Source organism: Fukomys damarensis, unplaced genomic scaffold, assembly GCF_012274545.1.
Source record: "Fukomys damarensis isolate Sample0158 unplaced genomic scaffold, DMR_v1.0_HiC HiC_scaffold_22, whole genome shotgun sequence".
Lineage (NCBI taxonomy): Eukaryota > Metazoa > Chordata > Mammalia > Rodentia > Bathyergidae > Fukomys > Fukomys damarensis.
In genome coordinates this window covers 21,111,414-21,182,661 of record NW_022900934.1, presented here as the reverse complement: position 1 = coordinate 21,182,661, position 71,248 = coordinate 21,111,414, and the positions used below count along the sequence as shown (strand labels likewise).

Here is a 71,248-nt window from a genome sequence, read left to right as displayed (position 1 = left end):
AACAACAAAACAATACAATAGGCCAGAGAATCCCCAGAGCTCAAACAGATCTGAATAGTTGAGGCTTCTACTAGAGTAGAGAGATCTTGTACACAAAGCAGTGGATAGAAAACTCAAAAAGGTAGTGGAGCTTTGTAATGAGGCTAAATTATCTTTAGAGTAAAGGCTGTGCTCAACCTGTCATTTAAAAAAGCTTAACAGTATGCCCCAAACTGATGCCTAAGTAACTTAACTGCATACCAAAATCTCCAACACTATTTAAAGAAATATAACAAAACCCAGCACACAGCATTGTAAAAGTACTATGGTTGGTATCCAGCAATACATCAGTCATGCAGAAAAGCAGAAATATATGACCAAGAACCAGGAGAAAAATAAATCAGCAGGCCCAGAATAACACAGATGGTATAGATTTAGCCAACAAAGACTTAAGATAGCTATTGTCGATATTACACAACTTAAGGATATAAAAATATGAAGGAAAACATGGGCATAATGAGGAAAGACATGGGAAGCAGACATCTATTTTAAATCCAAATAAAAAGTTTTAGAGACAAAAAATATAATTGTAAGGAGCAGGGAAGGAGACATTATCAGGACCTCTGCCTTGAGTCCTGACCTGTGAGCCACCATAGCACAAGGCGAATTTAAGAACAGATGAAAATGCGACTCAGAGGCTAGGTCTTGGGTCCTGGTCAGTGCTGCTGAGGGCAACAAAGACAAAAGCCCCCAAGCACATCCAGTATTTATTGAATACAATCGTGGGAAGAAACAGGGAGCTAGGCAGCTTTGAGATAATCTAGTGAAATACTACTGAACACCTGGCATGATGGCGCCAGGCAGGGCTGTCAGGAAGTAGGCACTGCTTATCTTGCTAGGGTAGAAGAAACCGGTACTGGGACCAGGCACAATGAGCAAGCAACCCACAAGGTCAGTGAGAAGCGATAGTTCAGGGGAAAGGACTTTAATTGGAGTCACGCTGACCTCAACTGCACATAACTCAGCAGAGCCCTGCCACTTCACAGACCAGGACTTAGGCCTCGGTGACAGCCATTAGCAAAGGAGCAGTACTAGCCCAACTCTGCTAGCTGTCAGGCCTGTTTGAGTCACACAGGGCATCCGTCTGACTCCTGATATAAACCAGTATGGCCGAATTAAGGAAGGCAAGAAGCATGTGACACTCATAGCCCACTAGTACTGGGCAGGGATGTCTCCTACATAAAATATCTGAGATAACCCTGAATGGGATTAACAACACTTTGGACACTACAGGAGAAAAGATCAGTGAAATTAAAGGCACAGAAATAGAAATTATTTTAAATGAAGCACAGAGAGTACAAATGGAGAATGAATCAATAGCCCATGGGACAATTCCAAGCATCACAAATACATACCAGAAGGAGAGGAAAAAGGGGAAAGAGACAGAAAATACCTCTGAAGAAATAATTGCCATTGCTCAAATTTGATGAAAATTCTAAGGTCATAAATCCGATAAGCTCAATGCACCTGAAGAAGAATAAATATGAGACAATTACACGTATTAAGGTATATCATAGGCAAGCTGTTGAACCAGTAATAATAAATACAAGAAGTCTTACATGCAGAAGATAATGACATGGAACTTCTCATTGGAAACTATGTAAGAAAGTTTTACAATCATTAAAGTACAGAAAGAATGTGTGTGTGTGTGTGTGTGTGTGTGTAGGGTGAATCTAGAATTTTAGCAAAAAGCTCTTCCCAAAATAAAGGTGAAATACTTTTTCATAGCAATAAAATCTGAAAGAATTCATTGTCATCAGACCTGAACAATAAAAGGTGTTAAAAGAAGTTTTTCAGATAGATGAAAATTTCTAACAAGTAGAAATCTAGATCTACACAAAAGACTGAAAATAACTACATGGGCAAGTATGATTTTTTCTTATTTTAATCTCTTTAAAGGATAATTGAACCGACAATTTAAACAAAAGTAAGAACAAAGCCTTTGGGTTTATAACATACAAAAGTGAAATGTGTGGCAAAAATGCATGGAGGCCAGAAAAGAAACTGAATTATGCAATTATAAGGTTCTTACAGAATTTCTGGCCTGGGACATAGGGCTGCACACTCCATTCAACAATTAAGTATTCCACAGGCCAGTGGTTTGGTTGCTGAGGTCACATTCTTTTCAACCTAAGTGTTTAATGGTCATTGGCTGACAAGACAGAGTCTTAGAAATTGCTAAGGAGCATTGATGAAATGCATTCTATTTCCTCCTGGGAAATGTCCTTGCATACACCATTCAAGGTAAAATGTGATAAGGAAAGGAATCTTAAAAGGTCTAATAAAACCCCACTAAAACAATGAACCAAAGAGTTACAACATCTAGTCTTCCTAGATGTTAAAGAGATTGACAGTTTTGATAAAAGTAGAGTTAGTAAACTAACAAATAGGTTTTTATTACAATTTGTAGGAAAGACTTCTGAAAATTTGAGCATTTTAGCCTATTGAGTTAGTGGAGAAGGCAAGGGTACTAGACTCAAATGCTCACATTTTCAAGACACTTTAAACTATTGTTACATGTGTGCAGTGTAATCAGGACTGCTGAGTCCTCACTTGAGACATCTCGTCTTTTCGAGATGCTTAGAAGTGCCTGGCATATATTAAATGTTGAGGTAGTAAAGTATCACTTTCTGAATTTGTTTTTGTAAAAGTTCATATGAAATACTGTGTTTTGGGAATGGAGTAGTTAAACCACCTCTTGAGTGATGTGGTACAGTCTATATTTGTTCAGCAGATTGGAGGAGGTGGGAGGGAAGCAATTGCAAAAGGTGTTATATTAGTGTGTTTGTCCTTGGACATTTTGAGACATTTTTTAATGTTTGTTTTGTGGGTTTTGTTTTGCTGTGTATATAGTGTATATAACAGACAAGTCCAACTTTTGCAACATCTAGTTCCTAAATGTTATAGAGGTTGCCTGTGTATGACAAAGCATTAAAGGTAGCACATTTTGTACACTTTGTGTTGAAATACAAAAAAAAAAAAAAAAAAAAAAAAAAAAAAAAAAAAAGAGTTGTAGCTAATAAGCCAACAAAGAAGATACAATAAAATTGTAAAATTTATTCAGTTCTTTCCAAAGATGATAGAAAAGGGAAAATAAACAAAGAACAGATGAGGCAAATATAGAACAAATAGCAAGATGATAAACCTAGTCAGGCATGGTGGTAATCTCAGCACTCTCGGAGGTTAAGGCATAAGGATCACAAGTGTGAGCCCAGCCTGAGTGACTGACTTAGTGAGACCTTGTCTCAAAATTAAAAAAATAAAAGGGGCTAGGGATGTAGCTCAGTGGAAGGGCCCTGGTTTCAATCCGCATTACTAAAAAATAAATAAAATTTAAAAAGATAGCAGTAATCACGCTAAATATAAACAGTCTAAAAAACTCAATGAAAAGTCAGTTGTAGTTAAAAAAAAAAGCCCCAACTATATTCTACCTACAAAAAATAAACTTTAAGTATACAAATACATTAAAAGTAAAATGATGGAGTCATGATCACACTACAGAAAAGAAAACTGGATAATAATGTCAGGCAAATGATTTCAGTATTGCTAGTTTTAAAGAAGATAATTTCATAATTGTAAAGGGGTCAGTTAATAAGGAGTATATAATAATCTTAAACATTTATGTATTTAATAACAAAGCCCTAAAATGCAGAAACTGATAAGCTGCAAAGAAAATAGACAAATACAGCTTTATAGTAGACATCTAGATAATTCTAATTGATTAAATAATGCTATGAATCAGATAGTTGTTCACTACCACCATTCTGCTATGTTAAAATCCTAATTCCTAGTGTTACAGTACTCAGAGATGAGGCCTTTAGGAGGTACACAAATCATGAGCATGTATCCTTCATGATGGGATTAGTTCCTGTGTAAGAAGAAACATAAGAGAGTTTACTTTGTTCTCTTTCCCTCTAGCAGAAGAGGATGCCACAAAAACATGTTGTCTACAAGTCAAAAAATATTCATCATCGTTTCTCAGCCTTTTGGCCAAGATCAAGTGAAGGAGTATTCATCAGCATCCAACCATGCAGGCATCCTGATCTCAGACTTCTGGCTTCCAGAACCAAGAGAAATAAGTTTCTATTATTTAAGCTACCCAATTTATGATATGTATTATAGCAGCCTGAGCAGACCAAGACAAATAAGTAGGCAAAAAGCCAAGAATAGAGTAGACTTGTACAACACTATTAACCATTTGGATCCAACTGACATTTCTAGACTACTCTGCCCAACAACAGCAAAATACAAATTTTTTCAAGTGCACAAGTAACACCACTATAGGCCATACTCTAGGCTACAAAACAAATCTTAATAAGTACAAAAGGATCCCAGATATAGAAAGTATGTTATCTTATCATAGAAGAATTAAATTGGGTATCAACACAGAAAGAGAAAATTCTCAAATATCTGGAAGCTAAAAAAAAAAAAAAACCCACATGGATAAAAAAGAAATCAAAAGAATGAGAAAGTATTTTGAACTGAATGAAAATGAAGACACAGCATATCAAAATTCATAGAAACAAACTAGGAATAGAGAACTTCTCCAGCTTGACAAACGGCACCTGGAAAGTTGACAGCAAACCTGACACTTCATGGTGAAAGACTGAAATTTTCCCCCTAAGATCAATAACTAAAACAAGATTTCTCTCACCATTTCTGTTCAGTATTTACTGGATATTCTCGTCATGACAGTCAAGAATGAAATAAAAAGTGTCACAATTGGAAAGGAAGAAGTAAAACTACCAATATTTGCAGGTGACAAGAGCTGTTAGAACTGTGTTCAACAAGCTTTCAGCATAAAAGAGCAATATATAAAAAAATCAGCTTTTTTAACACTAGCAATGAACAATCCAAAAATAGAATTAAGAAAATAGTTCCACTTATAAAAGCATTATAAAAAATCAGGAATATATTCAACAATAGAAGTGCAAAACTTATACTTTGAAAATAATAAACATTGTTAAAAACAAAAGAAAACCTATATAAAAGGAAAAACATTCAATGTTTATGGATTGAAAGACAGTATTATGAAGATGGTAATACTTCTTAAAGGATCAATGAATTCCCTATGAAAATCCCAGCAGGCTTAAAAAAATTTTTTTTTTTTTTTTTGCAGAAATTGACAAGCTAATCTTAAAGTTCATAAATTGAAGATACAAATTTGAGAGATGATTTTTAAAAATTAGTTTTCAATATTTTTCAGTGCTGGGGATGGAACCCACATGCTAGGCAAGTGTTCCAACACTGAGCACATCCCCAACCCAGGTGACAGTTAGTGATCAATTGTGGGACGTGGGATTTGTCTGAGCACCAGTGTCATCTCTTACATGGATGGACTGTGCTTTTTCCCCCTGCCAGGGCAAGATCAGAGATGCCAGGGCACTTTGAAGACAATGGAGTCAGAACCATGTAGAGATAGTTTTATGGTAGGTGTTGAACTAAGTCTGTCTATGTTTTAATTTCATGAGTGGTTAAATGTTATCAACTGGGGGACTGCTAGTGTTTGAAAAGTTCTTTTAAGTAGGTTCAGCCAGCCCAGAGAGCCTGGCTTGCTTATGTGATGTGCCTTTTCATAGCTTAGTGTAGAGACCAGCAAATGGCCCTTGGCCTGCTTTTGTAGAATATAATTAGAACATAGTCCTGCTCATGTGGGTACCTACTGTCTGTAGCTCCTTTTACCCTCCAACAGCAGAAGTTAGTATTTGAGCCAGGGGCCATCTGGCCCACAAAGCCTAAAACAATTTGTCAAGACCATGAGACCTATCACCACTTCTAAGGAGGAGTCTCTGCAGGGAGGACAGCAAAGAGCCTAATAACACCTGCCACTAGCAGGAACAGTCCAGGATGTCAACCCCACTGCATGGCTTGTAGGCTTTGGGATGGCTGAGGAACAGGATTCACACAGGCATTAGAGAGGAGAGTGCTTTACTCACATAGGGCAGAGATAGAGCAAGATCAGCTGTGGTAGTAAGCACTGGTCCTCCAGGGAGACCCTCTGGCTATGAGCAACCAAGGCTTACTATTGAGCGATTGGACCATTGCACAAGGGCCCTTTGAAAGAGTTTGTGTGTCTCTGGCTCGCTATAATATATACTTCAGACCAGCAAAGACATGATAGCTTATGAATTATTGGGCTACTAAGAAGATCTTCATGCATTTTCTAACATGTGAACTTTCAAAATCTCAGATGCTTATGTTGGGTCATTCTCTCCCTGGCCCAGGCACCTGCTATTTAATAGTGACCTGTTAGATGTACATCCAGACCCAAAGCCAGGTTAAAAGCTGGGCATGGTGGCACATGACTGTAATCTCAGCACTGAGAAGGCTGAGACAGGATGATTGTGAGTTTGAACCAGACTGGGCTACGTAGTGAGCTCTAGTCCAGGCTGAACTACGTAGAGAGACCTTGTCTCAAAAATCAAAACAAAAAAATGAAAACAAAACCACGTTAGAATGCATTTTGCTTCCCTGGATAGGACATCAGTGACCCTGCTACCCTGCAGAATTTATTTCTACTTCAGTTAAATTAGATTAGTCCACTCAGCATGCTCCAGGCTAAGCCAAAAAATCTTGAATTTGGAATTCAGTTGCCATCCCAATTGTATACTGTAGGACTGATGACATTGGGCTGGTGACATCATATCTTTCCCGATCTCCTTGGATGGCTTCTCTTATGCTTAACAATAGCAACTGCACAGACAGGGAACACTGGGATAGTTATAAGCAAGGATCTGCCCCAGCCTCAGATGCTTGGGTTCAATGCTCAACCTTATCCCTTAATTAGCACATTGGCTAAGGGACTTTTCTTCTCTGTGTCTTGGATTGATCGTCTGCATACTTAGAACAGTAACAATAGGCTCTGTCTCAGAGGATTATGGGGACTTGAATTAATATTGCTCAAATAAGCTGAGCTACATATTTGTTAAGGAAATAACAGAACAATGAACACATAAACTCTGAGGAAAGTGAGTCTAAGATGAGGCACAGCTGGACTCAGCCTTTCTTTGGAGGCCCTGTAGTGAGAGCTATGTCCCCCTAAGGTCACAGCTGTTGTGAAAAGAGGCTAAAGACACCAGCCAATTGCAGGAGGATGGCCAACCCTGAGATCTCAGTCCTCCAAGGAAGGACTGAAGGATCTGGAAGATAGAGCCTGCGGAAGAAGAGAAAGTAAGCATGATGTAGTCAGCTGCTGTAGAAGTAGATGGGGGCATATAAAAGTAGATCTTACCTTGAGGCTAAAACTGGGGGCAAGGGCTGAAAGTTTCAGTGGGGAGAGCTTCAGACCCATTATCAGGCTCACTAAGGCTGGCTGACCCTTCTTGACTGGGAGGCTATAAGGAACTTTTTGGTTATGGTAGGGAACTGAATGACAAGGCCCCTCCAAGATCCAATAGTCCAGACTCTAATATTTCAGTTGGCTTTGAGATAAGACTACTGATAAGTGTGGTAGGAACAAAGTCATAGCTATTTTAGAGTTTGAAGCTTGCCAAGAGTTTTATGAAAAATGCCTGCCCAGAATTCCCGGTCTGGTTGATGCCCCTTGATGAAGTTCTCAGTAGCCTAACATTGCTCTAAGACCCGCCTCCCACTCCTCCCGTGAATTGTGAGGCACAGATGATGGTGACAGCTCCTGGCAAGGTTGGGGGTCAGCCCAGCCTGCCATGTCATGGAAAGGTAATTTGTCTGAGAGCTGTCATTGCTTAAGAAACCAAAGTAGGTCCTCCTAACTTTTTTTTTTTTTTTTTTTTTTCCTGTGGTGGCCTGGGAAACTTCAGAAAGATCATCCAGGCATAGCCCCTAGTTTGCCTGGAATGCAGTGGCATCTGGACTTCATTGTGACGGCCTGGAGTTCTGTGAAGCTATTCCCAGTGGTGGCTTTCTTATCTGCCTTAGCAAAAATAAGCACGGAGATCTCTTGTTATGAGGCAATTAATCTTTATTAGGCTCTGGAATTACATTATACCATGACCTGTTATGCATGATTTCAAATAAGCTGTAGTCAAATGAAGCCTCTCTCACCTCCATATCTACTTGACAGCAAAGAAATGACCTCTCTGCCTCCAGAAGAACCAACTAGAGCCTATGGGAACACGGAACTGGGAGTAGGTAACAGAGGGTGCTCTTGAATCCAGCAGGAGAGGGTCAGCAAACAAAATGGCATGCAAGGGCTAGAAATGCAATGGAAGGAGGTTCTTTGGCCAGCTGGTGACGAGCAGTGTGTGTGTGTGTTGCCTGAACAGCCACTGCTCAGTTCAGCCAAGTGTCAGCATGCTCAATTGTATTGCCAGATTGTCTGATTTATTTAAAAGAAGCTGGAAACCTGGGTTTATATGTAAAAAATCTCTCTCGATTTTTAAATTTTGGCAACTAATATGCAGTTTTTGGATACCAGTTTTTCAGTTGTGTGAGTAGAGAGTTACTCTCGGATGAGTATCTGTGGCAGCAGTCGGCATAGCTGACCGCAGCCGAAGTAAGAATCCCTTGTTCTATGAACAAGCTCTTAGTCTTGGATCAGAGCAGAGCCTGCACGTACCTTCAAGTTCTTCCCATTGGAGCCTAATGTAAAGGAAACGTATAGCCCTGAGGGTGGGCAGGCCCAGGCTCTGGTCCCAGTCCTGCCACTGACTCCCTGTGGGTCTTCAGGTAGGTCTTTGACCTCAGTGACTCACTCTGGAGTTGGCCTAGGACATTTTAGACCCAAACAAGCTCAAATGGTTTAGAACTCCCTTTGAAAGAAACTCAAAGTGGAGAGCTTTCAAAAGTAAAGCTGGCTTTTGCTTAGGGGTTAAATGACTATTTTCTGGACTGATTGTGCGTTTTTGGGTCGTTCTAAAACTAAGAAAAGAATTCACCAGCAAGGAAACTTTACCTGTGGCTGCCAGAATCTTTGTGCCAAAGTCTTAGGGCTGACAGAGTGATCTGTGAGCAACCATCACATACCACGGTGAAGGCTAGATAGGGCCAGAGACAAATGGGCCTTACGACAAAAGGAAAATAACGGGTGACAGATTGTACCAGTTTCCTGTCTCTGTTCTTACGCTGTCTCTGGGCCTCAGTTTCCTCTTCTGGAAATGAAGAGGTTGGTGGCTGGTTTCTGAGTCCCTTTTGAGCCCCGGAGTTCTGTGATTTCAGTGGATGTATACCTTAAAAGTTTGTAGCTTTACCATCTACCTAAAGACTTCAAGTTAAAAAAAAAAAAAACCCTAAGTAGCCATTGGTGATGGGCACTACAGTTGCAGCTGGCAAAACCAAGCACAGTTCCTGCCACATGGCACAGTCTTGGTGACTGTCACAAAGGGGAAACTGCTTGGGAAAAGTGCTATGACAAGAAGAAGAGAAGAATGAGTTTTCCATGGATGACTCAGAGCTAGTTGGGTGGATAGGGACAGCTCTTTGGGAAAGTGACTTCTGAACTGAGAGATCCAAAGGTTGTTAGCACCCAGAGGATGACGAGGGTCAGGTAAGTGAACAGGAAAAGGAATGGATTCCTAGAGAAGAGCAGGATGGACAAAACCAGTGTCAGGCAGGCACAAGGTTTATTTGAGGCCCCCAAAGAGGCCATACTGTGGGTACACGAAGAGCAAGAGGAGTCCTCTGTGCAGTGCAGCTGGTGAGGTTTAGGGTCATCCAGAACCTGTGGGATCTTGTAATCCACAGAACAGACTTGGATCTTGATGCTGAGACTCCTGAGAAATGTCTGAAGGCTTTTCAGCAAGGAAAGATGGGATCAGATCTATGCTTTGGTGATTTCCCTGCATATGACTGGAAAGAGACAGGTGGTAGGGAGCAGACAGAGGTGGGGCGTGGGGAGCAGAACAGAGGCAAGGGGACTACTGGAGGCTAGAGACACATGATGGGTTCCTGGCCAAAGTGGTGGTACTCAAGAAAGTTTGAGTTGTCATATTTGAGAGCTGTTTAAGGTTTTGAGTCTATAAAATTCATTGATTAGTGAAACAAACCAGCTAGTCAGGGTGCCAAGACTAAGACCTGGCTCCCCAGGCAGGTGAACCAGAGAGTGAGTCAGCCTGAGAACCACACGTGTCCACAGCTGCTGGGCCCAGCAGCAGCCCCATGAGGTGGGCAACTTCCAAGTAGACACCCAGGGATCCCCATTTTCTGGCTTTCATACTCCTTGATAATCCCTCCCCACGTAAGAATGGCTTCAACTGATTAACTTGAACCTAATAACAACAACAAAAATACATCAGAAGCCATGAGTCAAGATGTTGGACAATAAAAGGGCTATGACTACCATCCTTGGTGTCTGCTTTTACCCTCTCCTGACTACTCATGCTGGGTAAACTGGCTGCCATGGTGTGCAGCAGCCCAGTGGAGAGACCCATGTCATGGATCTCAGGAGTGGGCCTTCTGAGGCCAGCCAGCAGCTGTGTGTGTGTGAATTGGGAACTTGATCCTTTCCCAGTCAAGCCTTGAGTTAACTGTCAGGAAGACTGATGGCTTGATTTCAGCCTCATGGAATGTCTTGAGTCAGAACCACCCAGATAAGCCATGTTCGGATTTTCAATACTCGGAACTGAGAGGGAATTGTTTCTTGTTTCTAGCCACTTAGTTCTGGGGTCATTTAAGCAGCGATAGGTGATTACCACAGCCCTTCCCCAAATGCTGTGCTCTCACTTCCCTGGAACTAGGAAGGGAAGAGTTAACCCCAGAGCCTGGCCTCCAGGTGGACAGCAAGGTTAATGCCTCTAGCTTGAGGGACAGTTCCTTAGAGTTACCTATCTAGGTCTGCTGCCAGGTGGGCCCAGCCCTCCATGGTGCCTGTCAGAGGAGGGGCCTTCCTCCAGATAGGGGGAAGCATTCTTGAGCCTCACAGATTTATTAGTGGCCTTGCCACTCTGCATCTGTTCATGGTGTGCCGGCTGTAAGTACACCCAGCAGAGCCACCTGGCCCATGTCCCCTGGCAGGTGTCAGGGCTGCTGCAACTCCTCCACCCTGGCCTTGGGTCTGATGTCTTAAGTGTTTGGAAGGAAGGACGGAGGGGCTACTACCACTAATAACTAAGGCAGCTGTTGAGGAGCCCTTACACCCTCCATCTTCCTTTCATACCTCACAATGACCTTACTGAAACAGGAATACCTCAGCCCATTTTGCAACTGAGAAAGGTTGTGCTCAAGTTCATGCAGCTGGAAACATAGGGCCGTAACTCTGAGGTCTGCATGCTTATCAGGCCCAGCACTGTGGTAAGGATGGTGGACTCAGTGCTTTAGTGGTTTGGGGGATACAGTGAAGAGCTGATCAGGCAGACTCCCAGTCCCCCACCTGTTCTAGTGCATGCAGCTCTTCTGATGTGTGTTATGTCATCGGAGGTCCCTGGAAAGTTTCATATGAAAAACAGAGTTACAAAAACAAAACAAAGCTGGTAGCATGTGTGGTCTGGACTGAGACTGTTCTGGTCCCGAGTGTCTATGTGCTGGGTGACCAGGGAGCTAAAAGTAGTCCCCACATTGTGGGGATTTATTTACGGAGGACTCAGTGAAGTTAAACATGGAAAGCCATAGTACAAAACTAGACAAAAGTGCTCAAGGTGTTATTGCTTTTTCCAAGGGATTGCATACGTAAAGGTGAGAGGGGTCTCTGATGCTGGAAAAACATTTCTCCAGGCAACCTGAGCCTCTGAAGCTTTCTGACAGAGACTCCCTCAGCTTTGTGCTTGGGGACTGGCCCTATTGGGCCCAGATCCCCCACACTGGGGGAGTGGCACACTTAGCCAGAGAGCTCACTCTAGGAGCTGAATCTGTTGGGTTGGGGGTAAGAAGAGGGAGTAAATAACTAGATTTTCTCTGGATGCAGAGGTCAAGTGGCCAGTGATAAGATTAGAATTGCTGCAACTATTTCCCAGAGCCATAAATCTTGGCTCATTTTATCAGTCAGTACCACAGGATTAAACTGACTTTGAGAGGAGCCAAAAGAAAGGAGAGAGTCTGCCTCCCAGGCTGAGTGCAAGAGCTGAGGCCCTGCCTGGGGAAGCACCAGCTGTCCCTCTATGGCCAGGTTCTTTCTCCAGCACCCCTGGAGGCAGCCCATCCTGTCCCTGCTTGAACCCTTCTGGTAACAAGTTATGTGTTCCCAGGATGTCCCCAAGGGCTTCTTGCCGTGAATAAATGTTTTTCCCAGCAGCTTCATTCAATAATTCAGGGGGTCTTTCAGCACCTACCATGTGCCAGGCTTCTCTTAAAGAGGAGATGACTCCATGTTCAGCAGGGAAAAAGTCTTGATCCTCAGGCTGCTGAGATGTAACTGCAGGAAGACAATCTACAACCACAGATGTCTCCATCCTACAATGGCTGGACCTACGCTGGCTCAATTAGAACGTTTCAGCTCCATGAGGTGTGAAAGTGGCACACATTCAATGGAAACTATACTCCAAACTTTTATTTCTGATCTTCTCCATACCAGCAATACATGTTGCAATATTCTTTTGAGACGCCGGGCAGAGGTCGTGAGCTGCGGCTCTTAGTCGGTGCAGGATCACAAGGGCTAACAACTCATGCAGGTACACAGTGATGTTTCGTGGGTTATTTATATTCAGTGCATTTTTATTTACAATGCTTTCAACTGACAATAGATTTATCTGGATGTAATCCCATTGGAATCGTCAGGTGATAATAAGTGCTATGACAAAAATAGGGGGCATGCTGTAGAGTGACTACCCTGAGGGTACACAGAGAAGGGCTGACCGAGACATTTAAGTGCAGGCACAGATGACAAGAAGAAGCTAGCTAAAGGCCAGGCATGGCAGCACATTTCTGTAATCCCAGAAATCTGAGAGATTGAGGCAGGAGGATGGCAAGTTTGAGTCCAGCCTGGACAACTTAGTGATTTACTGAGATCCTGTCTCAAAAATAAGAAATAGAAAAAAAAAAAAGGCTTGACAGATCCTGTTTTTCAAAGATGGATGCAATAATATCTCCCATCCCACCTTCCCCTCTGCAAGGTGATTTGACTTCCTTATCAAGAGATGGCGTCTGTCTGCTCTTTGGTTCTGATAAGACCCATGATGTTTTTGGTCAATAAAATATGGCAGAAGCAATACTGTGTCATTTGGAGGTGACTTCTCAGGAAGCTTTTGCTTTTGGATTCTTGGAACTCTGTTTCTTAGGCCACTATCTTTTGGAACCCAGCTGTCACACTGTGAGAAGTAGAGGTCGTAGGAGTGTCCAAGTATGGGCATGGCTCCAGCTGGGCTCCCAGCCTCTGAAAGCATTGACTTCCAGCCACATGAGTGAGCTGTCCAGAGCATCCAGCAGTCTCATGGATCCTTTCAAGGACTGTAGCCCACCCCCATTGACTGCAGCTGAACCCTCAGCTGGACCTCAGAATAAGAATAAATCACTGTTTTCAGTCACTAACATTTGAAGGACACCACTGGAGGCTGTTGCACCGGTACAGTTGGGAGATTCTGGTGACGTGGAGCAGGGTGGTCACTGGGGGGTGATGAGACAGTCATTGACTCTTGCTACTCTTGGGAGGCAAATCAACTGGACCACATGGCTTGGATATGGATAAGGGCAAGGTGATTAAGGGCAATTTGTAGGTGTGTCTTGAGCAATCGAATGGATGGTGGTGCCAGTTCCTGAAATGGGATAGGAGCAGGTTAGGAAAGAAAATCAAGTATTCTCTTTCATCCATGTTAAGTCTGAGGTTCTTAGGAGTGCCCTAGTTAAGATGTCATTGTGCATTTGGTGTTTAGTGGCGAGATCTGGGGTAGATCTTTGCTATGTGGATCATATTTAAAGTTATAAACAAGATGCATTCATCAAGGATACACCTGTAGGTAAGGAAGAGAAGCAGTATGAGGACTGAGCTCTCAGACTCTCCTGAGGGTCAGGGGGAAGAGCCACCAAAGGAGACTGGGAAGAAATGGCCAGTGATGTTATGAGGAGGGCCCATGAAGGAAATAAAGAGGACGTGATCAATTTTGCCAAATGCTGCTGTTTAACAAGATAAAGATGCAAAGTGGTCATGGTTCATGGCAACCTGGAGGCCACTGGTTAAAAATATTTGCCTCCCTTCTCTCTTGAATGTGTCTACCAGGCCCCTCCCCAGTGGGGCTATACTTCTTGTCCCTGGATGAAAGCTATCCCATATGCCTTACATTAGCCAAAGGAACAGGAGTAGAAGTTGTATGTCTGCTTCACACACAGGAATTGTCAGTGTTGTCATCACGTGGTTCTACCATGGCTCTTGTCACCAGACCCATGACACTGACATGTCCTACATAGGGGTTTCTTTTTACTCTGGTTTCCAGAATTTAAAAAGGAAAGGAGATGCAGCTAATGTACAGTGCATATTAATATGAGGAAGAAGGAAATCTTTGTTGTTTTAAATCACCAAAATTTTGAGGTTGTTACCGTAGCATCACTTAAACTGATGCAGTATTTATGTGTGTACCCATCAATATGTTGTAGTTTGATGTAGAGATACTGTTTAGTCTAAATGGAGTCATGTCACGCACATCCTCCTGTGTCTTGTTTCTTTTGTCCAATATTGTTTTTAAGAATCATTTATGGTGCTTGCGGCTATAGTTCATCCATTTTCATTGTTATACAGTGTCCTATTAAAAATGTATTCCACTGCACGGTTCTGTTCTACTGTTAAAGGACACTTGAATTATTTGGCACTACTATAAATAGTGATGTTGTGAATATTCTTGGACATGTTCTTGCACATGTTCATGAGTCTCCCTGGGGTGCAAGAGTGGGTTTGATGGGTGATGCAGTATGTATCGCTATCATTTGAAGAGAAATCCTCCAACAGCCTTTCCTAAACTATACCATGTTATACTCCTAGCAACAATTTATGAGAGTTCCTGTTGTTCCACATCCTTAATAGCATTTGATAGACAATCTTAAATTTTAGCCAATTGAGTGGGTATGTATTAGTTTATATTGGGTGAGCCCTTGTTATTACAGGTCATTAAAATTTTAATTTTTATTTTTTTGTGTATAAAAATAAAAGGCTGTTGGACTGAGTTCGATCCCCAGTACCAGAAAAAAATGACTACTGGAACTTGGATTTCCCCTTTTGTGAAGTGTTGGTATGCCCCTCCCCCTTTCAACTGGGTTGTCTATTTTTTTCTTTTTAAAAGTCATTCTTTATATAATCTAAATGTCTTTCATCACTTATACCAGTAATCTCCAATATCTTCTCTCACTCTATGGCTATTTTTCTACTCTTTAGAAGATGTTTTTAGTTTTGAGAAGTATATAAATCTTTTTCTTTACAGTTAATGCTCTCTCTGTCTTGTTCTTTGTTTGCTCTTAGGTCACGAAGATTTTCTCCTATATCATATCCTAAAAACATCACAGTTTGATCTGTGGTCCACCTGGACTTGATATCTAGAATTGGTGTGAAGTACGGGTCCAATTTTCTGTTTTTCCATATGGATACTCAATTGTCTCAAAACTTTGTATTTATGATATTATTCTTTTCCCACTGGTTGGCAGTGCCACCTTGGACATAAATCGGATGTTATAAAAATAAGGTTTGACTGACCTTTCCACTAAATCTTTCTTTTGGTACTGGGGATTGAACTCCAGTCCTGGTGCTTGTGAGGCAGTCAGTAGAACCACTCAGCTAAGTCCCCAGCCCCACTAAATCTTGATATTAGGAAAGAGCAAGTCTTCCTGAAGTTTTCTTTGTTCTCCAAAGAGAATCTTGGCCAGTTTTAGTCCTTTATATCTCCATGTAACTTTTGGAATCATGTTTTCAGATTCCATGAGATCTCTTTTGTGATAGAGATTTATTGAAGATCAATTTAGGAAGAACTGATAGTTTTACCATATTAAATCTAATAATCTACTAACTTGGCACATTCTTTTTCCATTTAAGTTTTCTTTAATGATTCTCAGTAAAGTACCACAATTTTCCCAATCCAGATCTTGCGTGGATTTTGTTAAATTTATTGAGATAGCTATAAACATATTTCATTTTAATTTCTTATTGCTATTGTACCAAATTTTTATTTTTGCAGTGTTAAGGATTGAATCCAGGGCCTCGCACATACTGGGCAAGCACTCCACCACTGATTTGACCACTCAGCCCTGAAATACATTTATTTTGTATTTAATAACAATACTAAATTTTCTTATTAATCCTATTAACATAGCAATAGATTATTTTGGAGTTTCATCATGACATCACTTTTGAAAGATGATTATTTTGTTTCTTCCCTAAATCTTACATTTTTTATTTCTTTTTCTTGCCTTACTTCCCTGAGTAATACTACCATTAAAATGTTGAATAATGCCTAGTGTGGTGCTGCATGCCTGTAATCTCAGCACTCAGGAGGCTGAAGCAGGAGGATTGCCATTGAGTTTGAGGCCATTCTGGACTACATAGCGAATTCAAGGCCAACCTGACCTACATAGTAAGATTCTGTCTGGAAAAAAAACAGAAAGAAAGAAAGAAAAGTTAAATAATACTGTTCTAGTGGGAATCCCAAAGCTTTCAATATTTTACTATTAATTATGGTAGCTGCTTAATGTTTATATTAAGTTAATGAAGCTTCCTTTTGTTCACAGTTTCCTAGATTATTATTTTAAATCATGAAGAAACATTAAGTTTTTATCACATATTTTTGCACTTATTGATATGAGCGTGTTGTTTTTGTTGTTTAATCACTTTATGTGTTGCACTATGTCCTCGTCACTTTCCTGGATTCTAAGACACAATAATACCCAACATCCCGAAATTAAAGGAGGAGAAGCTTATTTTGGCTGACAGTTTCAGTGGGTTCATTCGGCTGTTGGCCAGTTCCAAGGAAGAAACAGTACGGTGGAGGTGCCCTGTGGAAAAAGCTGCTCATGTTGTGGTGGGAAGGAAGCAGCCAGAGCGAAGGGAGGAGTCGAAGAAGGAGATACAGCTTTCTAGGTCGCGCTCCCAGTGACCTGCCTCTTCTGACCAGGCCCCATCTCCTTCCTAGCAGCACGTTCATCTTCGGAGCTCACCAGTGTTAAAACCACCTTTGAGCTTAGCATCCCCATGATCCAGTCACCTTCCAAACACGTGAGACTTTGGCGGGACACCGCAGATCTAAACCACACAGCACATTCACTGTTTTAACTGCCCGTCCCCCACCCCAGCTAGGGATTGAATCCGAGGCCTTTCCTATGCTAAGGAACTACTCTCCCATTGAGCCTACACCAGCTCTAACTGGTTTTCTAACATTAAATTATCCTCGAATTTCTGGGATTAGCCCTTTATGGTTGTGGGAGATTTTTGTTGGTTTGTTTTTCAGGTTCACTAAATTTATTTTCAAAGTCTTAAGGTATTTCTTACAAAAGAGCATTGCATCCTGCTCTCTGCTCTGAACAGATGCCAGGAACATGCATACTATCATCTCTGCCCTGTCTCAGATGTCCACAGTCACCATAAAGAAAGCTGTTTACAATAATTCCAAGGGCATGTGTCTTAAACCACCAAGACGAAGCAAAAAATAAAATTCACTCACTCTGCTGTTGTTTTAAATTTCAATGTTAGTTTTTGATAACTCTTTCCCTCCAACCCTGTTTGTAAGGAACTAAGGCATTGTATCTAGTGAACAGCAAAGATTTCACTACATCTCAAATGCAGAACAATTATAAAGCAGAAAATGTTGGCTTTTTAAACAGGAAATTTTTTTAATGCTGAATTTCTTCAGTGCTTTACTAGTTCTAGAAAAGCTTTCCAGAATGTTGCTTCACATTGTTCCAAAGAAAATACTGTGCATTCTCTGTCTGGTACAGGGTTCCTGTAATGGTAATGATCCAAGCTTTGGATCCTTCTAAAGTCTCATCAGTTTTGATAGAAGCACCTGACTCACAATGGACCTGTTTAATCTGCTGACCACCTTTGCCAGTAATAGATCCAGCTGTATATTAGGAATAGTTACTCGTGCAGTAATAACAGGTCCACCAAGACCTCAGTATAGGGATGACCCTCTGTGGAGGAATTAGCATTTTGGGAGCCACCTTGTGGTTAGATGCCATCTGCCATCCCAACAGCCTCTCCATGTGTCTATAGCAGAAGCCCAGGTTTCCCCGGCACTGAAACCAACAATGCCATGGCAGCATCTCCAGAGCTCCGCCTTCTGTCGTAGGCCATTAGAGCTCCTCATCTTGGTGGTAGTAGTGGTGGAATAGGAAGGTTCTGAATTCTGCTACCACCTCAGCCCCCTCAACCTGGAGGCATTCTGTCAAAACCACCTCTTCCCCCATGGGAAATCCCACAGGACATCCACAGGTCATTAAACGTTGTAAGAGTACCATAATCATAGGTTTCATTGTGAAAATGGGATCCTAAGGCCATGCGTATCCTTTGATGGGATGTTCAGATACAAGGCCAACGATGATCTTTATGCACTTTACAACCCTGGTAAGAATGGCTCTTCAGTGGAATGAGGAACAGCATTCCTAGAAATTTTTTATTGTTGTCTGAGTGTTCTCTTGAAGTGCTTTCATTTTGGCACTGTTGGCCCCAGTAATTCTTCCTGCCAGATTCTGATGAATCAAGTCTCAACACTCCAAGTCACTTCCTTCACAGAGGTAATTTAAGCATTCTACAGCATCGGGTCCCATCAGGAGCTGGCTGGTTGCGGAGGGTGCTGGCCCCTGCAGGCCCTCTTCCAAGGTAGGGATAGTTTTCTTCAGAATTTCTCCAGTTGTTTCAATGCCAGCAGTGATAATTGATATGCATTTGGGCCACTGCTGTCTGGGACTGGAACACTGGCAAGTAGCCTGTAAGAAGCATCTTAATAATCTTCCCTCGTTTTCCAGTCCCTGCCCCAGAATTCTTGCTCTCAAGCAGAATGCATGATTCAACCATCTCATCAGTGTTTCTAGATCTTTTACAGTCTTTCTCCTCCTCAGATTTTCTACAGGGAGCTTACCCTATTCACCATAGGTTTCAGTGTTAGGGAAGGTTTCCACTGGCTGCTTAGTTCCCATTTTCTTGTGTTAAATGGATACACCAATCATGTGAGTCTGCCTGCTCTTCACCAGTGCCACTTGTGGTATTTTCTTTATATTTTGATGGACTTTTTGGGCTAACATTAAGAGTTTTAGATTTATATTTTTTAGTAAGATTGGTGTGTAATTTTCCTTTCTTACAGTGTCTTTGTGTTGTTTGGATATGTTGCATTAGCTTCATAAAATACTCTTTTTTTTCTGTTTTCTGGAAGACATTGTCAAAGACTAAATGTTTCTCCTCTTTGAATATCAGAACTTAGCAGTGAAGCCATCTAGAGTTCAAATTTCTTTGCAAAAAGAACTTTAAGTAACTGATTCAATTTCTTTTGTTGTTAGAGGATTAACTAGACATTCTATTTTATCTTAAGTAAAAATTTATACATTATACCTTCTAATGCATTGCACATTTAAATATTTAATTTATTGAATCAAAGTTGTTGAGAATATCTTTTTTCTTCAAAGTTGTGGCATCTGTAGTAGTGTCTTATTTTTAATCGTAATTTGTGTGTGTGTGTGTGTGTGAATGCTATTTTTTTCCTTTTTTTAAAATAATTTTTTTGTACTACTCAGGATTGAATCCAGAATTTTCATCCTGAGATTCATCCCCATGTTATTTTATTTCTACTTTTTATTGCATGTGTTTGACATTATTTTTCCAAATTCTCAGGGTGAATGTTCATTTTTATCCATTTTCAGTTTCTTCTTTAATTTAAGGCTATACATTTTTCTGTAGATACTGATTTATCTACTGATGAGTTTTCCCTGTTACCAATTGATTTAAAATATTTTCTAACTTACTTTTTGGTTCTTCTTTAACATTTTATTATTTCTTAATCTCTTAGTGTATGGGTATTTTTAAACTATATGCTATTATTGACTTAAACCTTGGTTAGAATATTTTCTCATCTGGCTTGCCTGTCGCTATCCATCCTCCAGACCTAGAGGTAAGGGCCATCTTCTCTGAAAAAATCTTTACCTGCACAATCATGATGGAAACTAAAGCAGTTTTCATCATTTAATCATTTTGCATTTATTCTTTTTAACACCCCCTACTAAGTGTGCGGATGTTTCTATAGGGGATGAAATGGTTCATCAGGTCTGGAAATTTCCCACTGAATATCTGTTTCTTCGGGAGAAGCCACTGTGAGAAAAATAATATTTAGAATGGATGCCATACACCCCACTGTGTACCGGTAACATTTCTAGGTTCTAATGCATAGAAGTAAAAAGATCCAATCTTCTGCCCCCAGACTTGCATAGTATAGTAGCAGACTTAAAATGGATACTCAACTAATTATGTGAAATAAAATAAATTCCAGGTGCCTCTTAAGTCGTCTCTGAGTGAATGATGTGTATTGCCGTGGGAGTTCAGAGGAGAGGACGTAATTTCTGAATGAAATATATCAGAGAAATCTTTGTAATGCATTTGAGTTGGGTCTTAGAAATCACTTGTTTTTGACATTCAGAGAAATAGAAGGTAGGCACAATTTGGGTGGGGAATAGCGTGAGTAAAAGTATGGAGTTTCTTTTTATTTTAAAAATGCTTTGCTAGGGCCAGGGATTTAGCTCAGTGGTTCCGCCGCCTGCCTTGCAAGCACAAGGACCTGAGTTTGATCCCTGGTACGAAAATAAATAAATAAATAAAACAAAAATGCTCTGCTGAGATACACCACAGAGTTTGTGCATTTAAAGTGTACAATCCAGTGATTTTAATTATTTATAGGACTTGTACAACTATTATCTCAAATTTTAGAATATTTTCATCATCCCCAAAAGAAAGTACTCATTAGCAGTCAGGCCCTATTAGGCCCATCTTCACTCCTCCATGGCCATTGGTGAGAACTAATTTACTTGCCAATTATAGATATTTCATATAAATGGAATCCTCCAATGAGTGGTCTTTTGTGACAGACTTCTTTCACTTAGGTTAATGTTGAAGCACATATCAGTAATTTATTCATTTTTATTGCTGGGCAATACTTCATTGTATGGCTATACCATATTTCACTGACCCATTCTTCCGTTGATGGATGTTTTGGGCTGTTTCACATTCTTGCTTTTGTTTTTGTTTTTGGCAATACTGAGCTTTGAACCCAGGGCCTTTGCACTGAGTAACATCCTCAGCCCTTTTTTATTTTTTATTTTGAGACAAGGTCTCACCAAGTTGCTAAGTTACTCAGACAGGGCTTGTTGAATTTGCCATCCTCCTGTCTCAGCCCCTAAGAGTGCTGGGATTACAGGTGTGGCCACCATGCCAACTTGTTTCTACTTTTCGACTGCTGTGAATGACGCTGCAAACATTCACATACAACTTTTGTGCGAGCATGTGTTCTTCTCCAGTTCCACTAGAAGAAGCAACTGGTCAAATACTTGGTCTGTGTTTAAACTTTTGAGAAACTTCCGATTGTTCCCCAGAGCTGCTGTGTATGATGTTTCCAGAAGCTGTGTGTGGTGGTTCCAGTTTTTCCTGCATCCTCACCCGTACTTGTCATGTGTCTTCTAAGCATAGCTATCACACAGGTGTGAAGTGGTCTCTCTTTGTAGTTTTGATTTTAATTTCTCAGTGGCTAATGATATTGAGCACCTTTTCATGGGGTTTTTAGCCATTTGTATATTTTTTAATCTGAGAAGTGTCTGTTCAAATCTTGCCCATTTTCTACTGAGTTATTTATCTTCTTACTCTTATAAATTCTTTATATATTCTGGATGCTAGACGTTTATCAGATAAATGATTTGAAAACGTTTTCGCCATCCTGTGGGTTGATTTTTTGCATTTGTTATGGTATCCTTTGAATCAGAAAAGCTTTAAATAAAGTCCAATTTATGAATCTTCTCTTTTACCATTTATGCTTTTGGTGTTGTATCAGAGTCTATGTCTCAACCTGAACATTGGTCCCATGGGTGGGCTCACTTTGTGGAAACTTACTGGGATGTTATGATTTGTGCATTTTTCTCCATATGTTTGATAAACAGCCCTTTTAAGGGGCTGGCAATAATGGTAACTTCCTCTACCTGGTCATCATGAATGACAGATGGGTAAATATGTTATGGAGTGCTTAGCACTGGGTCCCACACCGCTTAGTGCCAGTACATCGTAATTGTAATTACAGTTATTGTTCAAATCCAGCTCTGCCCCTTACTGGGTGGTGATCTTGGCCCAGAGGCATTTCACCTTATTGGACCTTACATGCCTCATCCGTAGAATGGGTCAGTGTCACCCACTTCACCACAGCCACCAGAGCCCTCAGTGAGGTAAGATGCAACTTTGTCAAGCTTCAGGTCCGCCTCAAGGAGGCCCTCACCAGGGCTTGGGTCAAGGAAACAGAAAGAAGTGAGAGAAAAACTGGAGTCAGGGCTGAAGAGAGACCTAGTTTAGTGCTGGGAGGGTTGGGTGGCTGCCAACAGCTGGGTGTGGGGCGTCATCAGAGCTGAGCAGCGCTGGCTGGCTGGGGAGAGATGGGAGCACTGTCCAGAGGGGGAGTGGGATTCCAGGGGAGGAGGCCTGGTGGTGCCAGGCACTCGGCTTGGGCAGGGCAGGCACTCAACCTTGGCTGAGTCCTGAGTGAAAGGCAGGTGCAGTCCAGGTTAATGCTGAAGAATCAGCTCACACTGCTCTCTGCTCCTGATCCGCAGCTCCTGTGGCCCCTATGTGATTCAGTCTTCCTGTGTTTCCCCAAGTAATCCTTCCCCTGACCTCCACTTCACTTAGCCTCTCTCGTTCTTGAGTCCCACTGAGGAAATCTCCTCTGTCCTTTTCGTTCACTGAGCCACTCTGCAGCTGCCCCCAGGACATCTTCCCACTTCCCCTCTGGCCCCAACATTCCTTCCTGAGTGGCTGGAGGGAGCTTCCTAAAGCAGCAGGCAAGTGCTGCTACCTCCAGAGGAACTGTGAGCGAAAATACTCATAAATGTCAACACTTACTCTAGTCTTGAAGACAGGCCAAAGTTTTGAGGGGCCTGAAGCTTATACCATCACGGAAGAGCCTCTCATTAAAGTATAACAGTCACAGAAAAGGCTCAAATCGTAAGTCTATGGCTTGATAATTTTTCCCAAATGGAGCACTCCCATGTTAACTGGCATCCAACTCAAGACTCAGACCATTAGCAGCACCCTAGAAACCCCTGGTACTTGGAGTCCCTTTCCAGTTGTTAGCTACTTCTTAAAGGTAGCCACTATCCTGGCTTCTGACATCATAGATTAGTTTTGCGTGGCTTCAGAGTTCCTATGAATAAAATCATCAGCGTGCACCCTAGTATCTGGCAGCTTGTGGTTATATTTGTGAGATCCAGCTGAGTCATCGAATGCTACCAAAGTTCTTCTCACTCCTCCTATGGAGTTACGTTTGATGAATGTGCCACCGTTTATCTATTCTATGACTGTTGGCTTTTAAGTTGTTTCCAGCACTGATATATTTTGGAGAAAGCTGCTATGAACATTCTTGCATGAGTCTTTTGGAGGCCATGTGAGCTCTTTCCTGATGGCTATATATCCATGAAGGGATGTGCTACTTCACACAGAGACATGGAAATTATGCTTTGGAAGATACAATACTGTGAGCCTGGCAGGGCATGGTGGCACACACCTATAGTCCTAGCTGCATGGGAGGCTGAGGCAGAAGGATTTTGAGTTCCAGGACATCCTGGGCAACTTAGTGAGATCCTGTCTCAGTAAAATAAATAGCTGGGGGTGTAGCTCAGTGGTAGAGCACTTGCCTAGTATACACAAGGCTCAGGGTTCAAGCCCCACTAACACACACACACACACACACACACACACACATGCTCACATACACACAAATGCAAATCATTTTTCAAAGTGGTTATACCAATTTATTCTTTCCTCTCAGAGGGTATGAGAGCTCTTATTCTATATCTTCATCAACACTTCGTGTGTGTGTGTGTTGAAAATGACTTAATGGTGGTTTAACTTATATTTACACTTTACCGTGGTGTAAAAGTTTGCCTATACAACTGTTTTATTTTTCACTTTTACTGAAGTATTCAAAAAATTACACGAGATATTCAACACTTTATTATAAAATGGGCTTTGTGTTAATAATTCTGCCCAAGTGTTGGCTGGTGAAGGTGTTCTAAGCATATTAAAGTAGCCTGCACTATGCTCTGATATTTGGTAGGTTAGGTATATTAAATGCATTTTATTTCTTTCTCTCTCTCTCTTTTTTTTTTTTTTTTTTTTTTTTTTTTTTTTTGTGGTACCAGGGATCAGACTCAGGACATTCTACTTGCAAGGCAGTCAGCAGCATCACTGAGCTAAATCCTTGGTCCTTAAATTCATTTTCAACATGATGTTTTAAACTTACATTGGGTTTATTGGAACGTAACCCATCATAAATGCAGGAGTGTGTGCATATTTATGTATATATATTACCTCTTAACCTTAGCCAGTCTGGTGAAGAGGCCATTTTATCACACTGTAGTCTTAATTTTAATTTTTTTCTTTTTTTGGTACTGGGGATCAAACTCAAGTCCTTGGGCTTGCAAGGCCGGTGGCAGAACCTCTGCGCTAAATCCCCAGCCCTTAATTTTAATTTTGAAGGACCAGCTTTACTAAAAAGGACACAAAGGGAAATGATGAATGTCAAATTGGGTACAAAAGTAAATATTTATGAATAGTGTGAAAAGAAATCACAACAAACTGCTGGAGATAGTTTAAGTTTCAGATTCTTTTCTCCTGAAGTTTTTGAGGCAATTTCCCAGAAATACCTCCTTCCAAAGCTTCCTGAGAACAATGTGATTTCCTCTCCACTCAGAACACTCCCTGTGAGTCCCTACATAACACACAAGCAAATGGCTCTTCTGAAGCTTCGCATCCTCAGCCTCCTGGGAAGTGGGCTCTTCCAGGCCCTTCCTTCTGCTCCCCTCCTCAGCCCCAGCTCACAGATTCCCCTGTCCTTCCCGGCTGCTCTGCCTAGACTCTCCGCTTCCATGGAGGTGTTGTCCTAGAGAAGCTCCTCTGACCTCTTGTCTTATGCCCTCTGTTTTGTGAGGCCGTGTTGTGTGATAGATAACAACAGAGCAGGAGATTAGGAGCAACCACCTTGGACTCAGCCTGTCTGGTTGGCATCCTGGCTCCGGTGTGTTCTTCTCTGTGTGACTTTGGGCCTGTCATATAGCCTGGACCTCAGTTTCCTTGGCTATTGAGTGGGGATAGTGACACTAGCTCTGCCTCATTGGGAGGCCCCAGAGCAGCCATGGCACAAAGACTTAAAAGAGTGTTTGGTTCTCAGCATCACTGTGATATCTACTTTATTCTTAGCCTAGTCCTTCTGGCTCATTTCCACTCACCCTGTGGTCAGCTGAATACTCTGTCGGACAAGCCTGCTATGGTGACCCCTGTCTCCCTAGGGATGAAGATAGCACCAACCCATGTTAGGGGCAACAAAGATGTTGAATAAATAAGTCTCTGTGTGTCTCTGATCCAACTGCACCTGAGAGCAATGTGATTTCCTGCCCACATGGAACATTACCTATGAGTCCCACCATGGGGACCCCAGGCCACCCCTACCACTTAGCTCCATTGTAAGGGGTGGTTAGATAAATGAGCCTTGGTCCCAGTCTCAGCCTCAGCCACCCACCCTGATGTCACCTCTCCAAGTTGTAGCTGGTGTTCCCCCAGCTTCCGAGCTCCCACTGGTTTATAAGGCCAGTTCCTTTCTGTAATCACAGCCTTGGGTTCAGTAACAGGACAGGGACAGGGAGCTTCAGTGTGACAGAGGAGTGAGTGGCTTCCTCAAAGTCACATAGTGAGAAAGCAGCTGGGAACTAGGACTGCCCTTCCATTGGTCACTGGGCCACTGCTGCCCCTTCCAAGGAGCTTTTCAGGATAATCACACAGTGAGTACTCAGGTCTGGTCAAGACAATGGGGAAGACAACTGGCTTGGTTTCAGTCTTTGCCCCTCCCCATCTGTGCCTCAGTTTCTCCATCTGTGAAAGGAGTTAAGTTAACAAATGAAGGCAGATCTCTGCTTTGACTGACCTGGTTGGTATTTCTTCTTGATCTCTCTTGGCCTGCATGCCTGCCTGCCTGCCTGCTCCAGGCTGATTTTGGATGTAGAGTTGAGACCATGCAGTTGGGAACTAAGGGCACAGTGAGAAATTGGCATCTCCACTTGTGCCTCTGGCTTTCTTCTGACCCAGAAGGCCAAGAGTGAAGTTTGGAAAGGTAACCCTTCTGCCTTTTTAAGGCGCCTTGATGAAACATGGCCTGCAAGTGGCCATCCCGGAGGTAACTGCACAGGCCTCTGTGAACCATCAGGTTTTCTCAGCCTCTGGAAGCCTCCATGCTTTCATGGGTTGAGCAAGGAGCAGACACGAATGTGGACAACTTGTGTAGCGTGACCACTTGCCTAGATCAATGGCACCATGGAGCTCCTCTGCCCTGTATCCTCTGTCATTTAACAGCAGGAGCAACTAAGGACCAGAGATGGGAAGGCATTTACCTACAGTCACTGAGCACAGCCAGCCGGATCTCCAGAGTCAGAATCCAGTCTGAGATGCTGGGGCTCAACTTCTTTCTTTCTGTTGCTCATTGTTAATTATTTTTAAAACAGCTGTATTAAGACATAATTCACAGACTTTGCAATTCAGCTTTTTTTAAAGTGTACAATTCAATGACTTCTAGTGCATAGTACATCCATTACTTCGATATTATTCCTCCATCCGCTAGGCCAATGATGGTGAACCTGTGGCATGAGCTCCACTGCCAGCTGTTTATTTCATTGAAAGCTTTAAAGAGTTTGCCGTCACTGCTGGACCTGGGCAACCACCGATCTAGTTCCTGTCTCTATAGATGTCTGTTCCAGGCATTTTCTATAAATGGAAACAAAATGCACTGCCTCAAGGACTCTTAGTTCGTGTCTGTGCATCTGCCCGGGCTTGCTGGGGGAGAAGCAAGGAAGGAGGCTGGAGAGAACGTTCTGCCCCAGTCCTGGCCCCAGGGTAAAGGCACTCTTGGAGGCCCCGCTCAGAATTCCACTCTCAGCACCTCCTTCCCAGACTCCATCACTCTTCTGTTATTCTGGGCTTGTCATGAGGCTGAGGGGTGAGCTGGCAGGCATCCTGGGTAAACACGAGCAGCTGGAGAGGAAAATGCCTTTAGGGGGCGCGAGGGTGGATCCAACTAGACCCCACTCCATGAGGGTTGCCAGGCTTATGTGAAGGCCTCCGCCCCACGAGCTGTGGACCTGGTGGGAGAGGACAGTGCAAGAGGAATGGGGCGGGTACTGGGCTGAGCCCTGCCCTGGAGATGGCAGCTGCCTGGGTCAAGTCCCAGCTCTGTACCTTATGAGCTGTGTGGCCTTGGGCAAATTGCTTCACCTTTCTGTGCTTCAATTTCCTTATCTCTAAAGTAGGGGAACAACACAGCCTCTGGGCCCCCTGAATACCAGAGAAGGACTTGAGGGAGTCACTGACACACTAAGAACTGTCTGCCTGGGGAAGAATCATAAAATGAGCTGATGTGGTATGGTTTGTGTAAATATGGATCTGTTTGGTTTTGTCAAAGCTTAGGGTTCTAAGCAGGCACCGAATGTGCTTTTGAACCACAAAGAGAAGGCCCTGAAATACGAGAGTTTATTTTCCATGCAAACAAGGCAGGCTTGGCGTTGGGTTGGCAGAGACATTGCATCTCTAGTTTTATCATACCTGGCTGGGGTGGCCCTGCCCCTTCTTTCTCCACGGGGGCAGTCGGGTGGGGGCTAAAATTGGCAGTGCCCTGTCCCTGCCCTTGGCAGACTCCAGAGCACGAGGCAGACACACAAATGGCTATTCCTAGCCCAGGCCACCAAGTGTTGTAAAGGGCTAATGTATGCTGAGTGGACCCAGAGGCCGAAGCATTTTGCTGCAATCCAGGAAGGCTTCACAGAAGAAGCCTCCTTGGAGCAGGTTTTGAAGGCTGAGCTCCTTGAGTGGAGGTGAGGGAGGATTATTTTAGCAGAAGGAATGGCAGGAAGCCCCAGCCATTCCATCCCTGCTCCAGCCTAGCCACCTCTGCTTTCCAAGGGGCTGGAAGCTGGAAAGTGACATTTTCCAGAGCCCTTTTCCAGCTGGTTTCTGGTGAGGATCTGCCAGTGCAGAGAAGGCAGGAGGCTGGGTGAGGTCAACCTGCCTCTGGCCCTGGTGCAGCTCACTGTGGCAGGCTCTGTCCTTGCCAGCTGCTGTGATGGCTCCAGGGCCACGTGGAAAGTACCTCCAGCATCGAGGCCAACACATGGGCTCCACCGAAGCCTCCAGGTTTTTGGGTCACAGTCTCCCCCCAGTTCCTCTTCCCCTTCCGTTGCCTTGAGAGTCAGTTTCCCTTATGCACTCGGTCTCTGCCCAAAATAGCCAGCTGGTCTCAGTTTTCCAGCCACTCATTGATGGAGCCAATGCTTGAGCCACCCAAGCCAACATGTAGTGCTCAGGGGACAGAGGATTTGGTGCCTAGAAAAGGTGAGGTAGGGTTGTTTTATTTGTGTCTGTCGTCCTTCCACATGATGGTTTCTGAACATAGATACATCCAATGATATTCATTTGCCTCGTGGGTGGGAATGAGCAAGTGACCAAGTCTCCACACTCATGAATCATAGTCGAGTGTAGCCCAACTCAACTGCTACCAGCCACCTGAGGCCAGAGCCCTGGAAACAGAGCTAATCTTAATGAGGTGGGCATCGGTGTAAGATACCCACAGTGCCTCAAAGACTCAGCATGAAAACAAGAAAGGGAAATAACTCCCCAGCAATTTTTGTATTGATTACGAGTTGAAATAACAATGTGTTTGACATATTGAGCTAAATAAAATGCATTATTAAAACTAATTTCTTTTGTTTTTCTTTTTACTATTAGAAAAAATTTTGATTTTGTTTTTAAAGAGAAAGGTAAGGTCTATGTTGCCCAGGCTAATCTTGAATTCCTGGGCTCAAGGGATCCTCCTGCTTCAGCCTCCTAGGCAGCTGGGACTATAGGTGTGTGCCACTGTGCCTTTTTTTTTTTTTTTTTTTTTTTGGTACTGGGGATCAGGACCTTGTGCTTGCAAGGCCCACAGTGGCACCACTGAGCTGAATCCCTGGCCTGTGTGCCTGACTTTTTAAATTACATGTAAGGCTTGCATTTGTGACTCATATTTCTTTTGTTCAGCACTAGTCTTGAGACTTATTGCTTCTCTGGTCCAGCATTCATTAGGGTCTATTTAAAGAGATACTTGGTTCCTGCCTTTGAGGACTTCAGGCAGGTTGGGAAAGGGGACTGACGTTGAAACAGAATTAAATTCACTGTGATAAGAGTTGGTCCATATTGTAGCACTTGGGGGGCCTGAGAAATCAGGGAAGGCTGAACTGAAGAGGGGACTTTGGCATTATGCATTCCAGGATGAATAGAAGTTTGTCAACAGGTCAGGAAGGAGAAGGACACCCCAGGCTCAGGGAACTACACATGCAGAGGCTAAGAGAGAGACAAAGGCACAGGTTGTCCAATATACAAGAATCACCATGGCCCAACACATTTCGTTGGTGGCAGGAGCTGGAGATGGAGCTGGATCGTGTAATCCAGCTTGAATGCCTTGAATGCCAGTGAAGTTTAAGCCTGGGGAGGTGTGTTCTCCCTCCCACCTCCCTCAAAAACTCACAAAGAACAAAACCATGTCTTGTTTCCATGTGAAAAATAAACTTTTATTTCAGTGCTTGAAGAGTTTGTCAACAGGTCAGGAAGAAGAAGGACACCCCAGGCTCAGGGGACTACACATGCAGAGGCTAAGAGAGAGACAAAGGCACAGGTTGTCCAGGGTATACAAGAAATTCACCATGGCCCAACACATTTCGTTGGTGGCAGGAGCTGGAGATGGAGCTGGATCATGTAATCCAGCTTGAATGCCTTGAATGCCAGTGAAGTTTAAGCCTGGAGAGGTGTGTTCTCCCTCCCACCTCCCTCAAACACTCACAAAGAACAAAACCATGTCTTGTTTCCATGTGAAAAATAAACTTTTATTTCAGTGCTTGCTCATTGTGGTTCAAAAGTACATCTACTGCCTGCTAGGAACCTGAAAGCTTTTATGTAAAACTACAGAGAAGCAAGGCTGTATTATATAGCTCATACACATGTCGGCTCATTCCGTGGTTCTCTGTGCAAAGCAGAAAGTTTTGAAGGCGTCGACGTGATTTTCCTCAAGTCCCTCTCTGGGATTTCAGGGTCCTCAGAGGCTGTGACCTCACACCAGTAAAGACTGCCCTGTCCTGTCAGCCCAAGGGAAGCCTGGTCCAGAGAATGCAGGGATAAACTCAGAGATGACAACTCATGGGCTCCCCAAGCTTCCTTAGGGGCCAGGGCTGTGCCGGGACACCGACCTTGTTAGTTAGCAACCAGGTGGCATCTATGGCTCTTGGCACTGTGGAGGGCAGGCACCCAGGTCTCTCCTCCCTGAGGACCGGGAAAGACACCCTCTTGTACCCCAGCTCAAGTCAGCCAAGGTCAGGATTCCCGCCGTGTTGGCACAGAACATTCCATGTTGGCACAGGAGGCTAGTGGGTAACTAGGCTCAGAGAGACAAGATGGGAGGGAAGCACATTCCATTCCAAAGAGCCCCCCCCACAGCCCACCCCTGCCCTAAGCAACAAATTTTGCCCATTAGCTTGAGATAAAGACCAGGTCTGGTTGGGGGGTTTCCATCAGGCTGAAGCGGGGCTGGGCACAGGGCTCCCTAGGAGGGCCCAATGATGACATTCCGATAGCCCTTGACTGCCTTTAGCCTGTCGCACTCGAAGTTCACCACCAGCTTGTGGAGGCCCACATCTGTCGGCAGCAAGTCCACCCGCACCTTCACCTGCTCCCCTGCTTCCACAGGGTCCGGGCTGCAGAGAGAGAGGAGAGGGTGAGGAAGGGCCAGGGTGACATGTGACCACCAAGCACATACAAGGACATGGTACTGAATCTTCATGCACACAGGGCTATTGCCAGAAATAATAAAGGGGCCTGGACTGTCACCCTGGATGGTGATGGTGCTGCACACAGTCAGCTCTGAGTCCTTCTGATGTGCTGCATGTGGTCCTAAGTGCTTCCTGTAGGCGCACTCTTAGTCCTTAAAACACCCCTACCTGCCAATGCGAACCCCATCTTACAGATGAATAAACTGAGGCAGAGTGTGTGAGGTAACATGCCCAGGGTCACCCAGGCAGAAACCTAGAGTGAGCTGTGTGTGTGTGTATGTGTGTTTGTGTGTGTGTGTGTGTGCACGTGCATGCTCCTGTGAGTGTGAAGATGGTGCACTTGGGGATAGCAGTGGGTATGCTTACATGGCCACAGATGACAACACTTTGAGCTGGATATACACTATTTGTGTCTCTTACATACACTGTAGGAAAAAAAAAATCTAAAAATACGAAGCATGTGTCTGCCAAGCACAGTGGCTCACATCTATAATCCCAGCTACTCGGGAGGCTAGGGCAGGAGGACTGGGAGGGAGGACAGGGCAGGAAGATGATGTTCAGGTAGCCAATCGTAGCCTTCAGTTTGTCACATTTGAAGTTCACCACCAGCTTGTGGGAGGCTGGGGCAGGAGGACTGAAAGTTTGAGCCTGCGGAACTTAGCAAGGCCCTGTCCCAAGATAAAAAGAAAGGACTGGAGATGGAGCTCAGTACTCCCTGCGTTTAAACTTCCAGTATTGCAATGAAATCAGTCAGTCGCTAAAATGTGCGCCCATATGCACACGTGCATGTGGGTACCTATCGGGGAGGACACTCCACACTTCTGTGTGTGCATGCATACACGTGGCCACTGGGAGTGGGGACACCTGAGCGCGTGAAGACGTGTGTGTGCAGGTGGGTGCTAGGTGATGGCACGTGTCACTCTCTAGGATGCGCAAACTGGTACACACACCACAGCTGAAAGGAGGCCAGGAGGAGGGAGCCCTGGCCTGGGGTGCTTGAGGTGCAGGTGTGGGAGATGTGAAGAGGACTCCAGGCCAGGGTTCATGCCTGGGGCAGCCCTGATTCTTCCTCCTGCCTGAAATGGAGCAACCAGCACTTACACCTCCACGGTCTTCTGCTCCTTGGTCAGCCCAGCACCCTCCACAGTGAAGATGCAACCCAGCAGCGGCACAGGGAGCGGATTCTTCAGGGTCACCTCAGCCACCAGCTTGCGGTTCTGCTTGGGCTCCCCCAGGACCTGGGAGAAGGTGTGGAGCAGGGTCAGGGGGAGGGTGTGGGTCCAGGCTGGTCCACCTCTGTGCTTGGCACACTTTGGCCCATAGTTTGCTGAACAAAGGCACACCCACCTCTGTCACTATCACTCCCTGCCTCTGTGCCTCAGTTTCCTCATCTGGAAAGCACAGGCACATACCTGTGTAGGTCTCTTTCATGGAGCTGTAATGAGGCTGCTAGGGTGGAGGTATAAGATGCTTCCCTTGTTCTAGGGGCCGGCACGTACAGATCCCAGGCTTCGGAGTCACGCTGACCTCTACTTTCTTCATCATATGACCCTGGGGAAGTCTGGCCCTCTCTGAGCCTTGGCTGACTAAGGGTTCTCAATGGATTAATGAGCTGAAATGCACAAGTTCCAGGCTTGTGCTCCTACCTCTCTCCTGCACTGGGGGTTCAGGGCCTGAGGCGCCTACTAGCAAATGGCTATGATGCTGGTGATGGTGCTGGGCAGTCAGCTCTCACTGAGTCCTTCTGATGTGCTGTGTGTGGTCCTAAGTGCTTCCTGTGGGTGCACTTTTAGTCCTTAAAACACCCCTGCCTACCAACATGAACCGTCTTCCAGATGAAAAAACTGAGGCAGAGTGTGTGAAGTAACATGCCCAGGGTCACCCAGGCACTCACCCAGGCAGCCCGACTCAAGTCTGTGTCCTTATGTGCCTATCCCTCCCTGCCTCATGAGCTCCACCAAGGAAGGGCCTGGGAGTCTAGCCTTGGACCTTAGCAGCCTAAGGATTCATGAGTCTAAGACCCTAAATTCCATGACCTACCATCTGCAACTCTAGGATTCATTCCTAGTGGCTAAATTGTTTTGTGCTTCTTGGTGCTTTTCTTGGCTGAGCCTAGGATTTGGGGACCCCTGAGGCCAAAGGCCTTGAGTCGAATGCAGGGATGTGTGTGTGTCATGGGTGCGGCTGTCCTTACCCGGATCTTGACTTCTGGATTCTCCAGGTAGAGGTCCCTCTCAGCCAGCACGTAGCTGTTGGCTGCCGGCTCTATGAGGAGGCCCCGCACCTTGATGAGGTTGGACTCTGTCAGGCAGTCGCTGTACTTCTCATAGAGGATGCGCAGAGGAATGCCCCTCTCTGCGGGAGGGCGAGAGAGGTGCTGTGAGGGCTGGACCCGCTTCTGCCCTTCCTCTGAGGCGGGAATGTGCCTACAGTCACACGCACTGTACAGGTAAGCCAGGTCCCAGGCCTCTCCTGCCTGCTTCAGCTCCAGGGTTCCCAGGGAGGGGAGGCAGGAGGCAGGAGGGGCCCTTGCGCCAGTGCCCATAGGCCTAGGTTCTGATCCTACCTCTCAGGACCTCCGTTTTAGCACCTGGGCACTAGGTTGCTCCCAAGGCTGCCAGCAAGTACTCAGATCAGAGCTGTCCTCCGGCCCCGCTGGCCACAAACTGGCTGTGTGAGCCTGGGAAGATGACCTCACATCTCTGCTGTCCCTCTGGCTCGCTCTGTTCCTGGGAACATCCGGCACTTGCTGGGTGGAGCTATGACCAGGGGTCATTTCCGAACAGAGCCACACAGGGATGAGGGGGTGAGAGAGACACATGTGGCTTCTTCCTCTGTCTTCTGTCCCCACCTCTCCAGGCCAGGCCAGCAACTTACAAACCCCAGCCAGATACAATTTCTCACACTTCTGTGTCCATCCCCGTTATATGTGCATTATTTTCCTTTAAATTGGCTCACTTTATAGTTTTTAACCTTTTTTTTTCCCTTGGAGAAACCTTTCATCATTATTTACAGCAAACTAGTCTCACCATAAATAGAAGATCCCTGGTGAAAATAAATACAAGCAAACAGTCACGTTTATTCTGTTCTGGCCAGACGCTGTTACCCACTCGGGGCTAAGACCTGAACATGTCAATGAATGAGAGCTTATTAAGGCTTAGGGCTACCTGCAGCCAATCAGCCCTGGCTGAGACTTCTCCACCAGATCCTCTGGGGACTGATGGGACCACGAAGACAGTCACGTGGGACTCGGTCTAGGCTTGCTTGCCTGAGAAGCTGTGACCACAGCTTACTCTGGAAAGTGTGCGCCTGGCCTCCAACCTTCATTCCTGGGTGGACCTGCTCTGCCTCTCATCAGATGATGTGATCTGGGGGAGAAAACCAGACTTCTGTGCCAAAAAGGACAAAAGGGAGTGAAAATGACTAGTTCAGGACTTAGTAGAGTGGAAACTCTGAGCAGCCACACAGGAAAGAAAGGGAACACTGTCCTTCAGGATCCTGGAGGATGTGGCTACACTGTGACCTTTTCCAGGATGTGGAGGTCAGGGCAGTGCTGGACCTCGGCAAGTAGCCAAGGCCTTGGCCTTGGGGCTGGGGTGGGGGCACCTATGGTCAGTTTCAACCATTAATCGGGCAATATGCCCCATTCTAGAAGCCATCCTGCGGTCCCTGAGGTCACACTGGCTGCCCTCTGTCCCAGTGACCCACCTGAAGTGGTAAGGGAGGAGAGGGAGGGAAGTGGGGGGTAGGCAGGGGAAGAGAGAAACTGCTGAACTTGAGGCGGGGGGGGGGAAGGGTAGATTGCATTCTCTGTCCTGGGCCTGGCTTCCTGTCCATTAGTGCCTGGAAATCCCCAGATCTTATCATCAAAGAGCAACAAGCAGCACAACCAAAGTATGGGGGGTGGGGGGTCAGACTGACCTTGGCACTGGAGCACTGGACAAGGCATCCTGGACTGGCTCTACCTCCAGCTAGAGAGCAACACACAGGCCCTTCGCCCTGCCCTCTCCTCGCAGGCTTTGAGGGTCCCCAGCAGGAAGGAACCTCTGCTGAGCACATCCCTGAAGGGCCTGGCAGAAGCCCCTGTAGATCTAAGAGCTCACTGATGGCATCTGTGGGGCAGAGGTGACTGCACAGGGGCCTGGAGGAAGGTATTTGACACCAGTCACCACACATTTCAGGAGAGGCACGTCCTCCTGCACTCCCTCCTGGCAGGTGCTGAGCACAGTAGGTGTGGACAGGTGTGGACTCAAAGGGGCAGGAAGGGCATTTGACAGGTCCGTCGGCCTTGCACACCTGGGGACCCTGTACCCGAAATGAGAAGTCTCCAGTGGCCATGGGCAGCCGAAGATTGCAGGAAGCACAGCGTGGGTGTCATAGGCACCTCTCACACCTGGAGGAATGGACCCTGACTCTGGCTCTTGGGTTCTAGATGCTGAGAAGACCACTGAGTCTTTTTCATGTGATGAAAGTGGCAGGGACTCAGAAGTCACCGAGCCTGGAGCTGACACCGTGTGAGGCACAGCAGGTGATCAGGAAGATCCCTGGCTTCTCAGCCACCCTGAACTTCTGCTCAGAGAGGAGTAAGGGCCTCCCACTCTCCAGATGTTTCCCAAGCCCACGTCTTCTCCCTGAGTCCTCACAGTGCCACCAGGGACCGTGCTGTGGCCCCATTTCATAGGTGAATATGACTGAGGCTCAAGAGTGCGTTCTCCCACTTGTGCCAGGCATTAGATGGCAGCAGAGGCACAGGTCCCAAGTCTGCCATCTTTAGAATATAGCCCTGTTCTCCAACAACCCAGCCCTAGCAGCAAGGGCTCAGTGGGGCCCGGGATGGAAAACAAGTGGTGGTGCTCTCAGCACTCCTGACCATGGCCCCAACATGGGTCTGCCTTCTTAGGAGGCCCTGGGTCAGGGTCCAGGCAGAGGGAGATGGGAGAGGATGGGTAGTGGACGACAGGCAGGAGGGGAGGACAAGGGAGGGTGACATGGAGCGCGCCCACCCTGGGCTCCCCACCTCTGGCTGTGGTCATACTGAGTGTCTGCTGCCTACACAACCCACTCTGTCAGATCACAATCCCAACAAGCCTGCTGGGGTCACTGAGGTGCAGCGAGGCGGCCCTTGGTCCAGTGACAGGGATGACAGTCCACTTGGTCACACTGCCCCTTAGAGGATGGCCGGTGCCTTGCATGACAGCTCCCGACTCCTAGATCCTCTATCCTTCTCCTGCCTGCGCTCCTGGCTCCCAAGAGGAGAAATGGGGCAGAGCTGCTGGGAGAGTCAGGTGGGCCTTGGGCTGAAGAATGGCTCTCTGCCACCTCCCCACGTGACTGTAGGGACAAAAATAATTGCAGGAGGACAACCAGGCATAGTGACAAGGCTGGAGAGCCTAAGGACTCAAGGGGCAACTGTGCAGACACAGGCTTGGAAGCCCGAGTGACAGGGACATCGCACAGGGCTAGGGCTGGGTGGTGTAATGTCCCTGTTCCCCAGGGAAGGGGGTCCACCTGGAGGGGGCCGAATGTCCTCTCCTTGCATTGTTGGGCCTGCTCTGTCCAGTACTGCAGCTTCCGGCTAAGGAGCTGTGTAACCTGCAATAGCTTCCGTTCTGCAGTTGCAGGAGGCCTGATCCCAGGGCTCAGCAGACACCCAGCACTGGTGGCCACCATCCTACACAGCACAGGTTTGGATCCTCTCCCCTCTAGCTGGAAGTTCTATAGGCAGTGCCCATCCAGAGCCTCCACTCTCCGAGGCCAGGAGCTTTCAAGGCTTCGGAAGACACCTGAGTAGGAGGAGCCGGAAGCCAAGGAAAGGAACTAGCCAGAAGGGAGCAGAGGGTCTGGGAATGTTGGCAGGGGTCATGGGAAGATGAGATAAGACAAAATAATACAGTTACGGAGCAGACAGGGTTAACGCGCAGTCCAGTTGCTACCTCTGTGACCTCAGGAAAGCTGCTTAAGCTTTTGTGCCTCTGTTTCCCTCATGTTCGTTTTAAGAACTAGATGGTGGTATTTATGGGGCACTTAGCGCATGGCCTGACCCAGAGTAAGTGAACAGAAACATCTGTGAGGTGAACTGCGCCTGGCACTCAGGGTGCCACCTAACACATGGGCAGCTGACTCTTGGCACACAGGCAGCCTTACCTGAGAAGGGCTCCAGGGTCAGGTCTGGCAGTTCCTGGGTGCCACACTCGGGCCCCAGGACCCCATTGTAGCTGACGGTGCGCGCGCAGAGCAGAAGGCGGCAGTTGTGGCTCTCGGCGGTGCTGTTGGTGATGTGGGCAAAGACTTCAAAGTCACTGCCCATATTCATGCTCTGGCCCACGCGGATCCGCATGTCCACCCGTCCTTCTTCCTTTGCCTCCTCCTTCTCAGCCAGTTTGTTCAGGTGGTTGGCCCTCGTGAAAGCTTCCCTCTCTTCTTCGGACCCTGCAGGGATAGGGATGAGCGCCACAGCCACAGCTGAAATACAGCAGCCATCAAGGAGTCCCTCCTCTACATTTTTGTGCCAGGAGAAGAAAAGTGTATCTTATTTATTGTCTGTAAGTGAACTCCTACTCATTTCTCAAAACCCAGCCCAAACAACTCCCCTGCCAAAAGTTTTCCTCATCACTCCTTCCCCAGGTTGTTTTATATTTATATGTTTACCCCCTTGAGCTGCTTGATTGTGTTTTGCCATTATGTCATACCTAGTGCCCAGAACAGTGCCTCATGCATATCAGGCATGAATACAGTGCAAAGTTTCTTACCTGCGAATGTTTGCACAGGAATTACTTCTACCCAAAATCTCTTCCCTCCGTTTCTCTATTTATTCAGCTCTCCATTAGAAATGACTGCTCCCTTCTTCATATTCTGTTTTCCCCTTCCCTGTGTGCCTCACCCCCCACAACGCCCGTGTTTTTATGAGGTATCTATTTTTCTATCAAAGCATCAGCTGTGGACTCTGAAAGGCAGGGAAAGCCTCCTCTTCTGATCCACCCTTTCCAGCTGAAGCCTGATCATGTACGACCCAGCCCTCGTTCACCGTGGACAGTCAGGAGGGTCAGACCAGGGCAGGGATTAGAATTTCTTATCCGCCTTATGAGCTCAGGCAAGTCTGGCACACAGTGGATATTTAGGAAACCTCTATAGTGTTGAGTGTGTTGGTGGGTGTGACCAATCCAACTTTAAAAAGACTCCCTTTTCCCTGCTGATTTTAACATTAGTAGCAGAAAGAAACCTCCTCCTGTGTCATACTGAACCTAACTTCCTAATGTGAGGTTTCCCTTGGACCATTTTTCCCTAATTTCGCCCTTCCCCGTCCTCCTCCACACTCACTTCCCAGCAGGGTGTCAAATGCTGCAAAAATAAACACTGCCGAGTTCCCGGAAAGTCTCCTCTGTGGCCTCTCTGGATTTTCATGCACACTGTACTAAAAAAGCACTGCACTGTCCATCTGTACTGGTAGGTCCTGCTCCTGATAAATACGTGACTAAGCAACATGCAGGGAACCCCACCCAGTACCGGGTCTGTGGGCTGCTAGGAACTGAGCTGCAGAGCAGGCCGGCAAGGGAAGCTTCACCTGCAAGGACAGCGCCCCCATCAGCCACCTGAAGCTGCACCTGCTGCCAGGTCAGCTGTCACATTCAATTCTCTAGGTCAAGCCCTACCGTGAGCTCTGCATTCCAGGGATCCAGGCTGCAAATTCCTTTGAATCACCCTGAAAACACCTCTGCCCCAGTCTGGAAAAACTGTCTCTCATGAAACCGGTCCCTGGTGCCAAAAAGGTTGGGAACTGTTGCACCTGGGATGCTATCAGTGTTTCTGCTGAGATGCTGGCCCCTGCTGAGGATCAGCTATCCCCTCCAGCCTTATGAAGAGTCAGACCAAGAGGAAAAGTGAGGCTTAATATACCAGACAGAATCTTTCCAAGAATACAGATAGAATTCTTTTCCCAAACGAATCATCTTCTCCTACTGTCCTCCACTATGTCTGTACTTGTTTCTAAGCAGTTTCTTAAGATGGAATGTAACCTACAGGTCACTGATGTACACAGGCTGCCGGATCGTTCTCTCCCACCCACCCCCACACACACACACACACGAACACACACACACAGGCCTGCTGGGCTGCTGAAAGGCTGTGGCGAGGCTCTGCGTGTGCTCCTACCCTCTGGGTACTTGTAGGTGTGGGTGATGTCTTCCCGCTCGTCGCGGCCCACACTCTTAGTGCTGATCTTCAGCCCCACGACCAGGGAGTGGTTGACGGACTTGTGCAGGGACCCATCCTCCTGCCGGATCCAGTCCACCACGTCAGCGTTGACCTCCGCAAACACGAAAGGAGCATCATACTTGGTGCCCAGGTTGCCCTCCCTGATGGCACGAACTGGGACTGGGCCACAGCAGTACGTCCCTGTTTGGGGGTAGGAGGGAGAGGTGGGTCAGGCCTGTGGGGACGTTGGCATCAAAACCCTCCTCAATTCACCCACTCGAGGTAGAAAACCTTGAGTCCATGCAGCCCTTTGCCTTGGGGACTCCACTCCCACGAGTGGACCCGGGGAGGGGTCAGAAGAGGGACTCTGGAGACTGACATTTAGGGTTCGTCCTAGTTCAGTCTCCTGTGAGCTGTGTGACTTGGGGGCAGATATTCACTCGTCTGAGCTGTGGTTTCCCTTAGGGATAATCCTGGACCCTCTTTAGGAGGACCCGAGTGACAGATGGAAAACTCGGAGCACACTCTGGATGCCCTGCAAGTACTGGATAAATAAAATAGAATCAGGTCCCAAGGAAACCTCAGAACCAAGCAGTGGGCAGCTGCTGTGAGCTCGGCCGCAGGCAGCCAAGGGTGGGATGCGTACTGAAGTATGGTTTGTGACCTCCTCACCATGTCCCCAGAGCCATGTTGGAGACTAGAGGTGGGACAAATGTATTCTAACCCATCCTCGTGGTGGAATGTAGGGTCGTGAAGGTGAACTTAAATCACAGAGAACCATGGGAAGGAGAAATGCTAAGGATGCATGAGAGTGGGCGGGACCTAGAAAGGCCAGCTACTGCCAGAGCTCTGACTGTTGTGCACAGACCAGCAAGGTGCCCTCTGCAGAATCCAGGGATCTGGGAACTTGGATGGGGGAAAGAATGACACCCTGAGTCCACCACACGCTGGTAGAATGTCCTTCAATTCAAAAGCAAGCAACACATGGCTGGGGATGCAGTTCAGCAGTAGCACCTGCCTGGCAAGTACAAGGCCCTGAGTTCAATTCCTGGTACCAAAAAAGGAAAAAGCAGGCCACACAGCTCTGGGGCCTTAGGGGCACTTATGACCCATAGGCATTTTCACAGGTGACGTCCCTTAGGCTCATCTCCTCCACTGTATTATGGGACTTACAACCCCACTAGGCCTTCTTATATAAAAAGGCATATACTGTATATCATGCATGTATTTTTTAGATTTTTTTTCAGTACTGGGGATTGAACCCAGGGCCTTCACACTGAGCTACCTCTATAAAATTTTAAAAAATTATTTTTAAAATTTTGTGACAAGTCACAAAATTGCCCAGCTTGGGCTTGAACTTGTGATCTTCTTGCCTCAGCCTCCCAAAGTGCTGAGGTTACAGATGCACACTACCATGCACAACCTTTTAGAAATTTCTATTGAAAGTTATTAACTTTGGTTTTCCTTGGAACCCTATGCATTATATTCTATGTATTTAAAAATATAATGAGAAAGAGTCCATGTCTTTAACAAATTTTGCTCCTGTTCTCTCTAAACACGCATGCACACAGGCATACAAATCTCTAATTTGAAATTTCTTGAAGCTGTGTGGAAATGAAACTGAGTCTGGATTGGGGGGGGATGGAGAAGTTATTGAATTTTTTCCTTTATGTTTCTTCATATTTTCCATTTCCCATGATGCGTGAGCATCACTTTTCAAGTATAAAAATAGTACATTATGAAAATGTAAGCGACTCCCACACGTACACACATGTGGCCTGGTCCATGGTCTCTGGATGGGCATCTCAGTTTTGCCACTCTCTATGGAGTCCCTGGGGACTCTTCAGCTTCCGGCCCTCCCCAGGTGACAGGGCCATGCCCACCCACCTTCGCTCTTCTCCTGGGGTGTGGGGTCCAGGGCCTGCCACCCCTCGTACCCAGGCTCCAGGTCCGGCCTGGTCATCCACGACTCCACCCAGCAGTGGAAGTTCCTATCGGGGAAACCAGGCAGATCATGGACAACTTTCACTGTTACCTCCCCAGGCAGGCCACCCCCGTGTCCTCAGAGGCACACTCGCCTTGTCCTGAACCGGCCCCAGCATGGCCCCAGCCTCCTGTCAGCTCCTCCGTAGCAGCAACTCCTCGCCCACCTCCTGTCCCCAGCCTGGTCCTGCTGGCCTGACCTTCTAAGTGCTTGGCTCCATCCCTTTCTTCCCTGCCCACAGTCCTGGTCCTGGCTTGGGCCTGGCCTCCACACTCCCCCATCTCCCCGTGGCCCACAGTGAGCAGCACTAAAGCTGTAGGATGCAGCCAGGATCCCAGTCCGATTCCCTTGAATCAGGGCCACTGCGGGCTTCCCTTCCCAGGGTTCTGGCCTGTCCCCTGCCCGAACACCACTCCACTCTTCCCCCTCATTCAAATGTGACCTCTTCCACGAAGCCCTCCCAGCTGTCCTCGCCCCAGAGACCTCCCCAGGCCTGCCCTCCCCAGGGCCCCACCGCACCAGATCATCTCGCTCTTGTTCCCCTCGATCTCCCCAGATTCGTTGCGGAAGTACTCGATGAGCAGGTTGCTGTTCTGGTCGTGGGCTGAGTTATAGTTGGTCACGACTCGGGTGGGGACACCGAGGCACCGCAGCACTGTGGGAGGAGGGAGGGATTAGCGAGCCGAGGCCCTGCAGATGGGTGTCTGTACCCCAGGGAGCAGTGTACCCACCATCCAGGCAGTGAGGACGTGTGCCAGGCCCTTTGCCTGGATAGTGGTGGCCACTTTGCCAGTCACTCTGTGTCCACCATGTTCCTCTTTCAAAAGTCTAGCACGCAAACATGACATCAGCATTCTTCTGATAAATCTTCAGTGGCTCCTCATGGCCATGAAGGTCAAAGCCAGACCCCTGGCTGTGGCCCTTGGCCCTGGCCCCTGATCACCTCTTTGCACCTCCCCGATCACCTCCTGGTCCTTTGAACAAGCCATACTCACCTCCACACCCCTGCTAGCCCCAGGGCATTGCCACATGCTGCTCCCTCCACCTGGAAGGCCACCCTGTCCCATCTAGGCTGCCCCATCACTGCCTTCAGAGCATGATTGGCTATTCCTCATCATTTCACTATAAAAAGAAAATAAGTGACTCTATAGGATCACAGCCCAGGTCAAGGTCCTGGGAAGGCCCTCATTCATGCCAAAGTTCTGTTTACTGGGACAAGGGCTGATGCTGCAACAGTAGGTGAAAATGTAAGGCGCTCCCTGGCATCTTGCCAGGCAAGGGGGATAGGAGGGGCCCACACAGGTGTGCTGGGTGCTCCCAGGCGCAGATGCGTGGCTGCTCTTCCTCTTTCCTGTTAGGTGCACTTTCTGTTTACTAGAAACATGAGGTTTTCTCGGAGTAGGATAAAGTAAACATCTAAAAGGTGAAGTGAAACAAAAAGCCTCAGTAAGCATCCTCCATGGGACCTGTGCTTTACTTTTAGTTTCCAAGGAAGTTGGCAGGGAGAGGGGTAGGGATGCGACCTTTGCCCTGTGCATCAGCCAGGGCCAGCGCTTCCCGGATAGACCACTGAATTCTGAGCAGGAGACTCGTGGATGTGGGGAGAGGGAGGTGCAGCTGTGACCTTCTACCTCTTGTGTGGGCAATGGACAAGGGCCAGTCTTGTGGCTGCCCTCAGCCAAGGCGGGTGCCCCAACCCCAGGCCTTGCCCTACGTGTGACAGGCCTGTCTCTGCTGCCAAGGCACCCGCACCCTTCCTGTCCCCAGCGTGGTGTCCTGAGAGGCCTCATCGTCACAGTCTAAGGCCAGAAGGCTGCTGTGAACGAGGAACCCCTGGTGCGCAGCCTAACTGTACTGTTCTCCAGCCGTGTGACCTTGGCCAGGCACTTTTCCTCTATGAACCTGTTTCCTCCTCCGCAAGAGAAAGCTAAGAATAGCAGTTTGTCGGGATGTTGGGATGATTCACAGAAAAGCTGTGGGCGTGAGCAGTCTCATCTGCCTAGTAGCCAGGGCAGCACCAAGGAGGCGTTTGGGGATGGCTAAGTATGTCATGTGTCCATTGAGGCAGACATCAGGCCAGCTGGTGCTGGCTGACTCATGGGGGTGGAGAATACGCCCAGGGAACCAGCTAAGAATACTGGAATCCCAGCTTTGCCTAAGCACCCCCAAACCTGAGTCTCTCCTGAGCCATAGACCATGCTAGGTGACATCTTTTAGCTTTAAGAGGTCCCTAGGAATCAGGTCAATAGCTATTGTCTGCACTTCACAGGTGAGGAAACACCTCTCCCCTGCTGGTCTATGCAGGGGCTGGAGACAGAGCTGGGACCCGCCCCGTTCAGGCCCACTTCCGGGTCATGTGTTTAGCCAAACTTTCCCTGGTTCTGTCACACACCAGCCTGGGAGGGAGCTGCAGGGAACTGGATGCAGCACAGGACAGATGCAGGCCAGATCTGCTGCCAAACCCTTACGTGTGACAGCCCAGGTGACAAAGGCATCTGCAGAGGGCCTTGGAGCACAGGGCAGCCCGACTGTGGGTTTCTCTAGGAGGATGTATTTTAGGCCTCAAAGGAGGAAAGGTCTGGGTGGGAGTTTCCATCAGAAGATGACATGAAGAGTCGCAGGGAAGAAGGCAGCCAGGGTGGACAAGGGTCAGAGGTTGGTGGGCATCAGGACAGCCTGGCCGGGAGCCTGGCCAGCCCACTCCCACCCACCTGCTGGAGTGGGGCACATGCTGCGGATCTCCTGGGGACCCTTCTCCAGGTTGAGCAGTGATTTTAGAGTCAGAAAACCTGGGAGCCCCAGATCTCAGCCTGTTAGAATTCCTGAGCCCATTAATAATAAGAACAGTATTAAACAGCAGCACTATATAAATATTTGCTGTTATGTACCTGAAATAACTCTGAGTTCCTCACAAGTATCCCAGGATAAAGACACTATTATTGTGCCCATTTTACATAAGATTGGAACTGGGGCTGGGATGTGGCTCAGTTGCACAGTGCCTGCCCGGCAAGCATGACGTCCTGAGTTCAATCCCCAGTACTCACCCCCCAAAAAAAGGTGGAACTGGGACTCAGAGGAGTTAAGTGATTTACCCAACCCACATTGTGGCAAGAAGCAGAGCTAGAGCTGAGCATGGTGGTGCACAACTATAATCCCAGAGTTCTAGGAGGCTGAGGCAGGAGGATTACAAGTTTGAGTAGAGCATGGGCAACTTAGTGATTTAGTGAGACCCTATCTCAAAATAAAAAAGTAAAAAAGGGCTGAGGATGCAGCTCAGTGTGAAAGCCCTGGATTTCATCTACAATAATGGGGGGGAAAAATACAGTAGGATTTGAATGTAGGTTTGGATTCCAGCATCTATGTTTTATTTTGGCTTTGTTTTGTTTTGTTTTGTATGTGTGTTACTAGGAATGGAACACAGGACCTTGTGCATGCTAGGCAAGTGCTCTACCGCTGAGATAAGATCTTACTAAATTGCCCAGGCTGGCCTTGAACTTGCAATGCTCCTGCCTCAGCTTCCTGAGTAGCTGAGATTACAGTGTTTGTTCTTAAACCATTTATGATGCTATTATGTTTTCAGAGGACGATGAACTATCTGTCAACATTTTCTGGGCTTAAATTTTCAAATATTTTTTTAAAAATCTAGTTTCTTTTTGATTTCAAATCTTTCCCCTTCTATATTAGAACATTCTGGGCCAGGGATTTAGCTCAGTGGCACCACACCTGCCTCACAAGTGCAAGGTCCTGAGTTTAATCCCTGGTACCACACACAAAAAAAACGCTTTCTCTTTCCTAACATTGATGATATTACTATTACTGTCACTGACAGCTACAGTGGGCCACATCTGTACTGTGCAGTTTTATGTCCCACCCATCCTAGGGAGTAGGTCTTACTGTTGTCCCATTCAACAGATGAGGAAACTGAGGTTCAGCAAAAGGTCATTTGCCCAAGGTCACAGGGGGTTTTTAAACTCAGGTGTGCCTGGCTCCAGAGCTCACGTTTCCAACTCTAAGTTCACAGCATCTCCTCCATGATACCCTTTGATCCTACAAATCACCAAAGAGGTAGGTTTTGGAAAAAGGACCAGAGAAGACTGGTAACAAGTTCCCAGGCACACAACACACTGTGGCCTTAGTGAGAGAGGCAGGACCAGGGCCAAAGTCCCCTGACTCCTACCGTGGTACTCTCCGCCCGTCTAGGGACTCAGGGAGGTGGAAGGAGGACGCAGCCCCCACACTACGCATAGCCCACCTGTGCAGGCCACTGCAGCGAAGACCCAGCACTGTCCGTACTTGACACGCTGACACCCATAGTCCTTCCAACGTCGCAGGATGTCCACACTGCCAATCCAAGACATGGGGCTGATGCCATCCCCATAGTTGTTGTCCCAGCGTCCCAGGAGCACACCCTGGTCGTCATTGCAGTTGACCTGCAATTCAGGGCATCAGGGGTGAGCAGGGCTCAGAGTGACAGTGGGGCCAGGCCCAGGTGAGGACAGCCCAGGTCAAGGGCAGGGGAGGGGTGAAGGTGACGCAGTGTGTGGGCTGTGGAGCCTGGCGGGGGCTGCGCACCAGCATGTAGGCTCTGTGCATTTAGGGGCCACATGTGTGTCACACCCAGCTGTGGCCCAGGCGGCACTTGATAAATATTCGCTGTATGAATGAACGAATGGATGGATGGAGTTGCCCCGGGGAATCATATGGCTGTGCCCTCATCTGTGTAAATCTTATCTTCCCAGACACAAATGACTTGTGCTGAGACTCCCTGTCTTGAGTCCCTCACCAGGCCCAGCACAGAGCACAGCCTCTGTCCCCGCAGGGAGAGGGAAGCCCGTGGGTGCCTTGGGCTCACTTACCATGCCGCTCACCACCCGGCCCACATAGATGGGGCTGCTGCGACGCGAACAGTCATGGCCAGAGTCCTTCAGGAACTTGGGGTTGACATCCAAGAGCATCAGACAAATATCCAGGATCCCATCTTCAAACTGTTGGAGGAAACAGGGACAGTGAAGGTCCCCAGCGGCTGCAGCCCCCACCCCACCTGCTCCATCTCACACAGGAGCCCGCGAGGGAGTGGCAGGGCCAGGGGACACTTGCATCCCAGGCCTGGCAGGAGCAGAGCAAGCGGGGGAGGCGCCTCTGTCCCCTCTCTGCGCAGCCAAGTCTCAGCCACTCTTCCCTGAAGGCCTGACTCACTCAGCACGGCCCCGCCCGGCCCCCACACTGCACTGATTGGAGCAGAAGGAGACCATGTTCCAAAAGCACCCAGAGTGAAATCTGGACTCCCTTTTCACCTCCAGTCTTTCACCTGGATCTGTGCTCACCTCCTGTTTGATCTCATCTCTCTCTACTCTCGCCCACACTCACTCTGCCCCAGCTTGCTGCCTCCAGGCCTTTGCACGTGCTGCTTCATGTGCTTAGAATGCTCTTCCTGCCCCTCTCGGCACGCCTCATCTTGCAATTCAAATTCTATTTACCAAAAGCAGGACCCCCTCCTTGTCACCTCCCATGCTCCACCCATCTGACACCCGTCCGGCAGAGCCTGGCCCAGGCTACACAGCCATCCCCGAGCTGATTCACAGATTTGTGAGAGATAAGGACGGGGGTTACTTTAGCCTCTCTCTTTAGGGGTTCTCTCATCTGCCCTGTTCCCCATCTTGTTATCTTGCCCTGGACTAGGCCTTGTCACATGTCTCTCTCCGTTACACAGAACAACCCTCTAGGGCTTGAATCCTTCTACGGCTCCCAACTGGCATCAGCCTGATGCTCAGGGCTGTTCACATCTGGACACAGCTGGACACACCTATCTCATCTCTTAGGCCTCCTTTACACACAGTGTACCCCCAAGCTAGAACACGCTTCTCAGGACAAACACCTCACCTTCCCACCACTGACCTCTACTCAAGTAGTCCCCTTTGCCTGGTATAAGATGCACCCATATTCTTACATCTGTGATCAATTCTAGAAGCTTTGCAAGATCCATGTCCCACAGCCCAGCACAAGCCTGGATACACACATGGAAATATAAGGATGGGCGCGGCTTTGTTTTATTTCTCAGGAGAGAATAAAAAGCCTTGAGAAATAAGAGCTGATTATTTTTCTGATGTAGTTTATGCATCACGGTCACACCACTGTGTCCTTTCCATCCCACTGTAGCTTAAGAGATTGCTGGGAAGATATTTTTGTGATGATGACCCCCATGTTCAGAGGAGGAAACTCCAGTCAGCTTGAGCCTGAGACCACACAGGACAACTTTTCTATGCCCCAGGGAGGACTCTCTCAGTCTGACCATTGGGTCCTGGCCCAGAGGCTGCTGAGAGAAGCCTCAAGGTGAACCCCACCCCAGGAGACCAACACTCCCAGATCCTCCACAGACTGGGGGCTGGGTGGGTGGGGGTCATTGCTTGGTGAGTTTCCTCTGCAGACTCTCATGACTTTTTCCAGGAGGCTGGGTGATAGGGGAAATCAGCACCAGTTTAGAGAACTAGTCTGGGCACTGGCTGGAGAACAGGAAACCGCATGGAGCAGAGCTGAGCTGCCCAGGCCAGCCCAACCCAACCGAGACTAGGCATCCTGAATGGCCCATAGATTTGTAAGACATAAGAAAAGGTTGCTAGCTAGGTGTTGTGGTACATGTTTGCAATCCTAGCACTCTGGGAGGCTAAGGCAGGGGGATTACAAATTTGAGCTCAGCCTGGGTAACTTAGCAAGACCATGACTCAAAGAAAAAGAAAAAGCAAAGAAAGAAAAGAAAAAAAATGGTTGTTGCCTTAGTCTGTTTCAGGCTTGCTTGTTACTGAGCATCTGGGGCCAGCCAGGCTAGCTGCTACAAACAGATCAGAAAACGGTTCTCAAGACGTGCTCATCAGACAGCACTGGCCTGCCCTGGGGACATGTTAGAGATGCCCACTCCAGTTCCACCCACATCTGCTGAACCGGATACCAGGCTCAGTGACCCGTGCGTTCCTGTGTTCTCCCAGTGGCTCCCGCACACACTCCAGTGTGAGAACTACTGCTCTGGACAGCGGTTTAGAGCCCCTCCTCTGACACGCCTAGCACATCCTCAGCGTCCTCCAGGTACTGATCGTTATGCTGGTATAGAACCTAACTGCCCCTCCTCCCTGTCTGAGAATACCAACTTCACAGCTTTTAGAGCTTCTCCTCATTCTTTCTTCACCTTCAATCCAGGCTCGCTGCTTCCACTCTGTGACCCCGGGCCAGCCTTGGCCCTTTCCGACCCTTCAGCCATTTCAGGGCCTTTGCAACCCTGACAGGCTGGGACAGGTGACTCCGCAACCTGTTCACAGCTTGGCATCTCTGGGTGCTTCCGACAGAGGGCCTGAGGTCATCGCTGGGGGCAGGTGGAGCTCTACCTGCCCGAAGTTCCAGGGTATGCTCTTGATGAACTTGGCCGAGCCCTGGTAGATGAAGCCCTGCTGGGTGAGCACGTACTCCTGCCGCTCCTGGTCTGAGTCCACATAGACAGCATCCGCTATGGGCAGAAGAGGTGGGGAAGTGGGGGGTTGTTAGCTCTGGGCCTGGCAAGGCCTGGGGCCCCTAGAAAGGTGGTAGCCAGGGTGCGAACTCCCCAGGCCAAGTCAGAATCTCAGAGGTCCTTCAACCTTTTAATCAGAAAAATAGTCATTAATTATTAACCCCAGGTTGATGAGGCGAGTTATCGGTTAATGACAAACAAGGCTGCCATTTACCCCACACTCGGCACTAGTACCTGTGATATATGCATGGTGTGTAATTCATTTATTCTCCCCGAGGCCCACGAGGAAGGGACTTTAGAAAGCCTCTTTCTAAAGATGAGAAAACTGAGGCTCAACAATATTTCATAGCTAGGAAAACTGATGCTAAAATGAGAGATTGAAGAGCATCGAAACAGGAGTCAAGAAATCCTTGGCTGTGACCTCACTAGATGAGTGCAGGTCCTGTGCAGGTCACTTTACCCCTCCACCCACCTCTGTGCCTTGCTGAATGTGTCGGAGAGTGAAATGTGGTCTCCAAGTAGAAAGGTGCTTTGGAGACTAAAACCCTCAGCCAGAATGAGAAGAAGCACGATTCATAGTGAAAAGAGTTCAGGGACAGGAAGGACAGCCAAGAAAGCGTCACATGGCTTGGAGAGGTGGGTTCTGTCCAGCCTGGGGGGCTCAAGAAGGGCATTCTGGAGGAGAGGGCACATGCACGCTGCCCTGAGACTTGACCTAGGGTTAGTGTCTACTTGGGGACTGGCAGGTGGCATTCTAGGCAGCAGACCAGTGGGGCCAAAGTTTGGCAACTGGGAAATGCCCTGGGACCAGCAAACGAGAAGGGGGGGGGCGTGAAGAAAAGTGAGGCAGGAGCCTGAGAGTCAGGCTGGCTTTGCAATGTTCGCCTCACAGTAGAGAAACCGAGGTTGGGATGGAGAAATCCAAAGCCATGAGTGACTCTGGTGGGCCTTAGGCATCTCTCCTTCATGGACTCTTTCCATCATAATAAAAATAACTACTTTTATTATTAGTAGTATAATGGTAGGTATCTTAATAGCACATATTGAAACATACAGTTTAAACGTCCATTTTTTTCTTCTGGTTTTAAAAGAAGTTAAAACACTCTAGGGGGCTGAGACAGGAAGATTGCCAACCAGTTAAAGGCTAGTGTGAGCAACTTAATAATTAGTGAGACGCTGTCTCAAAAATGGAAAGAAAGAGCTGAGAATGTAGCTCAGCACAAAAGTCCTGAGTGCAATTCCCAGCCATGAAATCCATCAACCAATCAATAAAATAATACATCTTCCCGGGCTAATAAAAGAATGAGAGTCCCAGGCCCTGGGCCTGCTGTGTCTCCTGGAGAAGTCAGCCTGGAAAAGTGAACTTGGTTTCCAGCAGGGCCAGTGTGGTGCTGGCCTGGAAAGTGATGGCCAGCCCTGAGGGCTCCATCCAGGTCGCAGCACTGCCACTTTAGTGACGGTGAGGAGAGCCAGTATGACAGTGGCCAGGCTGCTCGCAGGCCGCTTTTGGGCTACATCAATGTGCAGTGAAAATTACCAGGAAAGTGGATGAGCTTCGTGGCTGTGCAACAGCAAGAAGCAAGATGGAAAGAGAAAGCAAACCCCAGCAATTCCACCCTGCAGCAAGAGTCGGCACAGGTCAGGCGTACAGGAACCAGGCTGTGGTGTACTCTGCTCAGGTTGAAGGTGGGGCCCAGGGACATGAAGCCTCCCCACAAACTGGTGAATGATCCTGTCCATGTAGCAGCTCAGGGCCAGGAGGGCCCCTTTTGCAGGCATTTTCAGCCCTTTTCCACCTCCTAGAGCGATTTCCTCTCTGTCCTCCACCCCCACCTTCCTGCCTCCTCCAGACTCCCGCCCTGGGATGTGGGTCACTTGAATCACAGTGCTGCTTGGCTGACAGCCACTCCAACCCAGAGCAGAGCAGGGCAAGGAAGAGCAGGAGGAAAAGGGACATCTCCTTCCCTGAATGCCGAACCCTGGGGTGCTGGCCAGGATGAGAACACGGGCATTTCCCTGCTCCAGGAGCAAGGCTGTCAGTGCCCTGCAGATTGATTAATATTTCCCCAAAGCTGCAGCAAGCCCCAGCAAGCCCACTTGTGCTCCAAGGAATAGTTCCATAGGGCCATAGGCCATGTGGGCAAGGGTGCTCATTGCAACAACCTATCCCAGTGAGCCACCAGGGATGATCTCATGGCCATCAGTGGGGCATAGGACAGAGGAACCGTCCTCCCGGGCAGGATATAAGGGATTCCAGCTCTTAGGAAGAATGCAGAGTCGGACTTGGTGGTGCATGTCTATCATGCCAGCACTCTAGGAGGCTGAAGTAGGAGGATCACAAGTTTGAGCCCAACCTGGGCAACTTAGCAAGATCCTGCTCAAAATGAAAAATCTAAAAAGGGCTGGAGATGTAGCTCAGTGCAAAGGCCCTGGGTATGATCCTTAGTACTGAAAAAAACAAAATGAAGGGCCAGCAATTTCGCTCAGTGGTGCCGCCACCCACCGTGCAAGCTCAAGGTCCGGAGTTCGATCCCCAGTATCAAAAACAAAATGAAAAAGAACAAAATACAGCCCAAGTGTGGACAGACCTTTAAGACATGTTGTAGAGGAAGGGCTGGGGATTTAGTCAGAGGTTCTGCCGCTGCTTTGCAAGCGCAAGGTACCGAGTTCGATTCCCGGTACCAAAACTCAAAACAAAACAAAAAAATGAAGTCATTAAAAGACTCCCGTAACAGTTGCCAGGAGTTAGCTCAGTGGTTATGCCACCTGCCTCACAAGCACAAGGGCCCAAGTTTGATACCTGGTACGAAAAAAAAAAAAAAAGACATATTGTAGAGGGTAAACTAGCTTGGGTCAATACACTGTGCGCTCCTTTATGTTTGAGAGAAACAGAGCCATTAAATGGGGGATTTCTCTTGGTGTAAAAGATTAGCACATAAGCCCCCAAAACAACAAACATTGGGGTCCACCAATGAGTGTCCCCCAAGAACAGCAGTGTTGTTTTCCTGTGGCTCTTGAAGCTTTTATAAAAAGGGTGTTCTAGTACCTTACTAGTAAAATCAGAAATAAAAGCCAAAACATGCAAAAGAGAAAATAAAAATGCCTGCTGTCAATTATGTTGTGAAATGGCTCAAAACAGAGACCGAGAATCAAGCCAGGTCAGAGAGCAGGTGATTGCAGAGTGGTAGGGAGGCCAACTTTCCGCCCCAAGCTCAGGCCTAGAGCCTGCCAAGACACCCTCCCTGCCTCGCTGCATCATAACAGGCAGGAAGCAGGCTGCGGATCCTACCACCTTCTTAGTCAGAAGGGGAAAATGAGGGCCTGGGGTAGGGCCACACCAGCCCACCTCCTCCCCACTGTTCAAATCACCACAGCTCTTGGGCACCCTCCTTCTGCTCCCCAGCATGCTCCATCATGGCCCACTTACTACTCGAAAGAGCTTCCAAAGCCACTTAACCTCTCCAAGTCTCTGTTTCTTGTGTGAGCCAGGAGAAGGCTAACATCTGTCCAATGGGATCGTGGAAAACTGAAATTGAGACTGTGTAAGGAGGCTGCTGGGGGACAAGCTACTCTTGCCTTGCCAGGTTCCACCTCCCTCATTTTCCCCTCCCCAACCAGCCTGGGTGATAATGACAAGACAGGGCCTTGTGATAATGGACGAGGAGCTGGTGTCCCAGCTCTGAGCCTCAGCTGGGGACTTCATTCCTAATGTGGGATTCTGCATCCAAGATGCTGCCATGCTCTGGTGCTATGGCTTGGAATTGTCCCTAAGATTCATGTGCTGGAACCTGAATTCCCAGTGCAATAGTATTAGCTCACATAAGGGGCAGCGAATGGATTCCTGCTGACAGCACAGGATGGGGTTAGGCAGTGCTAGAGTGGAATTGCTGCAAAGGCGGGTTTCGCCCCCTCTCACATGTGCTTTCTCGCCCCGTGATGCCTCCCTCTGTGCTATGATACAGCAGGAAGGCACTCACCAGACTGGGGCTTTCCAAAACCATCAGCCAAATAAACTGTTTATCAGTATCCGGTCTGATGGCAGCTGAAAATGGACCAATGCCGGGCTTGTGGTGCTGTGGGACACAGGCTTCTGCCACGGTTAAAGTCCTTTGGCACCTGGGTGGCCCCAGGTAAGTCGTTTTGCTGTCCTGAACCTCTCTCCTCATCCGCAGATAGGGATAACCGAGCAGTCACACCAGGAGGCCAGAGCACAGAGCAGGCAAGGAGGCCTCATCCAGTCCTCTGTGATGCTTCTGCTCTGTCCCTCCCACCACCCGGCCCCTGGGGAGGCAGAGTGGCTCACCTGGGCACCAGGCATTGAAGAGCAGGGTGAAGTGGCCCAGCACGAAGCTGGAGCCCTGGTAGCCGGTGGAGGCCTCCAGGCTGAGGCGATACAGGCCGATGGGGGCGTCGGCCGGGGTGTTGAGCAGCAGTGAGAGGACACCATCCTGCTGGTCCACCGCTGAGGCTGACCAGGCGCACCCCTCCACAGCATCGGACAGTGAGAAGCGGGCCTTGGTCCCGGCCTCCTCACTGGGGGCTGGGCCTGGGGAGGCAAAAGGAAGTGGCTGTGAACCAGGGGTGGGCAGGGCAGGCAGGAGCAGAGCACACATTGGGAGTCCTATGGCCTGGGGTCAAGGATTATTTCACCACTAATCACTGAAGGAAGTCTATCACGAGGCATCCTCCCTGCAAGGTCCAGTTTCCTCATCTGTGAAGTGGGAATCAGAACCCCAGCCTTGCAGGGCAGTTTTGTGGGAACGCATGAAAATCCACAGACACTCAGACAGTTCAGAACGCGAGAGAAAAAACACAGCACAGCCTGGGGCAGAGCCTTAGTCACCTGGGTTTGCCTCATGGTGACTATGGACAAGACTACCCGGTCAGGGCTGTCGCTTGGGCAGAAATCAGGCCCAGGGTCCTCCATCCCTGCCTAAAACCATTATCTGCCACCTCTTGCTCTCCCTTCAGAGACAGAAGCCTGTACTCTATGCAGGATGGGCTTGATCCTTGGACACCCCTTGGCTCCTGAGGGACCCTTCTGCCTGGGGACCCCTTGGTCCTCGAGGCGGCTCTGAGATACCAGCCATACTCAGCCCTCACTGCCTTCACACTTGGTGCTGGGCTTTGCACCTCCTTCTTCCTCCATGACCCCCTGAGGGAGGGATGGGGGCAAGCAGGACAGAAAGAGGCTCCTGGGAGTCCCCAGGCTGTGGTAAAGTGAGCATCGGAGCCAGGTCTGAGGCTCTGTGGCCTCTCCCTCCCAGAGTATATTCCCTAACAGGGTCTCAAAGTGACTTGGCCAGGGTCACTAATGTGGCTGCTTTCTTAGGTGGAGGAGGGCAGGACCCACGCAGGCAGCTCTGAGTCATGGGCAGGGCGGGAGGGGCTGGTCACTTTCTGGACACTGGGTGGCAGAGAGGAGAAACAGAGCATGTTCTCTGCCCTGCTGGGCGGCGGCCCAGGAGGGTTTATTTTTATTCCTCCGTCTCCGAGGCTGTAGCTCTGCCCACCCTCTGCCGACACTGTCAGGTCCTGCTCATCAAGAGGCTCCCTTCGAGCACTGACCCTCCTGCCAGTCTGCCAGCCCCGCCCTTGCCCCCAGCCCAAATATATCCAAGTGTGGACAGACATGGCCCAGCTTCTGGGGCCTGGCCAGGGGCTGGGAGCCAAATGGAAGCCTTTAAAGGCTTCTTGACTTCTAGAGGTGGTATTTGGGGAGGAGCCAGACTACCTTGAGGTCCAAGAGCCACCCTAAGTCTAGTTCTCTGCCTCTACCCATGAGTGCTGCGTGACCTAGGTGGAGTTCCTGGGCCTCTCTGATCTGCAGTCTTTTCATCAAAGAGGACAATGGATTTGACCACATAGCAGGGGAGATCTCAGTCCAGCTCTGAGAAGGGGCTCATACGTTAGGCAGATTCTTTAGCCTCTCGGTACCACGGTTTTCTCATCTATAAAGTGAGGCTAGCTCCAGGACCACTCACAAGGCTGATGTGAGTGCTAATAAACACTTGTTACTAGTGCATATTATTGTCATCATTGCTGTCCGGTGCTGCTGAGAGGCCCAAAGAGAGTTTATGGAGAGCAGTGGCTCATGGTGACTATGCTGCAAACGGACACTGTCCTCAGCCTCATCAAAAGGGACCACTAAGCTGGGTGTGGTGGCGCATGGTGTACTGTGGGAGGCTGAGGCAGAAGGATCACAAGTTGGACCCTGCCTGAGCAATTTAATGAATTACCAAGGCTCTGTCTCAAACTAAAAAAGAAAAAGGGCTGGAAATGCAGCTCAGTGTGAAGGTCCTGCCTGGGTTCAACTCCCAGTATGGCAAAAAATAAAATATAATATAAAAAGGAGCCATTAAACATCTGGGTGTTCAGGCTACAGAACAGATTTAAAGGCTGGAATGGAATGTGGGTATTTTTTGGTTCAACTAAGTAACTACACAGATGTGGAAGCTGAGGCTTTAGGGTGAGGCTGGGTGACTAGTGTCATAGTTTGCTTGGGGAAGCCTCAGTAGAGGCCTGCAGTCCCAGGACAATCATGAATGACCCCGCCGTGGTTCTTGGAAATGACCCTGTTTGTATGATCAATTATCTGGTGTCCATGGTAACGAGCCTGGGCCAGGTCTCTGTTGGCACAGAGCCCTTGGGCAGTGGTAGCCCCCGCCACTCCCCTTTCCTCTGAGCAACCCTCAGTGGGTGAAAACAGGCTGTCCCCTGGACTCGTGTCCTCTGGCTCATGTCAGCTGTTTGCAAAGTCACAACACCTGAAGTTTAACCCGGTGCTTTTAGTGGGACCAGGTGATCCTGGGGACCACGGCGGTGGCTGGGTGGGGTGGCTGAGGCTTCCAGAATGAAGCTTTCTGGGAGCCTCTTTTGGGTCCTTTTCTCCCTTCAGCTGGACCTCCACCCACCCCACCCAAACAACAGTGGGTTTGTCTAGCTCGCATTGTGCCCCAGAATGGAGCCTGTCAGGTCTCCAATTATCGAGATTGTCCAAGGCCAGGCCACACACCCCCTTCACTAAGACACCCTGATGAGCTCTCTGCCTTCTCTGGGCCTTAATTTCCTCAAAGTGGTAGGACAAGCCGATCATAAGATGGAATATCGTTGAGTCGGGGGCAGGGTCCCCAGCCAGGACCCCGGCAGGGCACTGATCCAAGTCAGGCCCGGAGGTGGGGCCCAGCTTCCTGCTATTGTCCCTTAGGCTTCCCCAGCTCACAAGGGTCTTGGCTACGGAACAGTGAGGACACGGCAGCCCACAGGGCCACAGGGTCGTGGGAGTGACAGAGCGGAGTCAGCTGTGGTTTGAGATGCATCTGTGGAGACTGGAGAGCAGAGATTAGCTGCTGGGGTGGGAAGGTTGGCTGCCTTTACTCCCATCCCTGAACTTGGGGGCCTCAATTACCTACCACCGAGGTGCCCAGAAAAACAGAGAAAAAGAAAGTATGTTTTGAGAAGGAACAAGAAGGCGGGAGGTCCCAGCTGGGGTCCCACCACTACCCTACTTCCTGGAGGATCATGGGCAGACACTTGGGGCGGGCTGTAGGTTAATGTGCCTGCTGTCGGGCTGTGGTGACCATGAGTCTCAAATCACAACCAGGTCAGGGTTTGAGGCCTGCTGTGTCCCTGACTCACCATGTGACCTTTCTGAGCCTTGCTTTTCCCACCTGCAAAATCGGGGCCATCTGGCTTCAGTAGGTGCCTCAGAGATGGTCTCAGGGCACCACACCCAGCCTTTAACTGTCGTGGCCCAACCTCACCGCCTGACAGAAGGGGAAACTGAGGCTAAAAGACCAGAGACTTGCTGGTTTCCGTTAGAAAGGGCCCTGGCTTGTGGGGGTGACCATTGTGTATGCCCAGAGGGGTGGGGAGGACCTGGATGGAAGGGATATCCTGGCTGCCTGCTGGCTTCATGATAACCCTTATCTAACAGCCTCCACCTGCTGTTCTCTCTGCCCCCAAATACCTCAGAAGAGCCAGCCTTTCAGAGCCTTGGGCCAGAGTCCCAGCCAGGCGCCCCTGTCCTGACCCCAAGGGAGTGGCTTCCACCAGAAGCCAGACAAACTGATTTAGCATTGAAGGCCTCTTTCCTAGGAATAATCGACCAAAGAGAAATGGGTCTTGGGCATCTGGGGATAAGTTGGATGAGCCTAAGTGTCTCCCCATCATGTCTGGAGACACTGGAGTAAGACCAGACAGAGCAACCAGCATTACAGTGCACTGTCCCATGCGAGGCTCTTTTCTTCTTTAGCCTTCCACTGTGAGTGCTGCTTAGATGATGAAACTCAGGCTCAGAGAGGCTAAGTGACTTGCCCAATGTCACACAGCAAGTGGGCAGCTCAGACCACTCAGGGGTTCATGCCAGCTGGACTTTCTCCATCACCCACACCTGATCTAGGCCCGACCTCAGAGGCTTGATGGGTTTGTCTGGATCCCAGATAGCAGTAGAGAAGAGATTGGAAAGTCGTTTTGGTGTGGGAAAGAACAGTCAGAGTCTTGGTGAGGTTGACAGCATAAAGCTGCTCCCCAAAGCTGGTGGCAACAGCTTCTCAGGAGCTCAGGTGTCCAAGAGCGCAGCCTAGTTTATAAGGCCAGGCGGCCTGGATGACACCCCCAGTTCACTTTCTGGGCCTCAGTTTCCTCATCTGTAAAATGGGGAATCTCCCAAGGTGCAAAGAGATGTGAAGTCATCTGTCCTATGTCCATTAAGGGACAGGGGATCCCAGGACCGGACAGTGGGAGAAGCAGAGGAGGACTCACCGGTCACAGCACTGAAGGTGAGGGTGTCCACACTGGCCTCGTAGCCGCGGCCCTCGAAGTGCAGCGTCAGCCAGAAGGGCTGGCCCCGCCGCAACACCAGCCTGTCCCGGCACAGGTCACCTGTGCGGTGGTCACGGCCATTGACCTCCAGCTGCAAGTCACATCTCTCCAGGATCAGATCTGTGGAGACGGGGACGGCAGAAGTGTGAATGGCGACAGCCTGTCAGCGGGCGACACGCCTGTGCGTTGACACGGGAGCAGCCCTTGCCAGCAATGGTGAGCTTCTCTCTCCACTGCCCCCACAGACCCCTCGCCCACCCATGGGCACACACGGCTGGCTGGCCTGCAGCAGCCTAATTTTCTTAAGCACCGCTGTAGAAGGTTCTACCAACTCCCAGCTGAGTGGCCTCCAGCAACTCAGTTTTTGTATGCCTCAGTTTACTCATCTGTCCCCAAGGTGGGGCATGGCACCCCACAGGGCGGCTGTTGTAAGCATTAAAGGAATCAGTTCCTGCGGTGCCCAGCACAGAGCCTGGGGCTGCAGCAACATGAGCTCGTCCACAGCTGGGGGGAGCAGGGGGCGGCATTCAGACCAGCAGTATGTGGTGTAGAATTACACGGTGTCTGAAGCCTGGTCCCGCTTTCAATTTACTGGAAATCCCTGGGACTGTGGATTCTATTGAGCATAGTACCAGGAAAGAGTCAACAGAGTTCATATTCTGGTAAACTATCGGCAAAGAATCGAAAGGTTTTAAAAAAAAATTGCAAGAAAAGAAATAAAGTTGAAAGAGACGCTAAAGAGAAATTGAAGAGACATTTCAACCTATGTAGATGTGAGGCTTTTACTAGGATCTTGATTTTGTAATACTAGTTAGGAACATTCAGTACATGTCAGAGACAGCCGGAAATTGAAATACTGATGGAATAACGGTGATATAAAAGAATTCTGTTAATTTGTTTATATCTACAAAAGATAGCATTCTTTAAAAACACACATTGAAATGTTTACAGATAGTATGAGATGAGGCCTGGGATTTGTTTCTAATAATAGGAAGAGGCTGGAGGCAAATGTCATCATGGATTGGTGATGATCAGGACTCGTGATGAGAACATGGGAATTTGTTATACTATTCTCTCCACTTTTATGTGCGTTTATATTCCCCATAATAAAAAGTTTAACAACAACAACAACAACAGGTTTAATAATGACAGCAGTTTTGGTGTCTTTGGGCCCTAGGTTTTAGTTCTGTTGCGGTGCTGTGTGATCCTGGACAAATGTTTCTCCCTCCCTGTGCCCGCTTCTTCAAAGCCTTCAAGGGCTGCTGTGAGTCTAGGAGAGAAAGGTTGGCCCAACCCAGGGCAGGAATGTGATAAGGGAAAGTGCTAATTACAGCTCCACAGGGCACGCAACAGTGGGCAGACACAAGGAGACAGGCAGGTGGGGCCTGAGGGAAGCACAAATCGCATAAACATTGGGAAGCACAAGGCCAAGACTGGGGAGCCCTTGGGGGAGGGCAAGGCAGATGCTCAGAGTTGTGAGGCCAGTGGAGGGCAAGAGGTCCAACTGAGGCCAAGGGACAGGGACTGTCTGTTACCTGCCTAAGATCCCCAAAGTGAGGACAACCAAAGTGACAGCCAAGAGCTTCCCTGTGGGTCACCTCAACTGAAGCCGCACAGTGACTCTGCTCCCACAGCTACTGTCCCCTTTTGTGCAGAGGGAAATACTAGGTAGCTGCTTTGGAGCTTGGAGCAGGGCTGCAGGATTCTAGTGGCCGCCCCACAACTACCTCTTTGCAGCTCAGGCTGCTTCTCCAGGGATCCTCCAACCACCCAGCCTTCCCATTTCTGGGCTGTTCCTGGCCTGCAAAGACACTGTCCTGCATGTCCGAAGCAGGCAGGGAGGTGGACTGCATTGTAATCACAGCAGGAGAGACCTCACTGGGTCACAAAGAGGAACTTCCTGCTAGCCTGCCGGGGTGAGGAAGTGCTATCTCTGAAAACTTCAGCCCAAGACTCAGGCAGAAAAAAGACCACTGTTTCACCAGCTGAACTCCAGGATGGCTAGTCTCTGGTCTGGGAGGTTGGGGTGCGTTCTCCGTGCTGCCTGAAGAAGGGTCTGCAGAAATCATTTCATCTCCAAAGGTGCAGAAGACCAGAGTCCAGAATCCTAGGACCAATAGAACTTCTGCTAACAAAGGACCAGGGTCTTCCAGGCCAGGGGACCCCTGTGGGAAGTAACTGCAGTGGCAGTGGGGCTGGGAGCCCATCATAACTGGCATCTACAGGACCCCCTGGCTTCACTGAGCCTTGCTTCTTGGGATACGGATGAGAAGCTGCACTGGGACCAAGTGACCACCAAGGTGACACACCACGGCTGTTGGGGAACTGTTTCTCTGAGTAGGGAGTGGCCAAGATCACACCTCCCTATCCCGCTGCCTTGGGGCTACAGTGTAGTCACAGGCCAATCCCCAGTAGACAGGGCCCAAGAGCCAGCTGGGATGCTGGGTCCAGCAGCGCTGGTTTAGAAACATGCTCTATCCTAGAAGTCCCTCACTCTGGGACCTAAGCAGTCCTGTCACTGGGGAGAGGAGGGTGTAGGAAATTAACAAAACACCTCCTCCATACCTTTCATACCTCCTCCATACCCTCCTCCCAGGTGTTCGAAGGTCTAGCACTACTGCCTATAGTTCACAGGAGGGGAAGCTGAGTTTCAACTCCTGTCCAAGGCTGGGGTTACAGAAATCGAGGGTTGGAAGGGCCCTAAAAGAAAAACATCTGGTCTCAGCCTCCTCCCACCAGAATGCTGGAGCCAGGGTTGCCTTGCCACACCCAGGGGGGCATACACACCTTCTCCCAGCCAGCAGGGTCCAACCAAAGCCAGTGTTATGAGGCCAGGCCAGCACCAGACAGCTTTGAGCCTTGGGACACCACTGCTGGGAGCCGGCCTCCAACCAGCGGTCTGAGGGGACCAGGACTTTACAGTTTACAACACGGCTTCACATTTCGTTTCCTCACTTGATCTAGGGAGCAGGACTATTCATTATGCCCTGGGAACGGGTATACTGAGGACTCCAACAGCTCTAGCCCGGGAAGCCAGGTGCCCCCGCCCAGCCCGGCTCAATTCAGTCCGGCCCACCTGTTGCTCTCCAAATCCCAGACTTGGGTTGAGCCCCGGCGGGAGAAAGAGACCAGAAAGGGAAGGGCGAGCCCCGCTGAGAGCTGTGGCGCGGACTCTGTCACTCACCCTCGGCCATGGTCGGGCCAAGTTCCGCTCTGCTCCTGGCTGCTGGCTGTGGCTCCTCGAGGGGGTGGCGACCGTGCAGTGCAGACCACTGGAGCGGCCCGGCTGAGACCTGAATTTATAGCCCGCTTGGGGGCGGACCAGGGCTGTGCGCAGGAAGGCGGGGCGGGTGAGGCCTCTGAGGCCCTGTGCCCGCGCGCACACGCGTCCCGCGGGGCGTGGGGGACGAGCCCCAGGGAGGAGCCACAGGCAAGACCGCCTCCTGGCGGGCCAAACGGATTGCTGGGCTGGGACGGATGGCCTGGAAAGAAAGGCAAGACCCGCAGGCACACCCGGGCCCCACAGTCAGATCTCAGGAGCCTGAACACCGGACATAGAAGCCCACAAATCGGACACTCAGGGCGCCTTGGGCAGAAACCCCACTGGTCCCTAGGTACACAGGCAAAGATTTGTCAGGTCCTGTGATGGCTTGTGTCTAGATGTCCCCCCACACCTCATGGGGTTATAAGCGAGGCTTTTTCAGAGGTGACCGGAAATAAGAGCGTCTAATGCTAGAATTGATTCATGGTACAATGCTAGGCTCAAGGACACTAGGATTAAGGGTGTGAATGCTATCTGCCCTAAGTAGTCTAGATAAGATAAAAAGAAGCGAAAGAGGTCTCTTGTTGCTTTTGCTGTCTTGGTGGGCCATGAACTGTTTCTCCTCTGTGATGCCGCCCTGCCTTGGAGCCAGCCAATTCTGGGCTGAACACTTTACAAACCATGAGCTAAATAAACCCTTCCTCCTTTAACTTTGGGTGTCAGTATTTTGTCTCAGCAGTGAGAAAAGTAACTAAGACTGTCCCATCCGAGACCAACGCAAATGGACACAAACACTCTGAGATACACAGGAAGCCAACACAGCTGCAGACAGGTGGAGAAGCAAGTAGACAGAGGCCCACGGGCTTGGACACAGCCACAGGAACAGGGACAGGGACGCAAAACCAGACTGGGATCTCAGAGCTGCACCTGGGTGTAGATAGGGCCAAACGCACAGACAGGCACCCACCGGGAGCCACACAGCTTCGGACACATGAATGAGCAGGTGTCTGGATGCTCCAGCTCATGGACCTCCTTTTAGACGTCGCTCAGGTTCAGACAGGCAGAGGCCACAGAGACAGACAGACACACCCATCCCCTCCCTGCAGGGGGATTCCCTGAATGCTTCTGTCTGCTCTGTCTCGCCGTCCATGTCATCTGTCCTCCTGTCCGTCTCTGCATCTTCTCACACACTTGTCCCTCCATCCGTCCACTGGCCTTCCTTGAGGCCCATTGCATTCCAGAAGAGAGCAGGGCTAGCCTTCCAGGGACTCAGTCTCTGACCTCTCAAACCCTGGCACCTCTGGACCCAGCCTCCTTTCTTTCCTTCCCTTCCTCATCCACCATGAAGCTGGAGTAAGGAGGCTCCTTAGAGAGATGAAGGCCTGTTGGTCTCCCCTAGCTCTTTTTCTTGTACAAGTTTTACCTCACAAATGGAGTTGGGCTATAGAGTCGGCCTCAGCCTCTGTTCCTGAGTGACACATGATAGGGACACACACATTTGTGCTGTCTTCATGGGTGTTTGTGTCTGGTCAGGTGGACTCCGCTTGGAGTCTCAGGGAGCAAACTCACCATGTAGGGTGGGCCATGCCAACCTGTGGAGCTGCCTCTCGGTGGGTTCTGTGGCTTGTCCTTTCATTGATATGGCTACTGAAACTGTTCCCTGTAGCTGATGGAAGTGTCAAGGGCAGAGCCTTGAGTCAGTTGAGAGGCTGGGGTTCAAGTTCTGGCTCTGCTCTTCATGGCTGTGTGTCTGTGGTAGGTATTTTGGCTGCGTGGGCCTCCATTTCCTTCTCTGAGGATGTGGGCAAGAATCCTCCACACAGGCCTGAGCAGGATGTGATCAAAATGCCAGAGACTCGGTGCCTCCTTGTGCCTGATGAACAGGCAGAAACTGGGGTCTCTGAGCCTTGACAAAGAAATACTGAGAGTTCCAGAAGATGGCCCCAAGGCACAGGGACTCACAGAGAGACAGGCAGCTTGGCAGAAGGAAGGCTGTGTGTTTCCACGGAGGCCAGCCTTGCCCAGAGGAAAGGACCATCTTTGCCCTTATCTGACCTTTTCCATTTGTAAAAGATTTGATCTTCCTCCACCTAGGTTCCTCTTCCTTCCCAGTGTGCTCCTGGGGGTACTTAGGAGACAAGGGCTCAGGAGGCTTCGCTCTCTTCTCACCATAGTTCCCCCAAATTGTAAATCTGGAGATTGGTCAGCATCCTGTTACTGTAAATGTGAATAGGATTATGTTCTGTAATGCTCTATGACTATGATGGTCCTTCCCATCTCCCACAGGCCTGGCCTTGTCCATCTCCCACAGCAGGGGTAGCAGAGAGACCTAGGCTCAAATGCTGGCCTCAGCACTGTGCGGTCCTGTGCACAACCCTTAATGTCGGTTCCTCAGTTTCCATCTATGAGGATGGGGATGAACATAGTGTCCACCGTGCAATGTGTCCTGAGGACCAAGCCAGGTGACGCATGGAGAGAACTTACAGCAGACAGTCAGTGTTCAATGGTGCTGGCTGTGAGAATGCCTTTCAGGTTATCCCAGGTGTCCAGCACAGGGTGAGCCTGCGGGCCCATCTGGGACCCAGCCTCAGCCCCATTTCTTTTCTTTCCCACTTTCCGCAGAACTGTGCCCACTGGGTGACTTGGGGTCTGAGTAACCCCAGTGGGAGCTGGTTGGGGTAGGGACTGGCTTCTAGGAAGGTGGCAAGAAGAGGCCCAAGGCCAGGCTGGCCCCACATACCTAGATTGCAGCCACAGTGACCTCAGTTTCCCCATCCATTCAGGAGTGGGAAACCCTGGCCTGTCTTACCTCACTGAAAAAGTAAGGATTCCAAGCTCTGTTCGAGCAAGGCCCAGAGGGTGCAGTCATGGACTCAAGATCACGGTCAGTAGTCAGGAGTCCTTCATCGCCCCTTACAGGGGACGTGCTGTGCAGTGGTTAGAATAGGAGGCCTCTGGGGTCACTTCTGGTTGTGTGATTCCTAGTAGGCCTCTTTGAGCTCATTCCCTCTCTGTAACAGTGAGTCCCCACCTCTGGGTCAGAGATATTGTTGGTAACATATATACTCAATGCCGCCTAACTTCTTCCTGGGAATTCCACCAAGGGTGAGGACTGCTCCTCACAGAAAGCAGAGCGCCCACGTGTGGGTGGAGCAGCAGACAAGGCAGGGCACTTGGTGGGAGGCACTTAAAGGGCCCCTGTCTCCCAAAGACGTCACACACACAATGTTCCCAGATCTCTGAGTGCCCCCAGGAGAGTAGCTCAGTCTCTTATTTCTATAAGAATTTTCAGGCCTCAAGGTGGAGGTAAAGGTGAACTTTTAGAAGCCTATATTGCCTGTTGCCAGCCAGGTCTTCCCTGGTATCCCACAATATGATTTTTATTACGGGTTAAATGAGGAAATGCACTCAGAGAGGTGAAGGGATTTACTTACCCAAGGCTACACAGTCAGGAGGTAGCTTAGCTCCAAAGCCTGTGCTCCCTCTTCTGCGCTCCAGAGGTCAGTTCTGTCTCTCCCTGCCCCCAAGGGGACTCGCAGGGACCTTGTGTCCAGTTCTGTGGTCCGAAGTGAGCAAGGTCTCAGGGCTGCATTCCATGCCTCTGACCTGTGGTGGAGGTGTAGAAAGGGTGCTCAATAAATACCTGTGGCATGAGAGGGAGGGATGAGTTAGAGAGAGCTGAATGGAAAAACAGAAGGGTGGAAGGAAAGGAAGAATGTGAAGGTTCAGAGAGGTTGGGCGAGTTGCCCGAGGTCACACAGCATGGCCATTCCCCAAAGTTGAGGGCTCCAGGCCCGAGGTGACCTGAGCAGCTGAAATGTGAGGGTAGGGAAGCCATGGGTGGGACTGTGACAGAGCATTTGGAGGCCTCCGCTTTTCTACCAACTGGTGACTAACAAGGTTGAGCAGTGCATGGCCTAAGGGAGCCCACGGCGGGCAGGGTGGAAACCCCTGAGGTCTTGCTGAAAATGTCAGGGGCCGGGAAGACCTTTTAGGCCCTTTGGAGAGAGGCTACCCAGGGCAGAAGCTGGGTGTCCCAGGTTCAGGGGCAGAGAACAGGCTTCTGATCTGGGAGGACTGCTAATGTGCCCCTTTACTGTGGTCCTAGGGACATATTCACAGCATACAGTGTGGTATTTCAGGACACACGATGTGTGTGATCAGATCAAGGTGATTGGGTATCTATCGCCTCAAGGATTTATCATTGCTTCGGGATCATTCAGGCTCCTTTCTGCATGAAATACAAAAGGCATCATCAGCCAGGGCTACCCTGCAGTGCTATAGAACACCAGAAATGACTTCCTCTGTGCCGCCGCAGCCTTGTATCAGTTCTGTCCTCCCCTCACCCCTCTGAGCCCCCTTCTTAGCCTCTGGTAGCCATTGTTCTACTTTCTGCTGCCCTGAGGGGCTCTGTTTAGCTCCAGTTCTAAGCAACACAGACACCAGCAATGGGGAATTTGGGGCTGGGAGCCAGAGTCCTGACCATTTTGGCAAGTAAGATCCATCCTTCCAGCCATGCCTCACTTGGTTGGCATGCACTCCTAATGGAGATGGCCTTTGGACACAGCAAACCTCTGAAGGACCAGAAGACCTTAGCCCCTGGAGAAGAAAGGCCAGAGGTGGGACTCACGGAGAGCCAGGGACAGGGATGGCAGGAAGTCCACACATACAGGCCCAGTGTGCTGGTGTTGGTCACATCCTGGGCCATTTGGGGGAAACAGTTGCATTCAGTCCAGCCTCCCAGGGCAACTGGGATCACGATGGTGACCCAGAGCTGTCCTGTGAACACGGGGGTCTTTGTGATCTGCATATCAATCACTTCCTACTCTACTTGTTCCAGCAGCTTCAGGGCTCAGCTCCAAGGGCACAGGTTAGGGAATGCAAAAGACCAATGGGAGTTCAAATTTAGCTCTTCCTTTACTGTGTGATCATGGGTGGGTCAGGGCACTTCTCCAGGCCTCAGTTTCCTCATCCATAACAGGGGGTGATGGTAACACCGCTTACCTAACAGGCTTTTTGTGATGATAGCACCACACTTGGTAGGCAGGAAGCACTCAGAGAAGTTACTCGACTGCTGGGCACCAAGAAGGAAGATGTGTGATAAAAGCTAGGATCAGAAGCAACGTCACAACCATTATAAGGAAGTCACAACCCTTATGCTGAGTGGAAGTAGTACAGTGAGAAACAAAGTCACCCCTTTGCCTACATTTGACTCTAAACAGTACCCAATGGTTATTCCTGCTTCCATTATCCTAAGAGAGGTAGAAAATAAAATGACAAAAGCCTGGGAGTTCACCATGCCCCATGAGAGAGCAGGCATCAGGGCAATGACACCCTGAGAGATTCAGTGAGTGGCACCAAAAGCACAGAGGTCTGGCCTTCAAATTCTGAAAGCCTGAGCTATCAGTCCCCCACACCACCACCTCTCTTGATGCTGCTGCCTTTGACCTGTGTGCAGTGGTTTTCTGTTGGCCCAGCACCTTTCTTGGTCTGTGTTACAACTTTAATGGCATAGACCAGCACAACTTCCCATGCTCTTCAATAAGCGTATCTGCTTACTAAAGAGTATATGCTTGGCAGTTTGTTCCTTGTTGTTCACAAGAACCTGGACTATTACTGGCCTATTCAACTGTAACAGAAGAGACTATGTATCACATAATTCCATTTAGAGGAAATTCCCAGAAGAAACAGAGCCATAGAAACAGAGGACATCAGTGGTTTCCAGGAGCTAAGGAGAGGGAGGAGAAGAAAAAGACTGATAGGGGTGAAGAAAATGTTCTAAAATTAGATTGTGGTGACTGCTGCACCATGCTATGCAAATGCTAATGACCTCTTTAAATGGATACCTTTCATGTGTGTGAATTGCATCTCAACAACATGGCTTTTGAAAATGGTGTTTGATTAGAGGAAAAAAAAAAAAAAACCAAGAAAACAAAAGCCAAGAATAAAGCTCTGGAAGTCTTTGCCAATCTTGTCCTTTACTCAAATTTAAAAACCCAGGAAAAACATTTAAACACCTGTGCATATGGCCAAGGAGATGTGCACAGGCAGAGTCTTTATAGTTTTGTTCATTATATCAAAAACCAGTCACAGCCTAAGTGTCAGTGGAGCAGGACGAGTAAATAAGCCATACCTAGGAATATTACTCAGCAGAAAAAGAAAGAAAGACAAGATGGTCCTCTCTATCTGGATCCAGAAGGAATTCCAAATCACAGTATTGTGGGAAGAAAGACATTTCAAGACATCATGTGGGGAATGATTTCACAAGACTGGGAACAGACAAGTAAACATATGCATGATGTTCAAGTATAGACATACAGAAGAAGGTTTGGAGAAATCCACTCCAAGTTACTGACAGTACTGGGGCAGAGTATTGGGCCACACCTGGGAGTGGTAGTGGCAATTAAAAGTTGGTTTAATATTCCCTGAGAGGTGATGTTATGACTTGTATCTAGGTGTCCCCCCAAAGCCTCATGTGATCATAGGTGGGCTTTCTGGAGGTGGCTGAATGTAGAGTGTGTGATGCTGGGATCAAGGATATGATACTGATATTGATTCATAGTGCAATGTTAGGATTAAGGCTGCCCCACTCTGCCTGTGAGTGCTACCTGCCCTAAGGTAGGTAGCATGGATAGGATATAAGGGACAGAAAGAGGGTCACTGCTGGTTACTTGCTGCTGCTTCCTCACTAGTTTACTGTTTTGCTGCCTTCTGCCTGCCATGAACTGTTTTTCCTCGGCAATGCCCCTCTGCCATGCCAACATGCCTTGGAACCAGCCAACTATGAAATGAAACCTCTACAAACTATGAACCAAACTATAAACTTTCCTCCTTTAGTTTTGGGTGTCAAATATTTTGTCTCAGCAATGAGAAAGGTAGCTAGAACATTTTTAACTGGAGAAATGATTTTATGTGTCACTTAGGTAATTTGAGATCTCCTAGAGTGCTGGGATTATAGGCATACACACCACTGCACCTGGGGAAGACTAATGTTTTAAAAAGAATTCAGTGGACCCTTGACTTACAAATTCAATCCATTCACTAGGTTTGGTTGTAACTCAAGTTGGTCAATTGAAGGCTCAAGCTCCTCTACACAGCCTTCAAAGTTTCAGATCTCGGTGTCCTTAGAGAGACATTGGCCCAGGATTTCTCAATTAACCCCATACAGGAAGGATGTTGTAATGTTCCTTCCCAACTCTTTAAAGGTTAAATCTGTATCTGAGACAATCTGGAAGCACAAATGGCCAGCATTCAGGTCATAGCTTAGGACTTCATTTGTAAGTTAAAACTAAAATTCCAGGCATAACCCAAGTTATTTGCATGCCAGGCCAGTTATAATTCGAGGGTTCGCTGTAACCTGTTTTACATTTAGAATTGAGCTTTCATAAAAATGGGAAATACTCCAAAATAAAGATATTCTGGCAAAGTATATAGAAAAAATATAGTCAGAGATAGAAGAGAAAATAAATGTGCCCCTAAAATTCCACAATCAGCCCAGAAAATACTTTTGTTAATTTTGGTGCAATCTCACAAAAAAAAACCCATTAGTAGAGCACACGAATAAAAAGGACATTCATGGGAGTTCCTACATCTAAAAGTTGGGGTTTCAAGGACTGTACACTGAGTTTCTGTTTGCCTCACTCAACTCTGTTTCTGTCTTAAAATGCTTCTGAACCACTCCACCTCCTGATGCCAAAGTCCAAAGTACTTGAAACTGATTTAAAACGGCTTTTATTTTGTGTAAAAGAAGGTTCAGAAAGGTGAACTGATTGTCTGAAGTCACAAAGCTTAGATGAGGTGGAGCAGAGGCCCTGAAATCCATTCTTGCTATAGATAATGCTAGACCATTCTGCAAAGGCAGTTAAGTCTGGGAGTAGGTGCTTGGCCCAGTTCCCAAGGCCCCGCCTGGGGCTGCCAGAGACATGGGGGACACACAGTTAAGATTCTGCAGCATTTCCCCATACCCACCCCAACTCCTTGGGCTGAGTCAGTGACATGGCTACCTGACACACCCAATTCAGTCAGTAATTATGAAACACACTTTCTTTCATGGAAATAAATGGCCCTCCAGGGCAGTAGCTGGGCTTGTCTGACTAAACTGAGCCCATGTTTGGTTACACTGACCGCTGCTTTCTCCTGCCTGTCTGATGAGCCACTTGAGTGATGTCTGCCTGTACTGACTGTCTGTAAGGCTGAAGTGGTACTCGGCTTGACCCAGTTAGTCTGAAACCTGACCTCCACATCCCAGGAGGACTGTGGCTACTACAGCCCCTGCCACAAGGATAGGAGGCCTGACCCCAAACGTGGAAGGGCAGGACTCAGGTTCCAGGACCATAAGCCCCATCACCTACAAGTATCTACAGTCCACAGTGCCCTCTGTACACAGGGCTGGTCCATGGTTTTGCTTCTGGGTAGCTGCCCTTTTCTCAGGCCAATGGCACTATCAATCAAATGGCCCTACCCAATTTTAGTTAAAGGTGGCCTGGGCCCCAAACTCAGCGAATCAAACCTCTCTTGGGACTTTGCATCTTCGCAACTCTAACATAGATTCTAACTAATGGTTGAATCTTGCAGGTCCATTTCTAGGACTTCAGTTCTTGTCTTTTGTGAGACTGAGCTGGGCCTTATATGCTTTTAAGATTTTTTAAAGTCAGATTTAGCAAGGCCTGGTGGCATGCACCTGTACACCCAGCACAGAGGAGGCTTACAAAGGAAGATAGGGCCAGCCTGGGCTACGTAGTGAGTTCGAGGCCAGAGTAAGACTGTCTTAAAAGACAGAGAGAGAGAGAGAGAGAGAGAGAGAGAGAGAGAGTCAGATTTATTGAGTCAGTGAGTCCCATGAGTTGACAAATACGTATCAACCACACTCATGACATAGAACGTCTCTGTCACTCTCACACTGCTTTCATGGCCATCTGGAGGCATCCCCTCTCCACCCTCTACCCTGGCTGATCCGGTTGCTGTTCCTCCCATTATGTCTTTACCAGAATGTCATCTGGATGGAATCACGTAGCCTTGGAGTTGTTGGTGTCTGGCTTCCCTCATTTTGCATCACTCATTTTATTCACCCATGATTTTGCAGATATCAACAGTTAATTCCTTTTGAATAACCGAGCAGTGTTTAACTTTATGAACAGACCACACTTTATTTGTACACTAACCACCAGTTGACCATGTTAAGGTGTCTGGACAATGACAGATGGAGCTACTATCACTGTGGAGGTGCAGCTCTTCCTGTGGCAGTGTCTTCAGTCCCCAAGGTAAATGCCTGTGAGTGTCCCCACATCCTTCAGTAGGGTTTCTGGATGTCCTTAAGCTGCCCTGAGAACACAGCCAAGGATCCTAATGGATCCACACGTACCCTCATCTGATTCTCCCACAGATTCTGTGGTGCTTAGCAATTGTTATCGTCATTTTGGGAAGGAAGCTAGGCCCAGAGAGGCTTAAAAACAGCCCCGGAACACACATTTGTCTTGGAGACTTGAATGCAAATCAAGGTCACAGAGGCAGCCATGGTTACCTTTCTAAATTCTCAGTAGCCTCTGTAGAATGTGAACATGTATCTCCCCAGTTAATCTGGTAGGAAATAGTCACTGACTTATGGCTAACCGAGTGAACACTTCACTCTCTTTCCCTAGGCCTCAGTTTCCCATTTGTGAAAAAGTAAGATGGAGCCAAATAATAAATTTCTGACAGCCTGGGAGTCTGTGATGTTGATACACTGTGAATGGTGTCATTGTGGCTTTAACTTCTAATAAAGCATTCCAGGAAGTGGAGCTGGGCGAGGCAGCACTCACCTCCTCCAGCCCCCGCCCCCAGTAGCCTCCTGAGCTGGCACCCCAGACTGAGCACCCCAGAAGAGCAATTTTCTCTCCTTTCCCTTCTGGACTGAAAAAAAAAAAAAAAGAAAGAAAAAAAAAGAAAATGTCCCTGTCACCTTAGATTAGCATCACTCTTTCTGTGGAGAATCTTTGAACGACCCACAGCCCTGATATTTTTAGAATGTCCAGTTTTCTAAACTAGACCTGACAGCTTGGTGGATTTTTCAAAAAGCTTTTAAAAATAAAATGAATTGCTCCATGTATGTTCTGGAGGCTCAGATTAGCTTAACCCTGTCATCTCCCCAGGGTGGTCAGGCTGAAGGCAGTGTTGGGTGGAGAGGCAGAGATTGGGGGCCTCCTCTTCCCAGGGGCAGATAGCATGGTTCTCAGGCTCAGGGGGAAGCCAAAGGACAGCTGGCTGGGGTTTTGGGTGTCATGGCTCCCAGCCCTATCACCCTATGTGAGTTTCTTTGTGTCCCTACGCCCATTTCTTCACCCAAACCCTGGGGTGCTACAGGGGTAAATAGTTAACACATGTGGCAGCTTCTGGTGGGGACAAATGCCCAGGTTTGAGCTTCAAGGAGCCTGGTCCCTCATTCAGTCTGGGGAGCAGTGAAAGGGATGACCACTGCACACAGTGGCCCAGGCTCTGTGCACACATTTACACTCACATCGTCTCTAAGCTTATGGCTCCACCTGGCCTCACAGGACCCTAAATTGTCCTTCTCTAGGGCACGTCTCTGTCT

At 48.2% G+C, this 71,248-nt stretch overlaps 1 protein-coding gene and 1 pseudogene across 1 annotated transcript; both read right to left on the bottom strand.

Annotated features, from left to right (window-relative positions):
• Window positions 1–17,718: 17,718 nt before the first annotated feature.
• On the bottom strand, window positions 17,719–18,990 carry LOC104873421 (annotated as a pseudogene).
• Window positions 18,991–29,966: 10,976 nt separating this feature from the next.
• On the bottom strand, window positions 29,967–60,801 carry Tgm2 (transglutaminase 2). The gene is made up of 13 exons (XM_010640051.3): window positions 60,604–60,801; window positions 57,360–57,539; window positions 52,900–53,142; window positions 48,475–48,593; window positions 45,958–46,086; window positions 45,354–45,531; window positions 41,621–41,756; window positions 41,005–41,108; window positions 39,076–39,318; window positions 37,072–37,356; window positions 33,122–33,282; window positions 32,029–32,165; window positions 29,967–30,852 (listed from the first exon to the last, which is right to left on the bottom strand). Exons 1-13 carry the CDS (start codon window positions 60,611–60,613, stop codon window positions 30,702–30,704), a joined length of 2,076 nt encoding a protein of 691 aa, XP_010638353.1. The 5' UTR covers window positions 60,614–60,801; the 3' UTR covers window positions 29,967–30,701.
• Window positions 60,802–71,248: the final 10,447 nt, after the last annotated feature.

Excerpts from the sequence above, each read along its gene's own strand:
- Tgm2 (XM_010640051.3), bottom strand. Across the intron at positions 46,087-48,474 it reads TACCCTGGAACTTCGGGCAG|TTTGAAGATGGGATCCTGGA; the intron begins GTAGAGCTCCAC and ends TTCCTCCAACAG. Across the intron at positions 37,357-39,075 it reads CACCTACAAGTACCCAGAGG|GGTCCGAAGAAGAGAGGGAA; the intron begins GTAGGAGCACAC and ends CTATCCCTGCAG.